The sequence below is a fragment of the Microcebus murinus genome, chromosome 1 (genome assembly GCF_040939455.1).
Source record: "Microcebus murinus isolate Inina chromosome 1, M.murinus_Inina_mat1.0, whole genome shotgun sequence".
Taxonomy (NCBI): Eukaryota; Metazoa; Chordata; class Mammalia; order Primates; family Cheirogaleidae; genus Microcebus; species Microcebus murinus.
Genome location: NC_134104.1, coordinates 143,612,867 through 143,684,955, shown reverse-complemented (window position 1 = coordinate 143,684,955; position 72,089 = coordinate 143,612,867). Strand labels below are relative to the sequence as shown.

The window sequence follows — 72,089 nt, the reverse complement described above, 5'->3', positions numbered from 1 at the left end:
GCCCTGCAGCAAACTGGGACTGAGGGGTACTCAGACTGCGAGCTCCCTACCTGCCAGCCCTCCCAGGTGCTGCTTGCCTGGTGACTCCAGCACAACAGGGCAAATCCGGAGGCAGAGAGACATTGATCCAGCTTGGGCACCCCGTGGGTGACTTAAGACCAGCACTCTTCTCCCTGGCAGGGTCAGGGATTGATCTCGGGGACCTAGGGGACGGGCCTGCAGGCCAGATCCTGCACACCCGGTCTGAGGGCACAGAAGGGATATTTGTGAACTAGTCTACTGAGGTGTGTGAGCCTTCAGGGCCAGATCAGAATGGGTCCTAGCTGCACTGTGCTCAAGGGGCAACCCTTCTCCCATGGGAGGGCCGTGCTCCCAGCTCACACTGTGATCCTGGGCAGGGAACATCCTAGCTCACAGCACAGTTAGGGGAGATCCACTGGCTTGAATTTCTGCCTGCTGGCAAAGGCCCTGGAGAAACTGTGGGATAGGGGAGGGTGGAAAGGAGCGAGGCCTGTTCCAGACTGCTGGTCTCAGACAGCCCCACCTCCATACATAGACTTTTTGGCTGAGTGGGGCCATTCTAGCCCCTCCCTGGCAGCTTTGCCCAGAAGCAGAGAACAGACCTTTGACCCCTGCAAACAGTATTTATGGAGCTTGAGGGCAGGCTGTCTCAACCCAGCCCAGCCCAGCCTCACTCCCCAAGCTCCCCCTGCAGAGCTGGAGAATAAGGACGCACCTGGAAGTCCCAGGGCCCCACCCACCACCTGAGGCACTAGAGTGCCTCTCCAGAGGAATGTGAGCTGGTTACGGGACCCAGAAACAACACTGCAGCTTGTTCCTCCCAGCAAGTGCCACCTACCCTCAGTTTGGGTTTCTCTGGTGCTTTCTTGTGGTTAAAGAGAGACCATAGGCTTTTGGAAAGAAAATCAGATGTGCTGTGCAATGTAGTTTGCACCTTCTCTCTTCAAGAGGTAAAATCTGTATCTTCCCCCTTGATTCTGAGCTGAACTTGAGATTTTCTATAGACAATAGAATGTAATGGAAAGGATGTTGTATTAATTCAGAGCCAGATCTCAAAAGGTCTTACATGCTGCCGCCTGTTCTCTTGGGACACTGACCAGCTACCATGAGTACAGGCCTGGGCTAACCTGTTAAATGATTAGAGGCTGCCTGGAGCAGAGACAAGTCACTCACCAACATCATCCTGGACCAGACAGTCCCCAGCCAACCCATCAGCTGATTGTAGGTGCATGAGTGAGCCCAGCCAAGAGAAAAGGAACTGCCCATTTAAGCCCAGTCTAAATCATTAGCTTACCAGATCATGAGCTAAATAAATGGTTGTGATTTTAAGTCACTAAGTTCTAGGGTTATTACTCAGCAAAAACTAATATGCCTGCCTCCCAGGCTGCAACAATGTGGTATAGCAAATGAACAAAGACTCGGTGTCAGATAGACCTGGGTTTAAATAGTGCCTTTGTTGCTTATTAGCTGTGTGGTCTTGAAGACTCACTTCATCTGATTCATTTTTGAAATGGACATAACAATTTCCACACATAGAGTAGGAGTAAATAAGAAAATCCAAATAAAGCTAGCAATATCACACCAAGCACATAATAGATGCTCTCTAATTGAGGTTCTAACTGAGAACCAAGGTGAATTCTTCTTGAAGTTCAAGGTGTAGGAGGTACCATCCTTCTGAGACCTGAGTTTTCTATCACTGATTGTGTGTCATTTGCTTTCATTTGTCAGGGAAAATATTCTTTAAATCATATCTTGACTGTTTTCATTATCATCAATTTCCATTTGCACTCTTCAACTTCTATTTTCCTAAAGTCCCAGGTAATAGTGTCAATCTCTGCAAGACATGTGACTGATGATAGATAACCTTGTTCTTCTACACTACAGATCACTGGAGATCGGAGGCACAAAGTTCTGTAGACATAAAGGCATAAAAGGAATCCCACCCATTCCCTTAAACAAAAGTTATTATGCGCCAAACACTATGGAATTATATAATTATCAATTTTGTTTGTTAGATAATTGTTCTTTTTAAATGCATTCCTGAAAATAGCCTTTTTTAAAAAATCTACATTTGTACCTTCTCTGACTTAGGGATAGTTTGAGGGGGTTTGTCTGATTTTCATGTTGCTAAAATGTTGCAAGAACGACATTGTTAAAAGTGAACCACAACAAAGTTAGGACTTTTCTTTCATCCTGAAACAGAAGAGGCTGTTTCATTTCCCTGGACCTCATGTTCTCCACTCACTCTCAGTGGAAGTGGGATGGTCTAGATTCATGCAACGCTTGCAAAATTCTTGAAATTTCAAACCGGGAAGCTTCTACACAAGTGTAAAAGACAAAGACAAGGACTCATACAAAAGACAATGGATATCAAGACTCAGCTATGACTGCCCTAATCTCATATTGCAAGAGAAAGCTGTGCTGCAGCTTTTTTTTTTTTTAAAAAAAACATGCTTATTAAGGAATTTATACTGTTTTTAAATTTAGACTACTCATCGGAGTTTGGACTATGCAATTTAACCAACTTTGGGTTCAAAAAATAACCACAATTTAAAAATATTACAAAGCATGACGTTAAAATCAAGACTAGTAATAAAATAGTTTCAGATAATTGGAGAGGGAGAAGAGATGTTTTTGTTATAGTTTTTGTTTGTTTGTTTGTTTTCCTAGGCTATCTATACCTGACAGCTTGGGCAGTAGGCCAGGCTCTCTCTCTAGCTGTTTTCTTCTTACTCTTCATTTCTACTAAATCACAATTTTAGGCACTCAGTATGCCAGCAGGTGTCTGAGAGTTCTGTTTGTTGGTTTGGACATTAGAATTGCACTATCACACAGAAATTATGGAGCAATTTCTTTCTGAAGACAACACTCAAAGTCTGTTAGGTTTACAGTTACGTTGCACTTAGAGCTCAGAAAGGTGACTGAGCCTGGAAGAGAATACTACATGCATTAGTACTCTGCACTTGGTGGATTCAGCCTGGGAAAGAATTTCCTCTAATGCAGCATTTGAATGTGGCTTTTAAATATGCCCTGTACTATGATATTGGCTTCTTTCTGTGATGAATGAAGAACACATAAAGTGTTAGGAAAAAATCCTACTCAGTGATAGATTCATTTGTACATAGCTCAACCTCCTGATGAAATTCTGATTTCTTATCTTTGGTAGTGTGATATTTTAGTCCTGAAGTTTAAAGGTTAGTATCTCTAAGATACTGAATATATCAATGACTCTTGCCACTTGGCATCATCAAAGCAGTCTTTTTTGACATTATCAGTGACACGAGAAAACCATTTTTACAACCTCAATCTTTTTTTTTTTAAGACAGAATCTCGCTTTGTTTCCCAGGCTAGAGTGAGTGCTGTGGCGTCAGCCTAGCTCACAGCAACCTCAAACTCCTGGGCTCAAGCGATCCTTCTGCCTCAGCCTCCCGAGTAGCTGGGACTACAGGCATGTGCCACCATGCCCGGCTAATTTTTTCTATATGTATTATTTGGCCAATTAATTTCTTTCTATTTTATAGTAGAGACGGGGTCTCGCTCTTGCTCAGGCTGGTTTCGAACTTCTGACCTCAAGCAATCCGCCCGCCTCGCCCTCCCAGGGTGTTAGGATTACAGGCGTGAGCCACCTCGCCCGGCCTACAACCTCAATCTTTATCTCCATACTTTCTGTAAACACACTTCTCACTTCTTGATTGTAATCATACTTGAGTATGGGGAAAGCGTAGCTGTTCTTGTCCATTTCTTCTTGCAGCATACTGAGAAGGCAGACACTCCAGGGCTGTGATTTGGTCATGCTCCTGATTTTCACTGGCTCCTTCGACATGATTCCATGACCAGAGGGCATGCCGTTGATCACAGACTTCTCTGTCAATAAAACTGTGTATGGGCTTAACTGTACAGGGATACTCTTTTTTGCTTCATGTGTGGCTAATGTTCCATTAGCCCTGATCTCAACAGTTGTTTTCTAATTTACAACACAGCTCCCCAAATAATCTCTTCTCCCGGAGCACAAAAGTCATTGAGTACTCCCTCATACATGTGGCATACTTGTGTCAAATGTCAGATTTTATTTTGGAGTGCCTTATTCAAAGCTAAGCTGAAGTAACTTCTGCCACTTGTAACTGGCTCTATGAACAAATTTCTATGAGCCCTATAGGTTTTATTTGATAGGCAAGTGGGGCTTGATGACCAGAACTCTGTAAAAAAAAATTTTTTTTTGAGACAGTGTCTCTCTCTGTTGCCTGGGCTAGAGTTCATTGGCATCATCATAGCTCACTGGAACCTCAGATTCCTGGGCTCCTGCCTCAGCCTCCCAAGAAGCTGGGACCAGAGGTGTAGACCTGGCTAATTAAAAAAAATTTTTTTGTAGACATGAAGTCTCACTATGCTTCCCAGGCTAGTCTTGAACTTCTGGCCTCAAGTGACCCTCCCACCCTGACCTCCCAATGTGCTGGGATTACAGGCATATGCCACTGCACCTGGCCCAGAACCCTATAACTTTTAACTAACTACTTGATCTTTTTGAGTTGTTTTCCAGAAATGGTGGAATTTCTGTATGAAAAAGGAGTTGAGATTTGAAGGCCCCTGGGCAGACTTCCTGATGTCAAGACTCACCGTCTCTCAGTAGCCTGCTCCTTGTTAATTACCCTTTGCTAATATGAAGACAACCTGCCCTAATGCATGTAGCCTCTCTTTAAAACACCCCTACTCTCCTTCAGTCATTAGTAGGGGAGATGGATTTGAGGCTGCTTCTCTTGTTCTTCCCAAGACATCTTTCGTATTAAAATTTCCTTTCTTTTTTGGCAATCCTCACTGTCTCAGCAATTGGTTATTCTGTGCCATGAGCAACCAGACCTAGGCTGAAACCCACACATACATAATACGGGTTGTTCTTTCCTATTATATCCCACTGATCTTATGTGACTTCTCATATTGTCATTTCATGTGGGACTTTTGCAAGTAGCCTTTTCTGCTTCCTTTCCAGGCATGATTTTGTTCTGACTGTTATGACTGGTTTCACAAGATATTTCTCCTGCTTTTGTGGTAAGGAGTGCAACTTGAAGTGATGTGCCCATAGCTTTTGTCTTTTTTTTCAGCCATTACTTACTACTTTTATCAGTTTCACACCAGAACACAAGATTTTTATTCTGGAGGTGGAGGAATAATTGGTTAACCTGTAACTGTGGCTGTGTCATTGTGCTTAGTTGGAAAATGATGAAAAGTTCAGATGACTTCTTGCCATTTTTAGACAGAGTTTCAGGACGGACAGACAGCTCTTGAGGACTAGGGTTAGTACACTGTTGATCCAGTGATGCTCATATTTTACATCTTAACTGTTGAATTTCCTGTTTTTTTTTTTTTTTTAACAAAACCAAAAATAAAACCTTTATGATTGTGTGAAATCACATACTAGTCCTAGCATCATTCACTTGTCCTGGCACAGACAGATTTATATTTTCTACTTTTACTAGAGTCTTCTTCACTATTTACATTTAAAACATTATTTAGAGTTGCAGTGTTTATAATACTATTTACTATTTTTATGTTTTTATAAAGGGCTTCATACAGCTATGAAAATTTAATGGAAAGAAGTGATATAATCACCCCTTAAATAAGCAGAGCTGATGTTGGAAATTTAAGATGCTCTATCAAGATTGTAGAGTGAACTTTCAGTTTTTGAAACATTAGACAGAAGATTTCCCAAGATCATATTGACAGGTAATGACACCCAAGCTACAGAAACTATGGCATAGTAACTGAGTGTGACTAATAATAGTTTGGGGAGTTCTATGCCAACATGACACCATAATTATGTCTATTGGTTAATAGAAATTGAAAGATAATCTAGAGTAAAAAAACTGAATCGGTTTGAGAAATTGCCTCAAATTTTATGAGCCAGGCAATTTCCCTGATGTCATATTAATATTCCATACATCCTGCATATATTTCAAGGTTACAGTCTAACTAAGCAACACTACATCTTTTATAAAAATAAAATCATGGAGCTATCTTCCATAAAGAAATGGTTATTTTTAATTTTTAATTAGATTGTGGACTGAGGGGTTACTGGGGTGAGAGGTCACATCAATTTTATTTGAAATGTAACCTACCATGGTGTTAGACATTCTTCATTGTTTTTGATGATCTTTGTGCCTTTGGTGCCAGGCATAGTGTCTAGAACATAGTAGATGCCTGGAGTGCTCAATAATTATTTATTTGACAAACAAATGTGTAAACTAATTAGGCAGCATGGTATGGTGGAAGGAGAAAGAACATTGGGATCAAACAGACCTGGATTCCAATTTTGCTTCTGTGACTTATTCAGCTGTTGTGTCACCTTGAGTGAGTTTCTTAAGCTCTCCAATTCTCCATTTTCACGTTAAGAATGAGAGACAGGCCGAGCATGGTGGCTCACACCTGTAATCCTAGCACTCTGGGAGGCCAAGGCGGGAGGATCATTTGAGCTCAGGAGTTCGAGACCAGCCTGAGCAAGAGCGAGACCCCCGTCTCTGCTAAAGATAGAAAGAAATGAGCTGGACAACTAAAAATATATATAGAAAAAATTACCAGGGCATGGTGGCACATGCCTGTAGTCCCAGCTACTCAGGAGGCTGAGGCAGAAGGGTTGCTTGAGCCCAGGAGTTTGAGGTTGCTGTGAGCCAGGCTGACACCACGGCACTCTAGCTGGGGCAACAAAGTGAGACTCTGTCTCAAAACAACAAGAACAACAACAACAATAACAAAACAAAGAATGAGAGACAGCCCCAGGAAAATGGCAAGAATGATTCTATCTCTTAGAGTAATGATGTTTAAAAAAAATGACCCTTTATGGAAGCTCCCGATGGATAGTTCAGAAATACTCATCTCTACTAAAGGTTGGACTTCTCTAGTTGGTAGAGATTCTGAGAACATTCAGCGGAGGATGGTAAATCTATTGAGAGGGTTGGAGACTGAAAGGGTCTGATTAAACCGGAATTTGACTATCTTGACAATGAGAACTTTTATTTTATTCTAGAGTCATTCTCGTCATTATTAAACATATAAGTGAGTGAACTTTGGTGGCTCGCTCTTCTCCATGTTATCCAAAGACAGAACACAGAAATATGTTGAGTCTATGGCAGGGGTGGGCTAACTTCTTCTGTGAAGTGCTTTGTGGGCTATGCATTCTGTGTTGCAACTGTTCAAAAGCAGCAGAGACAATATGTAAATGAATGGTCCCAGCTGTATTCCTATAAAACTTTATGTATAAAAATCGACCAGATTTGGATGTAGGTTCATATAGTTTGCAGGTCCTTGCCCTAGAACAGCTAAACGTAAGAACCAGGAAAGATCTGTCCACTTTCGCTCTGTTTGTTGTTGAGGACAGCACCCATAAATTAGATGATGTCTATCCTTTGATGCTGAGATGAACAGGAAGAATTGGTCTAAGGCTAACTGAATCACGGATAAATTTATTTTGCATTTTTATATAAGAGAATTTGAGTCCATAATTTAGGAATTTCTTTATAGCATTTTCAGTTTCAGTGTGTCCCACGCATAGGCATGAACCATACATATACATTTTGCAAATGTCCATGTGCATATGCACGACTCTAACTTTGTATGCGTAGATGCCTTATTCTGGAATTCTTGGACTGGTTGTTGTTTACTTATGATGTCTTCTTGTTTTGAGGGCAAGTTTGGTAATTCAATAGAGATTGCACATATTGTACTGTCATCTAGACTTTTTGGATTTAAGCCTAGTAGCTCAGTTTTTTTAGCTATTATTTCTAATTATAGGCAGTGCTTTGAGAAATGCTGATCAAGTCGCGAAAGTGTCATAGTATCCTATGATACTTGAAATCTTGCCCTGAATCATTACAATACTTGAGAATATTTTGGACTCTCCTTTTTTTGCCATTCCACATTTGAAAATTGAATAGTAGCTTTGCAAATGATTTTGTTTTATCATTGCTCTGTAGAAACAATGATCTGCATTTTTCTTTTACAGCATCAAGTGCCATATTTGTGGGCATCAGGAGAGTCCAGATGGCACCTTTACCAGACATTGGAAATTAACTGATTTGTTTAAAAGCAGGAGCTTCTACCCAGGAAAAGTAGCAACATTTTTATGTATGTTCCTAAAATCATATCTACACACCGCAGCTGGACATAGAGTTATCTAAAGTGAGAAGAGGGACTACATGAATCAATGACATCTGCAGGCAATCCCATATTTTATTGTGGGCAGTGGATTTGACTTCTTCCTCTGTGAAACTTTCACTAGAGTAAACTCAGGTCAAACGTGATGAGTCTGCCAAAACCAGACTGAAGCATTTTTGGCTGCCTTCGAGGTAGAGAAGAATCACTGGCTGGGTGTATACCACCAATTGGGTCAGTTATCTGTATTGAGGAAAGACTGGCCATGACGTAGGCATTCCAAACACATTGGCCTACCCTAATTTCTCATCCTTTTGCTGTTGGTGGTGGTAGGGTGGAGGGACAGAATAGCTCATGGGGAACAACATAGGCTGGAATCATGGCTTGGCCGTGTACTTACTGAGAGGAGGTGATGCTTGAGTAAGGGCTGCACAGGGGCAGGTGGAGCAGTGTATGGACAGAGGTAGTGGGCAAGACAAGGCAAGGAGTTTGCACTGGCTAGAGCCCAAAGCATCCATGGGGGAACAGCAGATGATGAAGTTTGAGTGGTAGAGCCAGAGGTTGAAGAGTCTTGCAGATTATACTAAAGGGTTTAGATTTTTAACTCTCAGGACACATAGAGCCACTAGAAGATCTTAAATGGAGAAATTATGTAATTATATAGATCAACATGGAGAAAGGTTTCCTAGACTCCAGTGAGGCTGATCATCTGGGAGTAAAGATGAACAGGGTACAGTGTAAGGGAGGAGATGGTTGGGGTGGTCTGGATGGGATGTGTGGTGAGATGTAAAGAGAACTTGAACAAGGCAATGGTGGGGCGATAGGAAGAAAGAAGAGCAGAGAGAAGAGGATTTGGTGACTGAATATGGGACTGACATTAGTTCCTGAATTTGTGGCTTTGGACATGGACAACTAAGTTAAATAAGACCAAGAACCCAGTAGGTGGGACAAATTTTGGGGGGAAAGATACTTAGTTTTATTTTGTATATGTTGTAATAGGTACTATGAGATGTCCATGAAGAATTGTTTCTAGTAGGCAACTGAATTGCATCTCGGGAGAGATGAGATGAGATTGATCTGAAATTAAAACCAGGGGGTTAGATAAGATCACCCAGGGAGAGTCTACCAAAGACAAGAATAAAATCTTGAGAAACAGCAATATTTAAGGACTGAAGAGAAGAAGAGAGACCCATAAAGCAGTAAAAATGTTTGATTTGAGATGGAGAATAAAAAGAGACTGGTGCTATAGAAGTTAGGGCAAGAGAGAGTTTCAAGGAGAGAGTTTCAAGACTGGTCACAGCTTCAGTGAGATGAAATAAAACAAGGACTGAATTGTGCTCACTGAATTTGGCAGATAAGAGGTCTCTGGCTATGTAGTTAAAGTAGCAATGCAGAAAGATAGGGAAACAAGTTAGACTGCAGCAGGTCTGAGGAGCCCAGCAGAACTGAGGGAGTGTATATGGGGAATATGATGTAATCTCTCAAGAACTCTACCTGGGGAGAGAAGGAGAGAGATGGAGACATCTGGGGGTGGGAAGGCACAGAAACAGGTTCTGTGAACATGATAAGAAGACTGAGGAAATTTACATTGAAATTTTGTTAGAATAGTGATCTTGAGTAGGTTCTGAATTTTTCTCCTTTCTTGAGATCGCAGTCTGGAGTCATCCTGGATGATGCTGTGAAGTTGGGAAATTTTCCCTAAAGGCTCCATTATCCCTTTATTTAGGTCTTTCCTCCATGCCAATCTTAAAAACACAATGGTATCCCACCCAGGCTTGACCTTGGAACTCTTTCTGGCTGTTTCCTCACCAAACCTTAGCTGGTGTCCTGGATATGTCTGCCATATGTAACTTCCCCTCCTGGCTTAAAATGTCCTATGCATAGCTTCAGAATGACTGTAATTCCACTTTTTTTTTTTTTTTTTTTTGAGACAGAGTCTTACTTTGTTGCCTGGGCTAGAGTGCCCTGGCATCAGCCTAGCTCACAACAACCTCAAACTCCTGGGCTCAAGCAATCCTCCTGCCTCCGCCTCCCAATAAGCTGGGACTACAGGCATGTGCCACCATGCCCGGCTAATTTTTTCTATGTATTTTTAGCTGGCCAATTAATTTCTTTCTATTTTTAGTAGAGATGGGGTCTCGCTCTTGCTCAGGCTGGTTTCAAACTCCTGACCTTGAGTAATCCTCCCACCTTGGCCTCCCAGAGTACTACAATTATAGGCATGAACCACGCCCAGCCTCTACCTTTCTTCCTCTGTCTTCTTTCCCACTGAACCATGGTTGTTTGGACCAGGGATGGGCACCTATTCCAAAGCAGCCAATCCAGAGGCTGGCCAGTGGCTTAAGTGGCCTGATTAGAATAAATAAGCTAGGACAAGCATATTCTTTCCCTGGGGAAACTGGATTCTGAGGCATAGCAATTGTGGGGGACATTTGAGAGTAAGGTCATGAAGTGGTCGCCAATCTGCTCTTGGATGTCTTTGAGATAGATTTCTTCAGCTATCCTTAAAATGTCCTGCATCCCGGCCACTTAAGCTGAGTTGCTTGAGTGAATTTTGCTCACTTGCAACCAAAATAGCCCTGACACCTTGGCTAGACCACCCTGACTATTTTCCATTCTCTTCAGCCAAGCCAAATGAATTCTTGGTTAAGTGGCACACTGTAAGCATGATGTTCCTTTTCTGTCTTCTGTTTTACATTTAAATGATTGCAAATGTGTGTGTTCAATGTTTCTCTTAGTATGAAAATAAACTGTTTTCTTTTTTTGGGCAAATTTATATAAATCATAACAAGAGACTCTGACTACAGTGCCTTAAACATACAGGGATTTATTCTCTCTTAAAATGGAAGTCTAATGTTGATGGCTCAGGGGTGGTGTGGTAGCTTCATGATGTCATAAGGGACTTAGGCTTCTTTTTTTTCTCTTCTCTGCAATCCTTAGGGCTTGGCTTCCACCTTCAAGATCACCACATGACCCAAGAGGGCAGCTGGGACTCCTTGAGCCATCATGTTAACAAGCTTTTGCCGCAATAATCCTGATTAATAAACCAGCCCCCCAAATCTGTAGCTTACAACACTGGGCATTTATCTGTCTTAATTCTAGGTCTACAGTTCTGTTGGGGTAGCTCTGGGGTAGGTTTGCTTCAGTCTACAGGTTGGCTGAACTTAGCTACAGGTTGAAGTTTAGTTCTGCTGCATATTTCTCCCCATTTTCCTTGGACCAGCAGCTACTTAGGCTATTGGCAGGAGTATACGAGGGCAAAAGAAACCATGGGAATACATTTCCACTCTCTCTTCACATTATGTCCAATAATATCCTATTGGCCAAAGTAAGAAATATGGCCAAGCCCAAAATCAAGATGCAGGGATGTATTGTAAATGATGTGTTTTCTAATGCTATTAAGGAATGGAGTGAAGAATTGAAATCTATAATCTGACCTACCACATCATCATGTCTGAATCTCAGGATGAAGGAAAAGGGTTGAGAGGGACCAAGGATAGATGCAGCTGATAGTGCATCTATCAGCTGCATCTTTAAGGAGCCTACTTCAAGTACTGCACGATACTTGCAATTATATTTTATTCATCAGCAACTTTTCATATGACCATTCCTGGCTGCAAGGGAGGCTAAGAAATATAGTCTTCATTACAGGTTGCAGTATACTCAGCTAAAAATTGGGGTTCTTTTACCAGGTCAGAAGGAGAAAAATAAGTATCGAGTAGGCAAGTAGCAATTTCTCTGACAGTGTTCGACAAGATGCCTTATGTTTGTCTCTCACTGTTGTGAGGTAATCTGATAACCTGAGTTAAGGTTTTCATTGGGATTGTGTAATATGAACATATACTTAATATACAACTGATAATTATCCAACCAGTAATTAAACACTGCTAGACTGCTGCTTTGGCAAGGAAGAAAATGCAAGTCATCTGAGTTCTCCTTCACAAAAGGTAAACGTTTTTCTAAAACTCATTTTATTTAACTTTTATTTTCTCCTAAAATATCGATGTTAGGGCCAGGAAGGGTGGGCAGTTAAAGGCTTCTACAAAGAAAGTATTTAAGTATCTCAGGGATACTTACCTGCAAGAGAGATTTCCAATAGGCTCTTCCTTCAGGTCTTTGCTCAAATGTCACCTTTCCTGACCAGTCTACTTAAAATGACAACACATTCCCTTTTCCTTGCTTCATTTTTCTCCATCTTTATCACTGTACTTAATTACCATATTTATCATCATGGTTGATTATTTTATTATCTGTCTTTCCCCTTTAGAAGGTGTGTGACTTGGGGAAGGCAGGGCATTTCCTGTTTTGCTCACTGCTGGTGAATTGGATGGTTGAAAATGGTTCTTGATTGGCAGGGTGCGGTGGCCCACGCCTGTAATCCTAGCACTCTGGGAGGCCAAGGAGGGAGGATTGCTCAAAGTCAGGAGTTCAAAACCAGCCTGAGCAAGAGCGAGACCCAGTCTCTACTAAAAATAGAAAGAAAGTAATTGGCCAACTAAAAATATATAGAAAAAATTAGCCAGGCATGGTGGCGCATGCCTGTAGTCCCAGCTACTCGGGAGGCTGAGGCAGAAGGATCGCTTGAGCCCAGGAGATTGAGGTTGCTGTAAGCTAGACTGATGCCATGGCAATCAGCCCAGGCAACAGAGCAAGACTCTGTCTCAACAAAAAATAAAAAGAAAAAAAGAAAATTGTCCTTTGTTGGCGCCTTTGAGTTATCTGCTCAACACACCAGCTCAGCTAGAACCAGAAGTTCTTTTCTCACAGTAGCGTCCCGTGCGTGGCTGGTGTAGCTGTTTTGTGACCCTGAGGTAACAAGTCTGAGGAGAAAAGGCAGTATGTTGAAGGTGGCCATGTGGAGGTCTGGAAAGAGACTGGATTCCTAAGATCATCCTTGAGCCGCTGAAGAAACATGGCTTCTTCCTCTAGGCTTCTTGTTATGTGTGATAAAGAGAAACACAGCCCCTCACATCTGGGAGCTGGCCTGGGACTGTCAGCTTGGCCTTGGTGTTCTGTGTGGCGTGGGCAATTCCACAGCGCACCAACATCAGACAGGACTACTCCGGGACTTGATCAGTCAAGGCAAAAATAAGGCCACTCTGTAATCATGTCAGTGGTGGAGTGGAGCGGGGATTATGGTTTTCCAGTGCCCTCATCATCTCTCCCAGGAAGGGTCTGGGAACCAGTACCTGAGGATATGGGCCTCCAGGCCCCGGTCTGCAGACCTGAGAGGAACGTGCAAATATGAAGGGTAGGTGTGCACTGCTGGGAAGCGGTGCAACAATGCAAGGGGCCATCCAGCAGCCGTCAGAAGGTCCCAGGAAGCCATGAGGCTGGAAGTATGTTTTGCAGCCTCTGTCTTTCAGGCCATGGGTGTGGACCAGAGTGTGAGCAGGTTTCCAAATCTGGGGGACAACAAGGATGTTATAGTAGGGCTGCTCTGGGAGCTAGTCTGTGCTGGGGGGTCTGGCCCCTGCACGTCCGGGAGCGGCTCGGATTGCTGAGGCTTCCCGGGTTGCCTTGGGCTGCCAATCACGCAGAACATCGGGGAAGCCCGCGTTCAAAACCCGACCCCGCCAGGTTCCACAGCGCGCGCTCGGCAGAGAACCGCGCGGGGAAGGAAGGAGGGGAGTGGAAGGGCTAGACTCCGCGGGGCGGGGAGAGGCGGGGCCGCTGAAGGGTCCCCGGGGCCGCCTTCAGCCACTCACTGGAGGAGTAGAGGGCGTGGGCGCAAGTTCAAAGCCCGGCCCCGCCCGGCCTCCAGGGCCAGGCGCGGCTGGCTGGCGCGGCTGCGGGGCGGGCGCAGAGAGGGCGGCTGCGGCTGGTGCGCTGTTGCTAAGCCCCGCGCCCCCGGAGACGTTCCCGGTGGCTGTCGCGGGCGCGGCGCGGCGCGGGGCTGGCGGGCGGGCAGCGCGAGGGAGAGAGCGGGGAGAGCCGGCGCGGGCTCCTCGCTGCTCTGCGCGCCCCGCCTTCCCGCGCCCGCTCGGCCGTCGAGCCTCGTCCTCGAGCTGCCACCTCTGCTCCAGGCTCGCCCGGAGCCCGCCGCCGCGCCATGCCCGCCGCCGCGCCCGCCCCGCGCCCGCCGCCGCCCCCGGCCCGGCCCGCCCCGGGCTGCCCAGCGCGGCCTGCCCCGGGTAAGTGCCGCGCTCCGGCGCCGACCCGTTTGGGGCGCCGCCTTGGGGGAGGGGGTGGCGGGACTTCAGCGCCCTAACTCCGGACCCTGCTCGTGCAGGATGGGGCGGCAGTGCCGGAGCCCGCGGGGGAGTCTGGAGGGCGGGGTGTGTGTGTGTGTGTGTGTGTGTGTGTGTACGCGCGCGTCTACACCACCTGCAACTCGCTTGCCACGAGGATAATGCTGTCAGGAGCTGCTTTTATTTTCCTCGCCAGCCTGAGGGCCATTTTTGGGAAATGCATTAAGGGCATCTTTCGAGGTGTCTGAGGCTGCAGAAGAGAGGAGGCACCGGGGAGGGAGCTGATCTCAACATGCTAGGCACTTTACCTAGAGTTGACCCTATTTCATCATCTCCACAGACCTGCAAAGAAGGTGGAATTATTCCCATTTCTCAGATGAGAAAACTTAACCTCACACCCCAGCTTGTGCCTTGCCCAGGGTCACGTGGCTTGATAGTGGTGGAGCTGGAGTTGGAGCCCAGGTCTCCGGAGCTCTCTGACCCAGCTACATGAAAGGCAACTCTCCTTAGAACTAGAGAAAGAAACACAGAAGAACTAAAGACGATTAAGGAAAAGGATAAAGGCAGAGCATTTGGGAATTAATTGGGAAAAACAAAAAAACAAAAAAACGGAGCTCGTGAAATATCCCATCTATTAATTTCAAATACAGGGCCACATTTACACGCCTTTCCACGTCTGGCTGTGGGGGCGAGGTGTGGTTAGGAAGGGAGAGGGCTGTATCAGTGCTGGGCAGAGGCGTCTGGGGACACCTTTGCAGAGTATCTGCCTGCTGGGGTGGGGGGGGTGAGGAGAAGTTGGGGGAACTCGGTTGTTATTCATTCCCGACAGTTAGTCATCCCTCCACCTAACGCCCTCCTAGTCGATTCCATTTCCTTTCCTTTACTTGACAGCTGTCAAATAGAAGCAGAGTCCCACCTTCATCACTGGCTGTCAGTAAACAAAGTGCCCTGCACTTTGATGATCCTGTTCTGTTAGGAGCTGTGAGGTCAGTCTGTATTACTGTTTACAGAGGCCATGTGTTGGGCTAGTGCTGAGCTAATGATAATGGATGAGGCATCTGGAGCAATGGTCTTACTTACCCTTAGGACAATGTAGCAAGAAGCAGGGGCCCTGGCAGGTAAAAAAAAAAAAAAAAAAAAGAGAGGATTGTTGGGTTTGCCTGACAACCCAACTTTAGAAAAGCATTTCAGTTGCATATTTGGATTGCTTTGGGTGCTGCTCAGAATGCTTCACTGGAGAAAGACAGAACAGAGAGGGCCAGAAAGTGACTTCTGAAAGATGCTCCCTAACTCATTTCATTTAGATTTGAAATGTTTTTGAGCCATGTTCTTTTATGGTGAGTTTTGCTATCTTTGTGCATATTGGTACCCTGGGTGCCTTCACCCCCAATGGCCCGGCCCCTCCATCTCTTCGTTGGACGATGACCCTTGGGTTGCAGGAGCTTGCTTAGTTTGTAGGAAATGAGAACAAGGAGAGCCTAGGAATTTACATCTCCCTGGAGGGGGTGGGTGTAGTGGTGGGGTGGGTAGTGGGGGAGGGGTAGCCCCAACCAGTGACTGGTGGGTGCGGGAGTATAAATAGTTCAGCTCCTTTGCTTTTGCTTGGGACACTCTGAGGCGTGACATCCTTTGTCTCTGGAGATCCACTGTGGAGTTGTGTCAGACTGACCTCTGTAGGTGTTTGTTTGGCTTGCTTCCCTTGCTTGTCTCGCTTCTCTTTTCTGTCCCACTTCTCTTTCTTGTCTCATTTCTTCACTCACCTACCAGTTTGTCCTAGGAATACCTCCTACTACTTTTTCATAGGAATTCTTATCTCAGGATCGGATTCTAAGAAACACAGACAGGAACATGGACCCTTCTCACTCTTGATGTTTTTTTTTTCTTCCTCCCCTGGTATCTGAATATGGTATCTGAGTATGTTATCAGTAATGAGTAGCCTGTGCCAGCCTGTAGGATGCCTTTGTATGAATTCACAAAAGATGCCCCTTTCTGGGCAGGTGGATTCCTGTGCACCGGATTGGCAAGCAGGGGTTCGGTGCCTATCAGCCCCTCATCAGTGCACCTTAGGCAGTGAACTCAATGCTCAACATCATAGTGGTCTGGGGCTCAGAAAAGCAAAAACAAAACAGGGAGTTGCTCGGTTGTCCCCAGATCTCATTTCTTGGCTTCTCTCATCCCTTTTTTTCTCCAGTTCAAGAGAAATTTCCTACGTATTTGGATATTTCAGGCAGATGTTTTGCTTTCCTCTGGATGAGCTGGTTAAATGTCTTAGCTTCTTTCTAAAGCCAGTGAAGGAAAAGGGCCATCTTGGCCAGTGGAACCACAGTCGCACAGACTTCAGGGAGGTTGTGATGCCAGCTCAGGGAGGGGGGGCTGCTTTTCACCAGCCAGGCCTTCTAGGAGCTCCCAGGGGACACTTGTCTCGACAGTGGGGTCACTGGGTAGGGGTGTGAATGGGCTGGTTTAGTTGGAGGCTCTTGCTTAAAAAGTTTTCCCCCCCTTTGGGTCCAGGGGACCTACTGTATCTGGCATCCTGAATTTCCTCACTGTTTCCTTTGGTGGCTTCCTGACAATGTCTAAATTTGGCCCATCTGGTGGTAGAGCAGAGCCCCCTTTGAAGATGCATGTATGTGGGGGAGTTCTTTGAAAAGGATGTTTTTGCTAACTGCCTGGTAATGTAGGTCAGAAGAGGGAAATCCAGGGAGAATCGAAGAGTGGGAAGAAATCTGTCCTGGGAGTTTGCGAGTGGGGGGAGTTGGGTTCCATTCCCAGCGGTTCTAGCACTCCTGGGGACCTGGGACAAGTCACTGAACTTTTCCAGGAACCTTAGTGTTCACCTTCTTTTTTTTTTTTTTTTTTTTTTTTTACTTAATAACAATTGTCCAGCTGATCTGGGAGTGTTCTTTGCTGATCAAAGGGAACGTATTTTCATTGACTCATCAAACAATTATTGAGCAAACCCATATAATCTTTACCCAGGGACAACTGGCAATCTCTTGGGGACAGTGGTGTATGTAGAGGTATCATGATGTGGGTATAAGTGATAGAATAGAGATGAGCTCCAGTTCAGTGACTGCACGAAGGGCCAGGGAGGTCTTGGTCCAGGTCTTGAAAGCTGAATGTTCACACAACTTTGCAAACGGCAGGATGCCATATAGTATGTGGTTATGGGGGTCAAGGGCTTTTGAGTCCTTCAGCATTGCCTCCAAATTCTGACTCTGACACTTCAAAGTGATCCTGAGGGATCCTCATGTGATCCTGAGCAAGGTACCCTACCACTCCGAGGCTCAGTTTCCTCATTGGTAAAATGGGCAGGTTCAAACTGTTCTGAGGATTTAGTGATGTAAAGCGCTTACCAGATATTATGACAAAAGGAAAGTATTGTTGTTCGAGTGACCTTTTATAGGTGGAAGAAATTCTGTTTGGCTTCGTCGGGCCAGTGCTTTTCAAATATTACTGGGCAATGAATCATTTTGGGATCTTATTAAAATACAGATTCCAGATTCCAATTCGGAGAGGTCTGGGGTGAGGTCTGAGATTCTGCTTTTCTCATTTGCTCCTAAGTTCTTGTAGGTGTTGCTAGTTTGGGGACCACATTCTGAATACAAGGCCAAGGCCCTAGGCCACTCCTTCCCTGGTAAAGTCTGAATCTTTTGTGGGGCTGAAGAACACTGTGTTTGGGGGGAGAATTGGGGGACAGTTCAGACCTCCTGGGGCAGAGACTGCTGGGAACTCCTGCTGTTAAGTTGGATGCTCCCCGTAGGGGGTAATGGTTCTCACCTGGCTTCTTTCAAATGCGGAGAACCAGCCCCCTTCAGAAAGTTCTTCCTGGCTAAATGGACCAACAGCTGCTTGCTCCTGCATGCTGGCCCTGAGAGAGAACTAATGTAGAGAAGCCATGTGCTGGTCACTGCCCCGCCACAGTGTGATGGGGCAGAGTGGGGGTGTGCTGGGGTGAGACATATACACGTGTGATTATGATGTTACAGCAAGTGTTACAGCGGGTGGTCCCAAGGACACAGTAAGTGGCACACGGAGAGTTGGAGAATTAAAATTTATTCTGCCAGTGGGTTCAGAGGGGCCTCACCACCTTTCCCACCAAATTGGCCTTTCCCACCAAATTCTGAGCACCATCTACCTGATTTTTCCCACTTGTAATAAGTTGAGGTGGTCCTAGGGGTGGCGTACCAGGTGTAGGTTAGTTGATGTGTCACACAATAGGTTAATATTATGTTGATGGGCCAGGCGATAGATGTAGTGTTATGCTGATGCCAGGCAATAGACTAGTTGGAGGGACCGAGGGATGAGGAAGTTAGGAAAGGGAGGAAGACTTCCTGGTGGCAATTAGATCTGAACCAAACGATGAATCACAGTGGCTGGGGTGGGAGGAGGGCAGAAAAGTGTGGAGAATGGCATTCTAGGACTAAGGAACAGCAAGTGCACTGGTAGGGTGCCATGAAACAGCTGAGTGTATTCGGGTCATTGAACTAAGAGCTGTTTGGAGCATGGAGTGTGATGGGAAGGGCTTGGTCAGGGGGCAGGTTTAGTTCATGAAACTGTATTGGGCAGGGTGGTGTACTAAACTGTGTCACATCGTCTTAGTAGCTTAACCCAGCAAAGGTTACTTGTCACACACACTGTGTGTCCCTCAGTTGAGGGCCAAGTTTGACAAAGCTTTGCCCAGCTTGCAGCCTCAGCATTGGAAAATGTGGCCTATGTAGGCATCAGCACAGGAAGAGATCGTGGGAGTTATTCTCTGTCTCCTCTGGAATGAATGCATTGTCACTTATGCCCACAGCTCATTGGCCAGAACTAATTGTGAGGGGGCTGGGCAATGGGGGGGATGGATGAAAAGTTCAGAGAACATCATTCTCTCTCCCACATAGGCCTTGTTGTGGAGCTTAACCCTCATTTGGTGCCCAGAGTTTCTCAAATAGGAGTGATATGTGAATTCCTTTAAAGGAAAAAAAAATCTTATAGATTCCTACTGTTAAATTATTTTTATTATAATGCAACTCAAATGTGTATTAGTATTAAATAGGTCTAAACCAGGGATCCTCAAACTTTTTAAACAGGGGGCCAGTTCACTGTCCCTCAGACCGTTGGAGAGTGCGCACTGTGGGCCCGGGACGAGTCGGCTGCTAAGCAGGACACCTGTTTCCAATTGATCCTCACATGTATTATAGGGTGTCCATGAGTTCTCCAAAATCGTTTTACAACTTTCTGCTTTCATGATAATCTTTTTATAAAATATCAATAGAAGCATATTCTGGATCATCTGAATGACCACGTTATAACCAAGCACTGCCACATAATTTCACCAGATAGATTCTCCCATTTATAATGTGGTTGGTGCTATGGTCTGAAAATTCATGACCCCTAATGGGCAGCGGCAGCAAAAACACCCGGTGGGCCCGATAAATGTCCTAGGCAGGTGGGCGGCATGTGGCCCACAGGCCATAGTTTGAGGACGCCTTGTCTAAACACTATATTTAGAGCCCTCCCATGACCACAAAACCAAAACACATACATAAATTAAGTATCAACACAGCTACAAATCAAACACATTTGGATTAACTTCATGAATTAAATGTGATGGCTGAAGTTATTTTTGCTAAAACTAAATCACTGCTGCTGGTTATAAAAACTGTTGGTAAGGTTCTTACGAGTTTGATGTGCTATGTGCCATGCTCTATGGGTTGCATGATGGCTCCATTCTCTCATCAGTGTCCTTTGTATACATTAAGTCTGTATTTTTCTCATTAGTCTGTGATAATTAAAATAATATTTCTTGGTGCCAACTGTCTCAGTCTGTTTGTGCTGCGGTAACAAAATACTTGAGACTGGGTAATGTGTAAAGAGCAGAAATTTGTTTTCCACAGTTCTGGTGGCTCTAAGGCCAAGATTAAGGCACCAGCAGGTTTGGTGTTTGTTGAGGGCCCAGTCTCTGCTTCCAAGGTGGTGCCTTGTTGCTGTGTCCTCCAGAGGGGACAAACCTTGTGTCCTTACATAGCGGAAGGGACACAAGCCCCAAAAGGGCCTAAGCTGGTCCCCTCCGGCTCTTTATAAGGCACTAATTTATTCATGAGGGATCTGCCCTTCATGACTTAATCACCTCCCTAAAGCCCCCCCCCCCCCCGGTTAATACATACCACAATGAGGATTAAATTTCAACACATGAATATTGGGCGTCACGAATTTTCGGACCATAGCACCAACTACATTATAAATGGGAGAATCTATCTGGTGAAATTATGTGGCAGTGCTTGGTTATAACGTGGTCATTCAGGTGATCCAGAATAGGCTTCTATTGATTTTTTTTTTAAAAAAAGATTATCATGAAAGCAGAAAGCTGAAAAACGATTTTGCAGAACTCATGGACACCCTGTAATACATGTGAGGATCAATTGGAAACAGGTGGAAAACTCCTGGAGTGCTTAATGCGGGGGAGAGAGATGAGCTTCACAGCCTGAGACACCACTGTGTCCAGGGAGTGTGGGGGAGGCGGAGGTGGCGGGTCCTGGGGCGTTTGCAGGGAGTGGACAGGAGGAAGCAGAGATTTGAGAAATCCGAGGGAGCTGGAATCCATGGAGCCTGAGTGGGTGTGGAGGGTCACGGGAGGGAAGAGGGTTGGGGTGGGTGGTGGCGCCCCTGACCAGGACCAGGACCGCTGGTGTCCACGGCAAGCACACGACAGCCCAAGACCAGAGCTGTCTGTGTTCAGCCACGTTCATCGTCCCGTCTTTTCTAACTGACTCTCGAACTCTCCGGGACCAGTTTCTGAGAAACTGCTGCATCTTGCAGTGTCTGTTTTTTCTTCTGTGGGACATTTAATTAGTGCTCATTAGGATGATCTGAGTGGCTTTATCAGCCTTTCCATTGTGCTAGCTGCTTCTGTCCTGTCGGAGCAGGTTCTGGCAAATTTTGCCTGATTAAGCACACACTTTTTTGCTTTCTACATGTTCAAAGAAAGTGAAGAGCCCTGAGAAAATCGTGGATGGTTCTGAGATAGAAGCTGTCGTACCATATAAGGGAGATTAGTTACCTGCCTTCGTATTTAAAGAGCACAAGTGATCAACTTTCCACTCTCTGTTGTTTTTCTGGACAGAGACGCTCCAGATTCTTGGAGGAGCCAGCAGACATGGTGCAGGTTAAATGATCTCTGGGTAATTATGTAACGAGGAATATGGAAACTCTGCACTTTGGGGAAGTGGAGAGCAGGGAACATGAAGCCACACAAATAGAAAAACAAATAAAAATTTCACACACTGAAAATGAATCCCTGTGGCTTCTAGAGAGTGAAATTTTGTGTTAATCAAATTTTCAGCATTCAGTATTTTGAAATGTAACTTTTAAATGTGTTTGCTCTTTGTATGAATAATTAACCTATTTTTTTTTTTTTTTTGAGACAGAGTCTCGCTTTGTTGCCCAGGCTAGAGTGAGTGCCGTGGCTTCAGCCTAGCTCACAGCAACCTCAAACTCCTGGGCTCAAGCAATCCTTCTGCCTCAGCCTTCCGAGTAGCTGGGACTACAGGCATGCGCCACCATGCCCGGCTGATTTTTTCTCTATATATTAGTTAGTCAATTAATTCTCTCTATTTATAGTAGAGACAGGGTCTCACTGTTGCTCAGGCTAGTTTTGAACTCCTGACCTCGAGCAATCCTCCCTCCTCGGCCTCCCAGAGTGCTAGGATTTCAGGCGTGAGCCACCGAGCCCGGCCTAATTAACCTAATTATGATAGAACCTAACTGATGGAAGCAACAGGAACAAGCTGCTGGAAGTGGCTTTTACTCTCCTGTCCCCACTCATGACAAACTCCTCCTCTCTCTTGGTCTCAGGTGTCATTTATATAGCAGAGCCCCCGAGGCCCTCCAGGGCGACCTGTAGCCTCCCCTCCTCTGCGTCTCTTTGGAATTTGTGATATTCTGTGAGCCAATGTGTACTTGTCACCCCCAAACACCACATGCTACTTGAGGATGTCTTTTTGTCTTGGAATCCCCCAAATTAGTGGGGCATTTCCCCTAATGGCAGTCTCCTCACCCACCAGCTAGTCCAGGGCACCCTAGAGGCAGCATCTGTGGGCCTCAGGGTTCGTTGGAGGAGAGGATCTAGCAGTAACAGCTGCGATTTTAGGAGTATTGCTTGCAGGAATGGGCTAGACAAGGCTGGTTATTTTGGTTCAGATGTTGTTTTGGTTTCAGCTGGCTGCAACCGAACTCCCTTGGAGCTTGGGTCTCTACGTGCGGGGCAGAGACAGTTGGTCTCCCCAGATATCCATGTGCTCCCTTCTTTAGCACTTGCTACCAGTCTCTGCCCATGGTGCGAGAGCACCTTTCCTGTTCAGATGGTTCCCACTGCAACCCTGTCGGAGGGTTTTCTCTGGTTGTAGGGACACGGTTGGCCTATGTTCCGTGCAGGCCAGAAGGGCTGGGCAGTTAATGCCCCTGGAAGCAGCCCTTACCACTAATGGAGGGGAAGGGGTGGGTGACCATTACAGTTTCCTTGCCCCTCTGGTGGGACAGCTCAGGGCATGTTCTACCCACCCTCCCCAGAGCTTCCCAGCAGAACTGAGCCCCAACTGTCTGTAGCAGTAACCTGCTCATCTTGCTTCAGCCCTGCCTCATTTCTTCCCTCTCCTCCAGTGCTTCCTGGGATCACCTCCCAAATCATCTCAAATCCTTGCCCCAGGCTCTGCTTTTGGGAGAGTCCAACCCAAGACCCTTTGAGGTTGGTTGGGGTCATATGACCAGCTCTGTCCATGGGACTGTGGGTGGAAGTGCTGCGTGTCACTTCTTGTACAAGGCAGTTAAGAGCCAGGGTACCACTGTTGCCTTTCTCTTCTGCTGCTGTGGCAATCTTGGAGGCTACAGATGGAGAATCAGAGATGGAGGAAGGCTGCTCAGTCCACACTGGAATTCATATGGGCAAGACATGTTTATCGTGGTAGCCCTTGAGCTTTGTGGCATTTATCAGTTGAGGCACCGACCTACTCGTCACACACTGTCCTTTTGGGGTGCTACCAGGTAAGCCAGCCCCTCCCCCATTTCTCCATCCTGTGCTCATCTGTAATAACTCTTGGGATCTTTTACCCATGATCTCTTCTAACACTTCTCATTTCCAAACTCCTCCTCTCTTCAGTGGTTTGATTAATAATAAAGTAAAATTTATGTTTTTCTATGGTTCTTAATTTATCTCAAAGTTGATTTCAGTATTACTTATGAAATAACCTAAATTCTCATTATTTCTAAATTATTAACCAATTATTCCAATATTGAATAAAAATTATTCTTACTTTTTTTTATTCTTCCTGATTGGTTTGTAGTCATCTTTCAGTATACATTAAGTTCTCATATAAAGTAGTATCTATTTTGGGGCATAGTTCTTTTTTTCCTTAAATTCTTGTGGAAGTATCAAGACATTGTAATTGTAGCTCTGTAACGTATTTTACTGTCTTCATTACTCATCTCTTTCCTGTCCTCCCTCAAAAATTGCTTCAGTGCTTAAGTTGCATCAAACCTACAAATTACAATTGGGAAGAACTGATGTTTAACTTTTTAGTACTTCACATTCTGGAATGGACAATTAAAGGGCTCTTCCAATTTCTCTCACAGTTTTGTAGTTTTCCTTATGTTGCTCATACACACTTTTTGTTGAAATTATTCCTAATAGTTTTCTATATGTTGACATTATAAATGTTACTACTTCTTTCATGGTATTTTCCAATATACAGAAAGCTTGCATGTGTGTATATAAGCTTCCCTATACATGTAGAAAATTCACATATAATTAATAAAATTATACATTATTAAAATTTTTTTTTGCCTTATGGCTGACCACTCTCTAATTACATTTTGAAGTAAAAACATATTAAACTATTTCAGTAGCATTCCTGTGCTCTAACCACCTTTCCAGGTGGCTCAGAATAAACAAAATCAAATAGACATGTCCTAGAATTGAAATAAGTTCATGGAAGGAGGGAAGGACAGAGAGAAAGGTACACAAAGGAGTTGGGCATGTGGTAGGAATCACAGGATCTCACCTCCCAGAGCAAGTGCAGAGTTACAGGTGCCATGAAAGCAAACAGGTTGGGTTCACTGTGTGTTTTCTCTTTGAGACATAATCTCTCACGCATCTAAAACTTGCCTGGACTGTGGGTGGAAGTGCCTTGTGTCACTTCTCATGCAAGGCAGTTCAGAGCCAGGATACCTGTAAGTATCCTTAACTGGTGTTAGATATCATTGGCCCCAAATCAAAGTCATTTGAATGATCGGCACTTGTCCGTAATAACGTGTTTATATTTAGAGTCTGGATAATAAAAGATGATAACAGAGGGCACCACTGTCAGGCGTGGATCAAATCTGTGGGTGGCAGATACAGGCCAAGAGGGGGATTCCTAGGGGTGGGAGAACCCGCGGACCAATCAAGGGAAGGGACTGCAGGAAAACAAAGAGCACCTGACAATCCTATGTATCAGTCATCTGGTAACATCCCACACCTCCCATAAACCCTCCCCCCAGACCAGGCCAATAAAAGGAAACCACCTGGGAGTCCTCCTCAATGTCTTTCTCCACTAGTGGGGACTGACCCGTTCCTCTCTCTGGAATGTATTTTCACTTTGTGTAGCTTCTTTCTTTTCTACAATTGTGCAGCTTTCTTTTTCCTTCCTTCTTTTCTACAATGAAAGCTATTTGTGTGGAATTGCTCCCTGACTGTGTTTACTGGGTCTCACTGCCCTGCTTGTGATTCTTCCAACCAAGGAGCCAAAGAACCAGGACGACGTTTCTCTTTAAAAACCCCAACCCTGATACCACCTCTTCAGTGATGTTAAGGACAGGCTAGACTGGTTAACATAAAATAAAAGGACACCACATCCCTAATCAGGGGCTCACCTTGTCTTCCAGTTAAGAAAACCCAAATCAGTGGACTTATTAATTTAAAAAGAAAAAAGAAACAGAAAGAAACCAAGTCCAGTAGGTTGAAGCTCTTTTTTCTTTTTGGAACTTGGGGTCAACTGATGGCCAAGGGTTGCACACCTCCCCGGTAATCTGATTTATGAGGAAGCTCCTGGGTACATGGGTGTAAGGGGTGTAAGTAGGCTACGCATTGGCTTTTGGAACCTCTTAGTGCTTTTTCTTTAATGCCATTAATATTAATTTAAAATTCAAAGGAATAGACCATTTTCTATGAGGACTGCATAACTGAGGATGTTTTACTGGCTTTGAAGATGATATCTTTCCAGATGTTCTGTAGCATGAAACGAAAACAGGAGTTTGTACTCACATTATGGAGAATTGGGGCACAAAAACATCTGAGAACCAGCTGACGACCCCCGGAGTTCCCATGTTCTCAGGAACATTTGTTATATTTGCTTTTTTCTAGTTGCTTTGTCTACGTGACAAAGCAAAGACAGCAGTGGCTGCCTGGTTCTCTTTATTTTCCCTTACTTGAGCTTTCTTCATCACTGAGTGCAAAGTGGATGTCTTTGTTCAGCTGTTTCCTTAGAAAGGAAAGTGGAGTGCTAGTATTGAGGTGCAGAGGGGTGGGTAAGGAGACAGACTGTTATCTCTTTATCTAGCCCCCAGCATGTTCTCATGGCCACAAACACGCGTGAGGGCTTTTAAATAGTCTTAAGTGGGCATGTTAACAATCAAAGAAAATACATACATGTTAGATTTTTATTCTGTTGGAAGGAGGGAGTGGGGCTTTAAATATCTGCCCATCTCAGGGGAAAAAAAGGAAAGTTTTATATTTTCTATGCTGCCTTGAATAACTGTCAGAAACTCTCAGCAGTTTCTGGTTAGCTGGCTGTCTCCATCTGGAGGTTGGCATTGTGTTTTTTTAACCTACAGTTAACTACCATCCCATAAAAATTCAGCCAGTAATAGTCATATCCTTTCATAGCTTTTTAAGAATATTTTTTCTTAACTGTTCTTACAGTTCTTTTCCTACCCTTGACAGTAATCAGTTTTCAGTATAAAAGCTATAAAATTAGATACCAGAGAAATCACTGATGATTATCATGAACTATTTGTTTCTTTAGGATCTCTTGCAATGTTGTCTCTTGGCATTTGTTAAATATATATATAATTCGCTGGGATGAAGTTTGCTAAATAAATGGACTTTGTTTGACAAGATTCCAAACACAGAGACCTAGAGCCAGGCATATGGTAGGTTGGCAATGAACATGTATTGCATGAAAGAACCCAATAAATCCATGGTGGTGTTAATGAAAACAGACTATCAGTTGAGCCATATTTACTTATTATCTACTATGTGCCACTGTGGTAGGCCCAGTAACTTTGATTAAATTTAAATTGACAATAACCACATGTATCTAGTGGCTAAGGTATTAGACAGTGCAGTATTCCAGAGGGCTGGGGAAACAGAGGTTAAAGCATCATGTGAATATTGTAGCATCAGCAGTGATAAGTGCTATGAAGAAAGAAGCCAGACTGGTGAGGGAGTGGGCTGGAGCAATTTGAGAGTCCTCGGGGAAGGCTTCCCGGAGAAATGATATTCAATCTTTTGCAGACCTGAACAAAGTCAGGAAGGATGTGTGTCAAAGAAATAGTCTGAAGACACTCCAGGCACTTCTGGGTAATTTTTTGCCTTTTGTTTTTAATGAAACAGGAGGGAAGGAATGCCTTCTACTTATGAATTCTAAAAGAGTGCCACAATAGTCATTGCTTATTCTTATTGCAAAATTTAAAGGCCTTTCATCATTTTGGGCAGCAGTGTGGGTCTAGGTTCTCTAGAAGCAGAACCTGAGATGTGGATTCTTAGGCGTGTGATTACTGGGGGAAGGCTCTCAGGAGAAGGGGATCCTGGGGAGACAGGGGTGGAGCCATGCAAGGATGTGGTCCCAGCTGGAGTTGCATCTCAGCCTGAGCTCATGGGAAGCACTGGGGTGTGCAGAGGACCATGGAAATGTCCCACCATGGAGCAAGGGGTTGGTCTTTTTTACCCCTCCCCATACCCCTCTCAGTCAGTCATTGACTGCGGGCTGCCCTTGTGAAGGCAGAATTGGTGTGTAACCTCCTGGGTGAAGTGAGTGGCTCCAGTCAGCAGAAGCAACTCTTTGGAGAACTCGTAGTGATGGGCCTTTGCCAGCACCCACAAGAGCTGGTGGATGGGGGCAGCTGCCCTGTAAAGGGATCTGGGTGGGTACGAACAGCTTCCACAACAGCGTCCTGGCTCCATAGAATGTTGGTGATCATGCAGCTTTAGATATATTTTGGGGAAAGAAACAGATGAAAAATCCTGAGTACATGGTTGATTTGATCACCCAGCACATTCTAGTGACTCATCTGATAATCTGTTTTCGTTAACACTACTATGGATTTGTTGGGCTCTTTTATGCAATACCTGTTCATTGCCAGCCTACCACATGCCTGGCTCTAGGTCTCTGTGTTTAGAATCTTGCCAGACAAGGTCCATGTATTTATTTAATCGACTCCATCCCAACAAATTATATGTATTTGGCAAATGCCAAGAGATAGTGCTTCAAGAGATCCCGAAGAAGCTTAGCCACAACTCCTGGAGAAGCCAGAAGCTGCCAAGATTTATCCATATGCAGGCTCCGAAGGCACCAATCTTTGTTAAAATATTTGTGTCTGACACTCTCAAAAAGCTTAGGTGTGGCAGTTGGGCTATTTGAAGGAGCCGTGTCAGCTTCTGCCCACTGAGGTTGACTTCAGGAGCAGCCCTGCCTTGGTGGCAGTGTTGTCAGTCAGATGCAACCACCACACACTGAGTGCTTACCATATGCAGGTGTCATTATACCTGTCATCTCATCACAGTCTTTACAGCCATCCTGGGAGGATGGGCTGGTGGTGGCCACGCAGACTCCCATCCATGGCAGTGAGGACCGCCGGGTGCTCTGCCAGCAGAGATGTGTTGTTCATTCCTCTTGGCTGGTCCTCAGGGTAGGTAGTGGGGCCCATGCTGGAGCTCTGTGGTGCTGGTTGGATGGCTGTCTCCGTCAGGGTATTGGCACTGTGCCTTCCTTATTTTTAAATGAGAGGAAAACCAAACCCACTCTGAATTCCCAAAAGGAAGAAAACTTGGCACCTTAATCTGCTCTGCCCCAACATCACTCTTCTTTGTTTGGAATCTTAAACACTAAGGGGAGTTGTTTTCTTAGATCTTCCTGTCTACAGGGATATCAGGGAAAAGCTCACCTGTGTATTGCCAGCTGCAGGAGCACTGTGTGACGTTATTTTGCACAGTTGGGTTGTTAGCTGGCTTAACAACTAGGGCAGAGCCAAACTGAGGCTGCCTGGCTTAGGTGTGGATGCTTAGTGATGCATCTGAGTCCTGCTCCATTTCCTCTGGGTGACCCCATGAGCTTTACTTTATTCCATGGTTACAAATGACACCCCCGAACCTGTCCACGCTATTGTTAAAAAAAAAAAAAAAATTAGGATCTGTGGAAGGACTGTTTCAGTTCTTACTAACTAGCTGTGTGGCTTTGGGATAATGGCTTACCTTCTTTGGTCTGCAGTTGTATCTGACAGTTGGGCATACTGAGCTACTGTCCTTTCAGTTCTAAAATGCAAAGATTTGCACCCACACAGCTTTTGCATCCAACATGCATGTCTTCCTTAGGTTGGATCCATGGTAATGCTTTTGTTTACAAAGAATGAGTATTTCAACATAAGCAATTTATGAAAATTTTTACCAGCAAATCCAGTGGGTCATATAAATGACCATTCCTTGAATATTTATAGAAAGTTCTCCCACAGTCTAGTGGACCTGACCCTCAAGTAAACAGCACAGGGGAGCTATTTAGGTTATTTATTTCTTCTTGAGCGAACTTTGGTATTATATGTCTTTCATGGAATCCATCCATTTCATTAAAGTTGTTTTATTTATTGGCATTAGATTATTCATGATATTTGCTTACTATTATTTCACATAAAAAACCCCAGTGTTTCCCAAATGTATCATCTCTCCTGAATATGAATGTAAGCTATATATTTTTTGGAACATTTCTCCAAATTACTTTACTTGCTTGCTCTTTAATCATACGTTGGACATGGAGGTTGCCTTATCAAAAAGTCAAAATCATTTAAATACCACTTTAAAGAATCTTCAGGCTTTTGGCCTCCTCTGTTATATACAAGAACAGATAGTGGAAGTTTCTGCCTCAGATACATATCTGATAAGTGAAGGGTGAGAGTCCTCAGGTCCAGGCACTGACAGATGGTCGAGATATCCAAGTGTCTCCACATCTATCTAAGATCCACCCCAAAGTATGAGGATGTGAAAATGAGATACGTAGATGTGCCTAGCCTCCAGAAAAAATATGGAAGAGTTTGTTTTTAGAATGATTTCTGCAGTCTCATCAATAGGAATGGAATGTGGTGACACGCTGTCTAGCCCCATGTGTTTTAAAGTGTGCTCCACAGACCAGTGGAGACACCTGGGCCGGTGAAGGCCCTTGGGTGCGATAATTGGACAGGAAAAGGAAACTATGAGTCTTGCAAGCATCAGTCAGCTGGAGGGAGAGTTGTCCCGTGGAACTTTCAAATGAGCACATCCAAAGAGCCTCCCGAGAAAAGCAAAACTCAGCCCAAATCAAGGTTACTGTGAATCTCCTTGCTGCGACAAACACCTGGGATTAAAAATCCAGGTCATAGGAAACAACCGCCCAGCCTGGGAGCCATGCCCTCTTGGAATTTTACTGAGTGAGTGGCGAAGCCCCAGGGATGAAATCACAGGTGAGTTGGGAGAGCTGGGAGGAAACATTAAACCCAGGGGTGAGAATGAAAGATAAGCTGTCCCCGGGGAGAGCTCGGGTCAAAGCAAACCATTTGGCAAACCAGCGTGGGATGTCGTAGAGCAGGACCGTGCAGGGGGTGGGGCAGGGGACGGGGAGGGCAGCATCTGGAGAGGCTCCCCATACGTTGGCACAGAAGGAGACAGGGCCAAGGCGCTTTAGAATTTATGGAAGAAAAGAGGACCCAAAGGCTGCATGTGACGAAATGACTGGAGGAAGAGCAGTTGGAGAGAAAGGTTGTTGTTACGGTGACTGGGAGGTCCGAGGCGTCACCAGCCCTGGGAGCGAATGAGGCCACGTTGATATCAATGCCCAACTGGCTGGGTCCCACTGGCCCCACCTGCTCATGCAGGCTCTCTGCCAGCGTCCTCAGAGTCCCCAGGACAGGATGTCACCTGTGCTCAGGTACACCATGGCTCTTGTTCTTCTATCAGTCGTTAAGTCCCTCCAGTCCCCTCCCCTTCTCTGCTGAGGCTGCTCGGGGCCCTGGGGCCTGAGCTGGGGAAGGTGGGTGGCTGGTCCTCCTCTCATTCTTTTGTGCCTCATCACGTAGGGCCCGGAGCCACGCACAACCTTATGAAACAGCTGCTTCAGCAGCTCCTTAACCCTGTGCTCCAAGGGCACTTATCCCAGCTGTTCTGGGATTGGGAACTCAGGGGCAGAGGCCATGCTGTGCCCTCTTCCTCATCGCCTCCTAGGCCTGTTATGTCCTCCCTGGAGTCTACAGATGCCTGTGCACAAAACACCACCTTCTTCCCCTTTCACCCCTCCCCTTGCCTGACCATTTGGCAACTGTTATAAATAGATCCTGGAGAAACAAACCCACCACTGGGCCAGAGCTGACGCTGGATCCCAGTTTGGACCTAGTTGGGTCATGCTACCATACTTTAAGGGCTAGTCAAATCAATGCATACTAGTCTAAGGGCTTTATGATCTCCGGCATTGAGGTCTGCATGCATATTTTGGTTCCACAAACCACTTTGGCAAAGCAAGAGATATTTTGTTGCAATGCATGTCAAACTAATGTGCACCACACTACCTGGGAGTCTTGTTAAAATGCATGATCTGATTCTGTAGGTCTGGGGTAAGGTCTGAAATTCTGCATTTCTAAGAAGCTCCGAGGTGATACTGATGTTGCTGATCCACTTTGGGTAGCGAGTAGTGAAGGGGATCAAAATATGCCACCCCCAACTATGCCTCTTTGCTACAAGGATTACTTTAAGCTGAAGGCAATGGAGAAACAGCAGATGCAGAAAAAGTTCTCTGCCTTTCCCATTTGCTCTAAAGCAGGGCATAAGTTTCCCTTTTTGAAGTTGTCCCTCTCACTTCTCTTGTACCAGAAAGAACAGAACAACTCTTAATCACCGGAGAGGACTCCAGACTTTTATTAGCCCAGGGATGGCACTAAGAGAAATCTGCATAACGAACCTTACCAAAATAACCCTCATATTCCATTAGTTTCCACTATATCTTTACCCCCAGGAGTTTTTTCCTTTGTCTTGTCACTTTTCTGCAAATTTATCATCCTTTGTTAAAATGGTATATAAGCCTCTGGGTCTGACCACCGTTTTTGGATTTTCACTTCATATCTGTGAGGCCCCCATATGCATATGGAATAAACATTTTTCTCCTGTTAATCTTTTGTCAGTTTATTTTGAAGGGCTGGGATCATTGAACCTAAGAGGGTAGGGGAAAAAGTTTTTTCCTCCCCAACAGTAGGCAAATTCTAGACCATTTTCTCTGCCATTTCTGTTTGCTGTACTTAAAAGAAACTCCTTTGGCAAGGGAAGCATGGCTGGACTTTTTGTTTCACTGCACTGATGATACCATGTTTCGATAACATGTCACAAATTAATTATTCAATTTATGAAAATAACCACTTATAGATGATATGCACTCTCAGAAGGATACTCTGCAGTTTCTCTCCATATTCTTGCTACTCAAAGTGTGGTCCAGGGACCAGCAGCATCACCTGGGACCTTGTTAGAAATGTAGACTCTGAAGCCCCAACCCAGACGAACTGAATCAGGACCTGCACTTTAATGAAATTCCTAGGTGATTTGTGTGCACATTAACATTTGAGAACCCCTGCTTTGAAGAACACAGTAAATTGGGAAAAGGGAGCCACTGTATTAACCACTTCAGCAGGATGCTCAAAGGCAACAGTTCGTCAGTGACAGCAGGGAGAAGTTCATACCTTGGTGTTTGGTCCTCCTCGTCGTGGATGTCTTTAGGGTATAACATGATGTCCTAGAATCTCTGAGAAGAGAGGAAAACACTTTCTGGTTTTCATGGAGCATAAGGGTTTTCCAGACATAATACAGCCAGCAGAGAAGGAAGTGAGAATGATGATGAGATGGGTGGGCTGTGCAGGACTAGTCTAGGGTGAGTGGGAAAACCTAAGGCGAGGGGATGAGGATTACTGAGGGGGTCAGAGATGAGCTTTAAAGCAAGGAAAGGAATGTCCACTTAAAAATACTGTTACATCATGCTTGTAATCCTAGAACTCTGGGAGGCTAAGGTGGGAGGATCATTTGAGCTCAGGAGTTTGAGACCAACCTCAGCAAGAATGAGAGCCCATCTCTACTAAAAATAGAAAGAAATTAGCAGGACAATTAAAAAAATATATAGAAAAAATTAGCCGGGCATGGTGGTACATGCCTATAGTCCCAGCTACTTGGGAGGTTGAGGCAGGAGGATTGCTTGAGTCTGAAGTTGCTGTGAGCTAGGCTGACACCACGGCACTCTAGCTAGGGCAACAGAGTGAGACTGTGTCTCAAAAAAAAAAAAAAAATACTCTTGTAAACAAGGCAGTACATAAAACCCATGCTAACTCCAAAATCACCGGGATAGTCAATCCTGTCTTTAAATCAGTGAGTAGCTTAGAAAAAAAATATCAGGCATCTTTAGGCAGGATAAGCCAAGGACTGGCAAATATCCCCCAAAGACCACACAGGGTTCTGTGCCCGTATGTTGGGAGGTGCTTACAGAGGCTGTCATGAGTAAGTCAGCAGATAAAAGCCAACCCAGAACAGGGGCACTTTTGAGATAAGAGCAGGAAAACGTCTCTTTAATTACTCTGCTTCTGATGCCTCAGTTAATGTCATGTTGGTAATAAAGAAGACAGGAAATGATGACGTTAATTAGAGACTGGAGTGTCATCAGAGATGACGGCCAATAAATAGCATGGCAGTTTCCATTTTATTACCTTACCCTTATTAATTTTTCCAGCTTTGATCAACACAGATATGTCATGCTTCTGAGTTACAAAACAGTAGCATTTTTGAGGCTTAGCGAGACCCGGCTTTCCAATTTTTTATTTGTTTACAAAACCCTCCTTGGGATGTTTGCATAAACAAACATAAGTTCACAAATGTTTCTCCTATCTCCTATCTGCATATGAGCAAAATGAGACTGTTCCCAAACAGGCCCTGGAAAATGCCCAGGACAAATGATTACTCAGTGAAAAGTAAAACGGTTTCAGTCATTCTCCCTCCTCCACAGGAGAATAGTGAAGTCCTCCACCGACTATTCACTTTATAGTGTGAATAGTCTGAATACGGTAGGCCACAAGTGATTAATCTGGTGAAACTAAGAAGAAATAAAAAGTTGATAAGAGGGAAAGTATATTAAGGGGAGTTTCCCTTCTAAGAAGAGGGGTTTAAAATTCATTGACTTTTCTTTTCCAGTCAATTTTTTTTTGTTGTATTGGCTTTTTTTTTTTTTTTTTTTTTTTTTTGAGACAAAGAATCGCTCTGTTGACCTGGCTAGACTGCCCTGGCATCACTGCAACCTCAAACTCCTGGGCTCAAGCGATCCTCCTGCCACAGCCTCCTGAGTAGCTGGGACTACAGGCATGCACCGCCATGCCCGGCTATTAATAATTTTTCTATTTTTTGCAGAAATGGGGTCTCGCTCTTGCTCAGGTACCAGATGTTTTAAAACACCAATTTCCATTTCTTTTATTACATGCAATTTGTAGATGCAAAGGTTACAAGACTTATTTTCCAAGTTACAATACTTACTTTCTTTTGGAGTGGGAAGAAAATAAGCACAGGTTGGGTGCCCATGCAGTGCACTGGGCACCGGGCACCCTCAGCATGAGTGAGATATTAATGCCACTTGGCAGGTGGGGAAACTGAGGTTCAGAGTGATTATGTAACATTCCCAAGGTCACACAGCTAATGAGAGCTGGGCAGAGCCAGGATTTAAATGATGTCTTCTGACCCCACATTCAGTTTTCTTTTCACAACTCTAAAACGAAGCTTTCTCAACTCTGAAGCAATGTACAGCTCTCTCCTACCTGTATTAGTCATTCTTTATAAATGATACTTTGGCAAATTTCCTGTGGTAAATGGATGTCTATGATCTTGTTTTCTTTTCACCTCACTTATTTATTTACAAGGTCTGTTGTGTGATGTCTACTGGTGCTGAAAGTAGTAACTAAATTATTTATGGTGAGAGCTGGAAGACTGAGACTAGGTATTTGTGTTTGATGTTAGAGTCTGGAACTTGTTCCCCAAATCTTGAGCGCTTACTCTCTGTATTAGGGCAGAACAGGGGGGTTTGCATAATCCGTGGTCTCTGCCTTTGGAGAGCTTACAGTTTAATTGAGACGGAGAATGTTACACCTACTAAGATGAAGCAACAATGAGCTGAGATGTGCAGCAGGCAAGACCAGGTGTTTTGCACCCCTGTGCTAGCTTGAGTCTCAAGCATTTGTGCTAAAATTCTTGATTTAATGAATAAACAGGGCTTCGGAGGAGGGAGCTATCATTGTGAACTTGTGAGGACAGGGAAGGCTTGGGGATAGATGTGGGTCTTAGGACTTACTCTATGGTGAGGCTTGGGTGGGTGGGGGAGTGAGTGTGTAGGAAATAACAAACTAGTATTACTGCTGTAGATCTCTTTCTCTTATCATCAACTATCTCAGACAAAACTGGAGTCAGAGAGATTAGACTGTGAGAAGAAAAGGGATAACAGATGTCCATAAACAAATAGTTTAACCGTAAATGTGATTGCTGAGCTCATAAATTTGTGGCATGTGGGAAGATCAGTACCAGCCACTACCTTGTCATCTCATCTGACACCTGCGTCTCGATGGAAATCATCTCAGAACAGATTGTATGTTGTAATTAAAAAACAAAAAATGTTCTGTGTAGACATGCTGGGCCAAAATGGCCATCCTGGAACAACTGGAGTTTTTGCTACAGTTGATTCAAATACACTTATAAATAGTTATTTTAAAATTCTGTTTAAAGGAAGCATAAACAGCAGATTCTTACATGCAGGATATGAGATATGGATCCTGTTGGGTAACTTTAATAATTCTCAGCCCACCCTCATGGTTTAACTGGGTTACCCATTCTGTTTTCCAGTTTCCTTTCCTGACCTGGATAGGAATTGGGGAAATTAAACCACTTTTGTCTCTACTACTTTGTCTCTCTACTTCTGGCTGGGTATAGTCAATCAGGAAATATAAAGTTTGTTTTATTCATGTATATTCTCATTTAAGCTCAGAACATGACCTTGGTTTCTTTCCTTTTTTCAACAAGGAGAGAAAAACACCATCTGGAGAAGGAAATTTCTATACCTAGATTGAAACCTTCTTCAACACCTTTGTTAACCTCTAGAGCAAGAGAATCTCAGTCAGATCTTTGAGAAATATCTCCTATATTATTTTGGCCTATCAGTTCTTGTGATGTCAGGTGAAGCTGTGCACAGTAGACTTCTACTTTAGCAATAGATTATGCTACTGATAAAATGAAATTATAATTCAAAATAGATATTAAGATCATAGGACAGTATTAATAACTGGCAATTACTGTACCTTTACTGTGTGTCAAGCACTCTGTTAAGTGAATTATAATCATTTTCTCATTTATTCTTCACCAAAACCCTGGGAGGAAGATGTATTGTTCCTACTTTATAGATGAAAAAACTAAAATTCAAATAATTTTCCCAAGTTCACGTAAACAGTCAGTGGCCATGCCAGGATTAAAATCTGTCTCACACCCTGTGATCATAACCTCTTCACATACTGCCTCACCTTGGGTGAGTTGAAAGTCAAGCAGAAGAAACTGTTTTTGGTAAAGAGATGGGTAAGATTTGGGTTTTATAAAGTTCCAGAATGTTCCTGTCTCTTGTTGGTGTTTCCTGGGGAGCAAACCTTGCACCTTCTATCACTGCTGTAGATCCTTGAAGGTCATTTCACTTTGGGGTGACTGGAATTGTGTTCACAGAGTCTGGTCTCACCTTGAGGAGGCTTCCAAGGTGTGGCCCATCCTGGCCTAGAGGAGTCACTGTAGGCCCAATGCTGACTGTTCTGCACTCCTGCTGTCTCATAGAGGAGACTGGGGATTAGACCTAAAATGTTAACATAAAGGTTCCATCATTTCAGACAGACCCTCAGAGACCACACTTATAAACTATAATGGTAGAATCAGTCATCTTTAGTAAAGTTTTGGTGAAGGCCAAGGGCTCTCTGAATCTATCTCGACTAATATACTCTGTTGTCCTTTTCCTGTTGCAGGACATCGAGGCCTATGCGACCATTCTCTAAAGTATTTAAGCTCCAGAATCACAGAGAGGAAGCTGCAAGGCTCCTGGATGCCTGCTGGCGGAGGGAATCTAGAGAAACCATTCCTGGGGCTGCGCAGCCCCGTCGTGCCCTTGTTTAGCCCTCAGAATGACCATCACTCAGCCCATGCCGAGAACAGCCCGCTGAAGCCCAGGGTCGTGACTGTGGTGAAGCTAGGGGGGCAGCCCCTCCGTAAGATCACCCTGCTTCTCAACAGGCGGTCCGTGCAGACGTTCGAGCAGCTCTTAGCGGACATCTCAGAAGCCTTGGGCTTTCCGAGATGGAAGAATGATCGTGTCAGGAAACTGTTTAACCTCAAGGGCAAGGAAATCAGGAGTGTCTCTGATTTCTTCCGGGAAGGGGATGCTTTCATAGCCATGGGCAAAGAGCCGTTGACCCTGAAGAGCATTCAGGTGGCTATAGAAGAACTATACCCCAACAAAACCTGTGCGCTGACATTGAGCCAGCACAGCCGCGTCCCTTCTCCACGGCAGAGGAGCAGGCTTTATAGCAAGGCTCCAAAAGGGGACCACCACTGTGGGGACCCCGAGACTGCCAAGAGCTGCAGTGAGGCTGCAGGCTGCAAGATGGTCATCAGGCACCAGGGGAAGACGCCCGTGGAGCTGGCGCTGGAGGACAGGGCAAGGGCCCAGAAGAAGTGGGCGAGGGGGAAACAGGAGCCTGAACCCGGTAGCAAGCTGCCCGAGGAAGCCACTCTGGAGGACAGGCATGCAAAGGGAGAGACGCACCTGGGGGTGGAGATTGAAAAGACATCGGGTGAAATTATCAGATGTGAGAAGTGCAAGAGAGAGAGGGAGCTCCAGCAGAGCCTGCAGAGGGAGAGGCTTTCCCTGGGGACCAGTGAGCTGGACATGGGGAAGTGCCCCAGGTATGACGTGGAGAAGCTGGTGAGGACGAGAAGCTGCAGGAGGTCTCCCGAGGCAAACCCGGTGGGAGAGGAGGAAGGGTGGAAGGGTGACAGCCACAGGAGCAGCCCCAGGAACCCCACTCAGGAACTGAGGAGATCCAGCAAGAGCACGGACAAGAAAGAGGACAGAGACCCGCAGGGTCAGGAAAGCCATCCTCAGGGGGCAGCCAAGGCCAAGAAGGACCTAGCAGAAGTTCTACCCGTCACCGAGGAGGGGCCGTGGGACGTGAAGAGAGACACCAGGCACGTTTGCAGGAGCAAGCATGGCGGCTGGCTCCTGAGAGAGCGCCAGGCTGACGCCGAGCGGCTCCCCAGACCCCGCGGGGAGGAGAAGGAGGCAGAGAAGGAGAAAAAGCCGGCGGCGTCTGTGGGGAGAAAGACGGCTCTCAGAGACGACCAGCCTGTGAGGGGAGAGAAGGAGCCCAAGACGAGACCGGAAGAGAGCCGGCCGGAGCGGCCGGGCTGCCGGAAGTCGCGGCCCGCGGGCGTCCTGGCGGCTGACGTGGAGAAGCACTACGAGACCGGCCGGGTGCTCGGCGACGGCAACTTCGCGGTGGTGAAGGAGTGCAGGCACCGCGCCACCAGGCAGGCCTACGCCATGAAGATCATTGACAAGGCCCGGCTCAAGGGCAAGGAGGACATGGTCGACAGTGAGATCCTGATTATCCAGAGCCTCTCTCACCCGAACATCGTGAAGCTGCATGAAGTGTACGAAACGGAGACGGAGACCTACCTGATCCTCGAGTACGTGTCGGGCGGGGACCTTTTTGACGCCATCATAGAAAGTGTGAAGTTCCCCGAGCCCGACGCTGCGCTCATGATCATGGACTTATGTAAGGCCCTTGTCCACATGCACGACAAGAGCATCGTCCACCGGGACCTCAAGCCGGAAAACCTTTTGGTAAGCCATGATTTTTGATGCTATATGGAAGAGGGTGTTTTAACAATATTGGATAAAATAAATATTAATTGCTTCGTACTGTTGCCTTTACATACTAGGAACATTACCTGTATATTAACATACTTATTCTGGTATTTAAAACTTTTATTATAGTTCATAAAGGGTTTTTGTAAATTTCAGATTATTACAGGGGTGTAAGTGTTTTTGGTTATGTGGATTGCTTTTTTAAAATTTTTTATTTTATTTTTCAGCATATTATGGGGGTACAAATGTTAAGGTTATGTATATTGCCATTGCCTCCCTCCACCCTCGAGTCAGAGCTTCAAGTGTGTCCATCCCCCAGATGGTGCACATCACACTCATTATGTATTGGATTGCTTTTATAATGCTTGGGTCAGGGTTATGAGTGTGCCGGTCACCCAGATAGTGCTCATTGTAACTCATTAGGTAGGTTTTCACCTGTCCCCCACCACCCGGTTTCTTGCCATTGAGTTTTACTGCCCGCTATGTACATGTGTGCTCATCAGCTGGTTACAATTTAATAGTGAGTACATATGGTGTTTGCTTTTCCATTCTTCAGATACTTCACTTAGGATAATTGGTCTGTAGTTTTCTTTTTTGTTGTGTCCTTTTCTGGCTTTGGTATCAAGGTGATACTGGCTTCATAACATGAGTTGGGAAGGATTCCCTTCTTCTTGATGCTATGGAATAATGTAGATCTGGTAAAATTTGGCTCTGAATCCACCTAGTCTGTTTTTTTTTTTTGTTGTTGTTGGAAGATTTTTTTTTTATTACTGCTTCAATGTCATTGCTCATTATTGATTTGTTCAGGAGTGCTATTTCTTCCTGATTGAGTCTTGAGAGGTTGTGTGTTTCTAGAATTTGTCCATTTCTTTTACATGTTTGAGTTTGTGTGCATAGAGATTTTCATAGTAATCACAGATGATATTTTGTATTTCTGTGGTATCAATTGTGGTATCTCCTTTTTCATTTCTAATTGAACTTATTTGAGTTCTTTCTCTTTTATTCCTGGTTAATCTAGCAAGAGTTCTGTCAATTTTGTTTATCTTTTCAAAGAACCAATTCTTTGTTTTCTTGATCTTCTGTTTAATTTTCTTGTTTTCAATTTTGTTTAGTTCTGCTCTGATCTTAGTTATTTCTTTTCTTCTGCTGGCTTTTCCTTTCCTAAGAAACCAAGTTTCTTAGGGTGTGTCATTAGATTGTTAATTTGTCTGATCTTTCTGTCTTTTCATTGTAGGCATTTAAGGCTATGAATTTTCCCCTTAGAACTGCTTTTGTTGTATCCCATAGATTTTGATAGCTTGTGTACACTTTGTCATTTAGTTCAATGAATCTTTTAATTTCCATCTTAATTTCATCATTGATCCAATAATCATGCAACAGCAGGTTGTTCAATTTCCATGACTTTGTGTAGAATTAGGTATTTCTCTTGGAGTTGATTTCTAGTTTTATTTCACCATGGTCTGAGAAGATACATGGAATGATTTCAATTTTGTGGCCTAAAATATGGCCAATCTTGGAGAATGTTCCATGTGCTGATGAGTAGAATGTATATTCAGTGGTTTTTGGATAAAATGTTGTGTAGATATCTGTTAGGACCAATTGTTTTATAGTCCCACTTAGGTCCAGTGTTTCTTTTTTTATTTTCTGCTTGGATGGTCTGTCCAGTTCTATCAGTGGGGTGTTGAAGTCCCTGGCAATTAGAATACAATGTTGCTGTTTATCCCTCTATTTAGATCTAGTAGGGGTTGCCTTATGAATCTGGGTGCTCCTGTGTTAGGTACATAAATATTTAGGATTGTTATGCCTTCTTGTTGAATTTCTCTCTTCACCATTATATAATGACCATCTTTATCTTTCTTTACTATTGTTGATTTAAAGTCAATCTTATCTGATACAAGAATGGCTGCACCTGCTTTCTTTTGGTTTTCATTTGCATGGAATATATTTTCCATCCCTTGACCTTGAGTCAGTAAGTGTCCTTGTGGGTTAGATGTATTTCTCAAAGACAGCAGATAATTGGCTTGTATTTTTTTATCCATTCAGCCAGCCTATGTGTCTTGCGTGGGGAATTCAAACAATTTACATTTAAAGATAGCATTGATATGTGGGATGCTGCTCTGTTCATCCTGTTGGTTAGTACCTTATTATTTTGTTTTACCTCTTACACTGTTTATTTGAGCTCTGAGCTTTAGCTTTTGGGTAGTTTCACACTGGAGGATGACCATTGTGTTGATTCATGTAAAATGCAGTACTGAGTATTTCCTGCAGGGCAGGTTTGATCTTGACAAATTCTCTAAGTGTTTGCTTGTCTGGAAATGTCTTTATAAAACTTGGTTTTGCAGGATACAAAATTATAGGCTGACAGTTGTTCTGTTTAAGAAGACTAAAGATGGGACCCCAGTCCCTTCTGGCTTGTAAGGTCCCAGTTGAAAAGTCTGCAGTTAGCCTGATTGGTTTTCCTTTGTAAATTACTTGATCTTTTTGCCTTGCAGTTCACAGGAGTTCCTTCTTAATATTGACTTTAGCCAGTCTGATGACTATATAACTTGGTGATTGACTCTTTGCAATGAATCTCTCAGGTGTTCGTTGAGCTTCTTATACTTGGGTGTCTAACTCTCTAGCAAACCAGGAAGTTTTCATCAATTATACCCTCAAATAGGTTTTCCAGCCCTTGTGCATTGTCTTTTTTTTTTTTTAACCTTCTCCACCCCCCACCCTTGTGCATTTTCTTCTTCTCCCTATGGGATGCCTATGATTCTTATATTTGGGCACTTTACATAATCCCAAATTTCTCATAGGCTTTGTTTTTTCCTCTTAACTCTTTGTTCATTATTTTTAACTGACTGATTTAATACAAAAGAGTTGTCTTCAAGCTCTGAGATTCTTTCTTCTGCCTGGTCTAGCCTATTCTTAAAACTTTCCACTGTGTTTTGTATTTCCTTAAATGAATTTTTCATTTCCAGAAGTTCCCTTTGATTTTTCTTTAATAAGTCAGTCTGTTTGGTGAATTTTTCATTAATATCCTGAATTGTTTGTCCTGTTTCTTTGAGTTAATTTTCCATTATCACTTGGATTTTATTGAGCTTCCTTACAATCTATGTTTGGAATTCTTTATCTGTCATTTTAATATTTTCATTTTGGTTTATATCCATTGCTAGTGAGTGGGTGTTCCCTTTGGGGTGTCCTTTCACTGATTTTTCATACTTTTGGAGTTCTTTTGATTCCTTCTCATCTGGCAACATGATTGAGTTCTGGGGGTACTGAGTCTTACCTGTGTGTCTGTCCCCAGGTCCTGAAAGATCAACTCCTGACCATGTGAGGGAGAGGTTGGTCCTGAGTTGCTTATGGGGTGTTCAGGCAGGTTTAGTGACCCTCTCAGGTTGCCTTTATCCCGTTGTCTTCACCTGTTCTCAGCAGTGTGAATTATATGGGTCCTCTAGCTTATCTTTGAGATGGCAGATGGTGCCTGTGAGTACAAATCAGCCATGCCCTGTTTGGTTGAGTTGATAGATGCCGTGATGGGCTGTAGAGTTGTTCTCCCTGTTAATGGTTGGTGTGTGCATGAAAGAGCCAACTGTCAAGATGTTCTTTTGTGTCCATGGTAGGCTCTGGTCTACCAGGTGGGGCACTTAAGTGTGCCAAACTTTACAAGGGACCCTGTAGGTCCCAGGGTGTTGCTTGATTTCCACCACAGCAAAGGTGGGTGGAGGAGCAAAGCAGATTGTGATTAGAGTGCACGAACCTGTAAGGCTTCGCAAACCCTTGGCTGAGCCCAGAGGTTGCTTTTCTGGCCACAAGGGGGAACCACTGGGAGGAATGTCAGGATAGGCTCTCAAGACAGGGTGGGCTATCTGCAGAGGAGGGGCCTAAACTTTTGGTTGTTATGACATTGGGCTGGCATCTTCCCACCCTAATTCAGCTGGGCAGTTTGCTGTAGGGAGTGGTGGGTGCTTTCCCAGATGAACATGTCTCTGACCTTCACAGCGCTCCCCTATCAGTTCTGTCCACATGGGCTCCGTTGCCACTGAGTCCAGCTCTCAAACCTACTCCTGGGCTGTGTGTTTAACCAGTAGTGTGTGTCTTTGTGCAATGTCGGTAGATAGGGTGCTTCTAGTTTGGGCACCCCTTGTCCACTACCAGTCCTCAACGGAAGAGGTGTGAGTCCCACCTCAGCCTGGAGTACATACCTGTTGAAGAGAAGTGGCTGCTCACTAAATTCTGATTCAAACCGCTCACCCAGTTGTAATAGGTCGGGGGAGGAGCCACAACTCCCAGTCAGCCCACATGCCTGGGTGTAGAGCATTTGGTTGCTATAGATATCAAGGCTGAGTTCTTCCTCTCCAGATGACACACTGAAATTCAATATGGAGGTTCTCCTCTGTGGGTACGGGGTACTCTCCCAGAATGCTGCTTCTGGGAACTCCATAGAACTCTCCTTTCCGTTCTGTCCACATGGGCTTCCTCGCCTCTTGAGTCCAGCTCCTAGACCTCACCTCTCTGTACCCCAGCAACCTGCTTGGGTCTGGGGGCACTAAGTCTGGCCTGCTTGTCTGACCTGCTGGTGTACAACCATATGAAATGTGAATAGGCAGGGAGCTTCCAAATTGGGGGCCCTGTGACCACTTCAGGACCCCAAGGGAAAAGGCGTGGGTCTTACACTTCATGGGAACCTCAGTCTGTAGCATGCACCTGCTGGGCAGGCAGTTGATAGCCCAAATCTTGGTTGAAACTGCTTTGTCCATTGAGTGGATAGGGGAGGGACAGGGAAGGAAGCATCTGAATGGGAGAAACTGGTTCTCTCATCTCTTGCATCACTCTCCTAGGAGGGGAACCCCCACAGACTGTCCAAGCTCCTGGACATGCAAGTTCTTCCCACTATTCCATGTTTGCCAGCATGCTTGGGTTCGTGGGGTTGGAAAAGGGAAACTTAATGGACTACTAGCCACCAAAGGTGTGTAGGGGGGAGAGGGGAACCCCCAGCATATCCTTTCCCACATCTCTAAGCCTCTCTGTGTTTGATTCTTGCTGATATCTTCTCTTTATCTTCTCTGCTTTGTGACTTTCCTCCATGAGGTCCCCGGCAGCCTCTGTCACTTCTCACTGTGATCCACACCTGAGTTGTATCTCTCCTCCCCTCTCCTTTATCTGATATTCTACTTTCATGCTGGGGCAGTCCTGCAAGTGATGTCACTAGTCGGCTATTTTTTCCTCTAGCCATAAATTGGTTTTTATTAAATTACTAGAAAATAAACCTTCCTATTTAAATAAAATGAAAAATGTTTCCTCATCCCTGGGAGAAAAATACTTCTGCCTTGATAATGACCATGTGGACTTAATTTCTTGGGTATTTGCACATCCTTTGGCCTAGGTACTGGGGTGACTACTGGTTCAGCTTCTCCTCTAGGCTTTGCTCCCACCATCCACACCCTCCCACTGAGAGACCCTTGTGGTCCTTTGAAGATAACACTTTGCCCAGGAATTCAAAAGGCACAGCACTGCAGGAGAAGCTGGCTCCTGAGTCAGATAATCTGGGTTTGAATCCTGGCTTTCTTAGTTGCTTGCTCTAGTCTTTCACTTCTCTGTGCCTTAGTTTACTCATTTATAAAAGAGAAATGGTAATAGCACCTATCTTTGAAGGTCGAGGACAGATTGAGCATAGGAAAGAGAAGAGCAGCCTCTGACAGCTGGGAGCCGGCCTGGCATTCATACCTCAGCTATGGCATTCTCCTATTGAGCATAAACAATGCCACAGATCACCAACATCACATAAGGCCACTCTGTGACCATGATAGATCACGGCAAAAGTAAAACTCCTTTATAATAATGTCCAGATGTCCAGATGCATATATAAGAATATTGTTCAAACCACAAATATGGCCACATATCCACCATTTGGCCACTATGATGACTGCCTTGCTCCATTCTTCCCACCTTCACATAAGAATTGTTAAGATACCAATCTTAGAATTATTCCCCATGTACTGACACTGTCTAATCCAGAGCAAAACCTTGTTTTCTTAAACCCTTCCCCAAATCACCTAACACATCCCCAATCTTATAATAAGTCCTTTAAACACCCTCTTACTTAGCTGTCCAGATACCAAAGCTATGTGCTCTTCCTTGTTGCAGTGAGTCAGTAAGCCCGATTTGTTTGACTATAAATATGTTCTCCATCTCATGGTTTTGTCAGGACAATATACCTTACACTATGACCCTTTGGCGTCTTCACCCCACCTTCTTTGTAGCCCCAATCACTAGGTGATACATTCTATTAATATATTTACTTTTCTATCTTCCTTTTCCTCTTACTGAAAGTTTCATGATAGCAGGGACTTTGTTTTATTCAGACTGTGCCTTGAAACCTAGAATAGTTCTATCACATGGTAGACATGTAATAAATATTAATTGGATGAGTGCATAAAGACTGTTGCTTGCTGCTAGGGAAATAGCAAACATTCCATCAGTGGCAGCTACCATTCACTATTATGGCATTAAAAATACCCCAAAATATCAAGGTGGATATCATAAGTAAGCATTCAAAGCCAGAATGCTTTCGATATAGCAATAGTGAATGGAGACAATGATCTCAATGAACCATATTTTTGGGGGTGTGAAAGGCAGAGATTTAGCTTGTTTCCTTTAATTTCCATGGCTGTAGACCCTGCCTGGAAACATAATACCAGTGCATTCACCTGTCTGTAAACTGCTCCCACAAACAGGGTGAGACGTTGAGTGAGTAAAGCTAACTATCTGAGGAAATGAGGTCTATGTTGACCACTAATTACCTGCATCCTTGTTTTTGCCAAAATTCATAAAATTGCAGAAACAATTCGACTGGTTGCCTGAGTGATCTGTATTATCATCACATAATTCTCTCTTTGGAAATTTCATTTTTGCATTAGTTGGGTGTCCTTATCCTTTCTTTGCTCACTTTTTGAGTCTGAGCCCAAGTATTTTCCATGTGTGATGTGCTGCACACTCTTTTTTATGGACACTTTGGAATTGCAACAGAGCAGTGTTCTTTAACAGCTCTGCTGTTTTCATCGAGTTGTCTGAGCAGGAGAGATTCTGATTAGAGGCCTGGGTAGGTCCCATGAGCTGAACATTACAGGCATGTGACTACTAAAACATTATAATAGTTATACAAGTTCTCAAATATGTGGAATGAGATCATTTACCCTATAGGATTGTTTCCTTTTGGAGACAGTTAGATTAGCTTGCATTTTCTAGCAAGGTCCTGGAACCAGTCTGTTGAGGCTCTCACTTGTTTGAAGGGACTTCTCAGCAGTTTTTGAAATGAAGAGAGTTAGCACCATTTTAGATTGCATAGAGAAATTTGTTTGAGGAAGTAGAAAAACTGCAAGGAATATGTTTATATTCAGAGCTAATTGCCTCTGAAAAATCATTTGGTAATTCTTCATGGATTTAAATGTCAGTACATATGTACTTTTAGTTCTTTGGGGCAATGAAGAGAGAGAGAGAGAGAGAGAGAGAGAGAGAGAGAGAGAAAGTGTATGTGAGAGGTGGGCAGAGAGAAACTACAGTCAGAATAGCTATAATATTTTAGTCTAAATATATGAGTTGTTCACATGGAGATGTTGAGGCAAAAAATAAATACATAAATACATGAGTTGTTGTTTGTTGATGTTTTTCCTAATTGATTTGTAGATCTTTTTCTCTTTTCCGATTTTGAAGAAAGCCCATTTTTTTTTCAAATAAAAACTTTCATTGTGGTGGTATGGTTTCTTTAGAAACTGCAGAAAGCTACATATTTGAGCCATCTTATGAGAAATAATTAATATATTTGCCCTCCTATGATATTTTGTCAGCTTGAATTTATCAAAATATTAATAAGTTTGTCACATTTATAAAACATGTTTGTCCATTTTCTAGGTGAATAAAATTCAACATATTGTTATGTCAGAAGTCTAAATACTATCTAATGTCAGTGCTTTTTGGGTTTTCAGACAGAGATAGAGATAATGTTGGATTTGACAATTAACTCATTGTCTGGATTTAGAAAGATATCATCTCTAAACTTGCTGATATATTGCAAATTTGTTTCATCTTTTAAGATTTAATATTAATAAATATGACTACTGTCCATCAATTACTGTTATTCAGTTGCCTTTAATTTAGTGTTTTGTACTTGTTTTGAGTTTTGTATTGCCAAACTAATTGTTTCTTCCTTGAATGGATGACTACTGTCTCTATTAAGACCTGTCTTTGCTAAGCTTAGGAAAGTGATTTTGTTAGAACTAACTTGATTACTCGGCTGATTGTAACTGTTACTACTTTCAGAGACTTTCTGAAAGTGCTAAAAGCCCCTTAATGAATATGGCAAGCTTATCGTGTTGTTTTAATCAACAGAAATATTTATATCTGATAATTGGGCCCTAGAGTAAAATTTTAGGTCTGTATTACTGAGTTCATCTATGTCTACTGATCACATTTCCTGATAAGATGTTAGTGCTTTTCTTCCCTTAGGATTATTTAGACTCCTGAGGTCTTGCAAAAGAAGTTTTAATTACACGAGTTTCCAGCTTGCAGAAATATCAGCGTTAATTGCTTTTTCTGCCAGTGAGTGCTCCCTTGGAGGGGTTGGAATATGCTGGGTGTTATTGGCTGGGCACTGGAAAAGGAGGGGAGGAAGCACCCAGGAGCTGGAGAAGTGATGATCAGACCAGCTCACACAGAGAGGGAAGGGCAAGGCCAGGTTATTTATAGCCAATGGCCAAGCTGTCACATCCAGCAAAGAAAGCTGGTTGAGCAGGGTGGGGGAAGAGACTGAGAAGATGTCAGATATGAGCAGGGTCATTTGAGAAAATCTCTCCCACAATAAGGGGAAGAGAAGGATAGGTTCCTGCTCTAGAAACAGGGTTGAGAAGAATGAGATGGGTGGGCAGGCTGCTGCACGTCAGCTGACATAGAGGGAACTCATTTCCCTAGTTCCCTGACTGCCCCAGCCCAGGTACTGTAGCTCTGGAGTGCATGGAGAAGGGACCCTTGGAATCCAGGAGAGATGGTGGTGGGGGTTATGGGGACTAGTAATAGCTTGGTCAAGGACAGGGGTTGTACCCTCTTTCTGGCCTTGTGTTGGTTCTAGGAAGAGACAGACTTGTTTAGATATTTGATTATTGAATATGACTAGGGCAGGGCAGTGACTGGTGTCCCCAAGTGTGGCAAGGAAAATCTAGAAGGATAAAAAGTGTCCAGACACACTCCCTACCCATTCCCCCTCTACAATAAACCTGTTCAATCATTTTGTTGATGTGAATTCCCTAAGTTCTTTTTCCACTTCTACTTTGATAAACAAGGACTCGTTGATTGTAGTGTGTAAATCAGTGGTTCTGTAATGCATTATTCTTCCTGATCAGCAAGACTTATCTTATACCAGCTCTAATTTCAACCTCTTTACTCTTTAGCTTCTAAGACAAGAGGTGTCCATGACTTCTCATTAATGGTCCAGGTATTCATGAATGCATTTATACATCAGTCACATTAATTTTAAAAAATTGATAACTATGAAGCACATCTTAAATTATACTTAATAAAATGAAGAAATGTAGATTTTAGCAATAACATGAAATTGCTAAATAAAAAGTGCAGTGATACAAGCCTTCAGATCATTGGCCAGTTTCGATCAAGTCAGTGAGAATACTGTTATATAAGAGATAGAACTTCTCTTGAAAACCACAGGGTGTATTCTTGTCAAGACATTGCAGTTTTGACTTTAGGTTTATATCAGTGAGAGTGGCTCCCAGTATCCATTTCAGCAATTTCCAGGACAATAATAATATCTGTACACTCAGTGAACCTACATATTGTCCAGCATTTGCTTACATAGCCAGAGAGGTTTCAGGAATTTCTTAGTCTTCAGAATTCTACATATTGGGTCATCTTGATGATTGAACATTTTTTCCTGTTAATTTCTTTTAGAATGTGAACAAAAGTTCTCCAAAAAGGAATTTGGAGGAAAGAGACTTTATTCTAGTGAACAGTTTGCAAAGCAGGGGTAGAGGCAGCCTTTGGTGTAAAATGAAAATTACATTCCAGAGAACAAAGAGACAGTTCAAGTTTTATATCAGAGTCTTGCCCAGGTTCCCAATCAGGTCTGTTTATGCAAATAAAGGATTGAAACTCAGTTGTGATTGGTCAGTGCAGCTGAGTTCCGATTGGTTGATACAGCTGAGCCCTGATTGGCCTGGGCAGGTGAGTTCTGATTGATTGGTTTTGAAATCCCAAATCAGAAGTCTTTATCAGATGTTTCTTTGAAATAGCTGGTGGCCTAGGATGAAGAGGATTTCTGGGCTTAGTTTATCCTGGCACTGACAATAGAGACTGGTTTGGCTTGATTATAGAAAGGAGGTCCTGTGATACTTATGCAAAATCTTTTTGAGAACACAGAGTATATGACCACTCCCTCACCCAACCTTGGCATCCTGGCTCTGTTTTAACTTGGAATATCTCAGCCACAGGGAGTCCATTTTGTCTTGATGGCCTGGGCATACCTTAACTGAAATAGCCACCTAAAAGGATAGATGTCTGATAAATTACTGTCTGCAGTAAATTATCAACAACAAAGGCAACTGTCAAGCATGATTCGTATTTATCAAATTTGGTGAATATCTTCTAAAACTGTGACTTCGGCCAGGCGCCGTGGCTCAAGCCTATAATCCTAGCACTCTGGGAGGCCAAGGTGGGCGGATCGTTTGAGCCCAGGAGTTTGAGAACAGCCTGAACAAGAGCGAGACCCAGTTTCTACCAAAAATAGATAAAATTAGTGGGGCATGGTGGTACATGCCTGTAGTCCCAGCTACTGGGCAGGCTGAGGATTGCTTGAGCCCAGGAGTTTGAGGTTGCTGTGAGCTAGGCTGACGCCATGGCACTCTAGCTGGGGCAACAGAGTGAGACTCTGTTTCAAATAAATAAATAAGTAAAGCTGTGACTTCATTTCCCCAAGGAGTCAGAAGTTCAGGCCATTTAGTAAAGGAAAATAACAGCCATCTCCTACAGTCCTCTCGATGCCTGTGTTCATGTGTGTTATCGCCTCTCTAAGAGGTGAGTCATTTGTGGATCCAGGATTCTTGTGAGCCATTTGATGATCCAGGATTAAGTTTTTAAAAACTCTTTAAGGGCATTTTAAAAATGCCCTTAAACTGAGGAAGCAGCTCAGTACGTCTCCCGAACAAGTTTTCAAGGTCTAAGGTCTAGTTGTCTAATTTGTAGTAACATGAAACCCATGGGTTCCATTTCATCTTCTTCCAGAAGTCCTATATTTTAGGCTTTATGTGAGGGGAGGGAGAGAGTAAGGAATGAGGAGCCTGCTGCCATGGGCCCAGCAGGAGATGACGGTGACTTGGTCTTGGGGATTACAGTAGAGATGGGGAGAAGTGGTCATTATAATGGTAAAAACAAGATTTGCAAATAGATTAAATGTGGTGGATGATGAAAGAGAGGACTGGGAGGTTGGCGGGGAATGAACTGCAGCTACATCAGTCAGTTGTGGCCCCATTTTTCTGATGGAGGGGGGCAGTTTCAGTGTCGTTACAGGGATGAGAGTCTGACTGAGTTCAGGAGAGAATGGAAGGTGGAACACTGTGGATGGCATGTGTACACACCTCTTTCAAGGGTGTGTATGTCTGTGTTTGTGAGGGAGATCATAGAAATGGAGCATTACCTGAAGGGAGATGTAGAGAAAATGAGGATTGTGTTTTTCAATTTGGGAGATACGGCAGTATCTTTATGTGATGATGGAGCCATTCTCTGGATTGGGGAACTCTGGGAGAGGGCAGGGTCAGGGTGAAACCAGTTTTCAGCATCTTGAGTTTGAGATGCTCATCTGGTCAGGGAACTAATGGGTGATGTAAAGTGTACTGCTAAATATGAGGGTATCACATTTGACCTAGGAAACATCTACAGTCCAATGCCCATTCCTTTGTCAGCTGGGGTGGCCACCTGTGCACCAGACACTAGGTTAAAAAGACAGCGCATCATAGTGACTTTTCTGCTTGGAGCTATTGGCTTCCTGCCACAGTCAGAATCCAAGAAAAGCCAAGTCCATTTCCATGGCCTAGAAGGTCCGCCTGCCTTAGCCTCCCAGAGTGCTCTGAGGAACTAAACTTTAAATTTCATTTAAAAATAAATAGCCACGTGTGGTTTGTGGATACTGTACTAGACAACATAGCGTTTATCCCACTTTTACTTTTTTATAACATTTTTCACTATGTGACATTATATATTTATTTGAATATTGTTTATTATTAAAAAGGAGGCCTCATAAGAGAAAAAACTTTATCTGTTTCATTTACTACTCTATTCCTAATATCTAGGACAGTGCCTGGCACATAGTAGGCATCTAATTAATATGTGTTGAATGAATATGGGATGTTAATTAAGCAGAAAAAAGCTTGTGTGATATATAGACACCAAAGACATACCATAGACAGGTCATGTGACAGTCTTCCCAGGGAAGACTTTGTCCCTACTGATTTTTTCAGTCATCCTTTTGTATTATGGTATCTTTTGCTGTTGAAATAGAAACTGATTTTAGATATTGGCATTTTAATGTGAATTGGTTTCTAAGATTACTTCAATCCTGCTAGCCAGTTGAAAGTGGATCTTGGAGGGGAAAAGCATGAAGAACCATGAAGGATCAAGTAAGAAGTTGGTGGTTGGGCATGATGGCTCATGCCTGTAATCCTAACACTTTGGGAGGCTGAGATGGAAGGATCACTTGAGGACAGGAGTTTGAGACCAGCCTGAGCAGCATAGTGAGAACCTATCATTACAAAAAATAAGAAAAAAAAAAAATATCGAGGTATAGTAGTGTATGCCCATAGTCCCAGCTACTTGGGAGGCTGAGAAAGGAGGATTGCTTGAGTCCAGTAGTTTGAGGTTGTAGTGAGCTGTGATCTTGCCACTGCACTCCAGTCTGGGCAATAGCGCAAGACACTGTCAAAAAAGAAGTTGGCAAAGATAAATAAGATTTATCTGTGTCTTAATTTTTCTTAGCGGAGCCACTCATTGTTTGGGCTGTATTCTGCTGCCATCTTCTGTTTAGACGTGAAAATTGCAAGATCACGTTTAAATTGAGGCACCATTCAAGGAGAGAATAGAGGCTAATTGTTCAGAAAAATAAAGAAAAATTCCTCTTTAAAGCTTTGAGATTATCCAGCTGTTATCTGATTGCTGACGTAAATAATATAGACCACCTGGATTCAAAGCAGGACACTTTGGCGTGGCTGGAGAAGGGGGTGATGGATGTAGACGGATAAGTCATGACGGTGCTGTGTAAAGGAATCTGTTTACACCTTTTCAGTTAAGAGAACAGAGGAAAACAGAGCCCCAGCAGGAACATGACCCAGAACAGCAAGTTTAGATAGACTGGAAGATAGAGACAGGGAGATGTGGGGTGAGGGCAGGTGAGATGTTGTGCAAGGGGGCTACAGGTAGACCTCCCAGTGCAACCTGGGCAAGCCTGGGAAGGTTTTCTGAGTTTGAGACATTGAAGTGGACCATTTCGTAAGTTCTTTGGCTACCTTGATGGCTACTCAGTTCCTGGGCAGCTGACAGTCCTTAGGTCCACTGCCCTCATCAAATCACACCTGGTATGTGGTGTTTAGTTCTGGGCATTCTTTGTCAAAAGAGGCATTGATGACATGGAGACCATCCAGAACTTTACTGTGCACACATATCACTCTGGGATTTTGTAGAAATGCAGATTCTGGTTCTATGGATCTGGGGCAGCTGAGATGTCTAACAAGCTCCCACATGATGCTGATGGTGCTGGTCCCAGGGCTGCACTTAGAGTAGAGAGGACAGAGAGAGAGAGAGAGGGTGATGGGTCAGAAGTCCAGGTCAGGATTAGTTGGAGGATCCTCAGATGCTATATCAGTCAGGATTTTCCAGAAAGACATAACCAATAGGAGATATATTTATAGAGATGTTAATATATGTGAGGGGATTTATAAGGGGAAATGGCTGACATGATTATGGAGGCTGAGAAGTCCCACAACTGTCTGCAAGCTGGAGACCCTTGGATACCAGCAGCATGGCTTAGCCCAAGTCTGAAGGCCTGAGAACCTGAGAGGCCACTAGTATGATGTCTAGAGTTCAAAGGCCAGAGAACCTGGAGTTATGATGGCCAAGCTAGGGAGGTGGGGGGAGGGGAGAGAGTAGTTTGCTTGTTCTTTGTTTTGTTCTGTTTGGGCCCCCAGCCATTTGGATGCTGCCTGCTCACATTGAGGGCAGATCTTCCCTGCTTGGTCCACTCAGACTTACATGCCAGTCTCTCCTCTGGAAACACCCTTACCTCCCATCCCCCCAGTGATGCTTTGCCAGCTCTAGGTATTCCTTAATCCACTCAAGCTACTTACAGTTAACCATCCCAGATGCTAATTTGTAGAAACCAGAAAGCAATCTGGGGATTTTGCTGCTTGTTTCCTATCTCGTGGGGATTAGGGGGGTATATGTCCTCATTCAGGGACATTCCAGAGGGTAGATTTAGAAAACAGGTGGGAGTGGAATTCCAAGTCAACATAAGGGTGGATCTCCTCACAAGTTAAGCTGGCCATAAATGGGATGGAATACATGGACTGCATGAAGTTGTGGAGTCTTTCATTTTGCGATTTCATTCAGGCATGAATGACAGTCTGGTAGGAAGATGTTTTAGATAAGTTTTCTGTTTGGGTGGAAGTTTGAATTTGATGGTCTCAGAAGTCCCATAGATTCTAGGAGGAGGAATCATTCCAAGAGAACATCAATCACTTAATTTCAAGGATTAAGATAGGAACTATTCTGAAGCCAAGAATGTGAGGTACCTGTTGAAAAAAATAAACCAAAAAACTTGTGCAGTGTATGCCCTTAAATGTAATTAAGCTGCTTATGTAGGTGAAATAAATGATAACACTGAAGAATATTAAATAACTCCTGACAACAGAAGCTGGAGACAGAAGAATTAAAAACACTGAGCAGTTTGGAGCCACTTCCTGGAAGGGGCAAATGACACCACTGATCTCAACCACCCCTGGGTTCCGCTCATGTGATTGTTGATAACTCAACAAGAGACTCAAAGAGAAAAGCTGAACTATGAAGAGACAACAGGAGGCATGATATATTTTTAGACAGCCCTAAAATAATTTAAAAACAGATTTGACATTTTGAAAATATATCCATCCGTATCTGGATATTTAGCATAATACATTTTCAAAGTAAAAGCCCAAGTTTGCAAAACATTTAATTTGCTACTGCCTCAGTGGAACCAAGTTTTGGAGTTGGGGGTCTCCATGAGGAAGGGAATGTTTCAGATGTTTTGTGATAGAAATACACATCTTACTTTGGTATGTTACTTTTAATGCTGATCATTTGGTTGGGAATGTTTACACATATTTGTGAGGGACATATTTTTTTCAGAAATTACCCAGCAAATGTGATTAATGAAGATAATCCGTCTGGTAATTCTAGGCACCACACTATTTTGTTTTCCTTCCCTTCCAAACTAGATTTTCTAGCCTAAATTATTCTCATAATTACCCTGTGGTCCCTTTTTGGGCTATGTCTGTCTCTGTACCCATATCAAACTAAATTTCATTTTAGTTCTAAATTTATGGCCTTCCATTTGGTTAGGTTAATTATGGAGACATTGATTAGATTGTCTGGTGGTGACTCAGGCTCAGTAATTAAGATACATGCTGCTTATAGAGATGTAAGCTCACTGGCAGGAACCATAGCAGGTGTGGAGAACTTATTCTGACCTGGAAAGACTGGGAGATGGGTGCTCCCCCTGCCATTCTGGACTTTGATGGGGCACAAGCCCCCCATTGCTACCTGTCCCCGCAAGCTGCTAGCAGCATTGGGAACCTTTGTCCAGTTCCAGTAGAGGTGTGATGGTGTGTACCTGCAGTCAAGTTGATAAATTCTCCTCTAGCTGTGGTGGCAGTGAGTCTCTTACTTGGAAAAGATTGTCCAGGTTTGTCCAAGTAACTTTTCGAGTAATAGTCTGATTAACTGCTTAGTTCACCTTTAGTCTGAGCAATCAGCTTCTGTGATGAGGTGCTGAACAGTTGTTCTTAGATATTACTTGTATGGGTGCTAGCTAATATTGAAGGAGGCCAGAGTTTGATTTGTGCCTGATTATTTAACCTCTCCCCAAAGTGGAAAACTGATTCCATGGCATGGAGTACCAATGCATCTTTTACTTGCCTCAAGATATGGCGGGTTTGCCCCTTCATTGTTTGCTTGTTTAATTCTTTTTTCATGTGAAATATAACATACCTTTAGTTTTATTATTTCTTGCATAGTGACCTAAGTGCTTGCTGGGCTTGCCTACCTTTTGAGATTCATTTCTTTTAGGTTAAGACCCAACTTTTCCTAATGACCATCATCTTATGTGCAAATACTTTGGGGGTGCCAGAGGACAGGATATACTAACTTGACAGTGGGAACTGGTTTACCAGACATTGGAGAGCCAGTCACCTGGACTTGTTTGAAGGAGTAAGACTCAGGTGGGATAAGTTTTGATGGGGACAAGGAGGGAAGAGTTGAGTCTCTGTATTCATTCAGAGTGAGGGTAGCTGCATCTTTTCTCTCTTTTAAAAAAATGACTAATTCTAGCCTTCTCTAAAACCTGGTGGAAGTCTGAGGCAAACTGGGACTATTGGTCCCCTTAGGGCTAACACTTTGCTAGGTACATTACAAACATTGACTAGAACTCTTGACATAAGCCTATTTGCTGGAAATTATCACTGCCTCACCTACTCCTGTTGTTTAATAAATGAACAAGGAGACACTCAGATGAGTAAACAAATTTGTCCAAGCCTGTTCAGCTGCAGTATTGGAGTTAAGATAATTCAAAGACTCTTCGCCTGTTTAATTCTTAATCCCCCATCCCTCTGAATTAGGGCCTGTATTTAATACCCCTCTCCTGCTTGTTAGTCTACATCTTCATTTTAATTTCCAGTTTTTTTCCTTTCTTTTTTTTACTCTGCCCAGCTTTTGCACTACTTATAGGCATTTTCTAGTTCTCATTAAAGCAAGTCTATGCTCAAAGTATCATTTATCCCTTTTCTAACTCAGTGTTGTCCAATTGAACATTCTGGAGTGATAGAATGTTCTCTCTCTGTGTTGTCTAATATGGTATCCATAAGCCACAGGTGGCCATTGAGTACTTGAAATGTGCCTGGTGCAGACAAGAAGCTGAATTTTTAGTTTAATTTTAATTAATACATTTAAATAGCCACTTGTGACAATATGGTGCTACCATATTGGACACGGTAAATCTAACTCATTGATTTGTTAGTTGCAAATGTGAGCACTTGTCACTGAAGTGAAGTTGGATTTGTTGGCATTGTGCTTACACTATAAGCTCATTTAGGTTTATTGTTTGCTTATCTTGACTTTGCATGCTTGTTGTCTCATTAATATTCCTTCTTTGTTCTCATCACAGTTTTGGTGGTTTGGGGGATTTTGGTCTCTTGCAGGTTCAGCGAAATGAGGACAAATCTACCACCTTGAAATTGGCTGATTTTGGACTTGCAAAGCATGTGGTGAGACCTATATTTACTGTATGTGGTACTCCGACTTACGTAGCTCCCGAGATTCTTTCTGAGAAAGGTAAGTGTTACACATTGCTCTGTGGGATTCTAGCTCACTTACTATCAAATGTTTTATTTTTAATATTTAATAATTTGCAATATGGAACAGTGAGAAATTTCCGAGAGTTGGCACTAAGGCTTGGGCTTGGACTTTAATGAAAATATTTGAAGCAAGCTTCCTCCACCAAAGCATGAGAGCTGTTTCCTCAACAGGGCTGCCCTTGTTACAGAAGACAGTTTGGCACATGTGTGTGTATGTGCGTGTATGTCTTTGTGCGTGTGTGTGTGTGTGGGCAGGATAGTGAGATGAAAGATGTTAGAGAATTGGACGAGGAACTCAAGCAAGCAAGGCTCTTTGTGTCACTGACCCAAGGCAACCTCAGATGGGAGAAGATTGAAGCAGTCCTTATGGTACTTGGTTTAAAAATTCGTTCACCAACCTTGCATTTAAAAGGGATCCCATTTCAAAATTCATGAATATTTATTACCTATTTGTATATTGTGTGAGGATACAATGAGCTGTTTTAGTGACATATTCTGTAAAATATATAGAAAGGAAATATTAATTATTTTATGGCTCAATATATAGGAATATTTGACTGCTGTGACACTCCAGGAGAAATCAGTTTACCTGCCCTAGATAAGATAGGAAAGCTTTGGGTTGTAGGGTTGGTGGTTAGGAGGAAGGGAGGGACAGTTTCCTGGCAGCAGAAGAATCAAGAAAACTAAGATGAGGAGATGAGAACATATGAGATCATGCATGAGGTCAGGTGGTAGAAACATTGAGAAGACTAGTCTCAGTGAACCAGAGAGAAACGCAAGTTGGTTGGTTAGATTGAGCCTAGCTAGATTCCCCACAAATGGGAAGGCTGGGCAGAGGAGTTCAGACTTGGTGTGGCCAGCATAATTCAGAGGGACTGTGCACATTTAAATGGAAGCATTGAGGAGCTGGATAAGAGAAGAAGGAAAGCAAGTAGGCAACATGAACTCTTGGGGAAAGCACACATTGGTGATAGCACCAGCTAAAATAGGGTGTTGGAAAGGAAAGCTCTTTTGGGAGGTGGAGGATGGGGTGAGTTAACTTTTGAAATTCATAGAGATATCAGGATAGATACACGCAGTTGTCCATTTGGCAAGGAGGTGAAGCCCTGGGCTGAGCATGTAATTTTGAGACTGCACAACAGAGCTGGTGGCTGACCTGGCGAGGTAATAAGCTCCTTCGTGGTGCCAGCAAAGGCAGCTGAGGACAGATTCTTGAAGGAGCCCAAGAGTTTGGGGATGAAAGAGGAAGGGGCAGGATCAGAAGAGGACAGGGCAGCCCAGAGGGAGGATTTGGAAAATGCAGTGTCCAAGAGGCCAAGGGGACAATTTCAAGAGGATGGGGAAGGCCCAGCAAAAATCAGTCCTTCCCAAGAGTGAAAGAGGGTTGAAAACTAAGAATAGGCCATTAACATTGGCCAAAAGGGGTCATTACTGATTTATTCTTTTAATATTGTCCTACTGATTTATGTTTTGACAAACTTACTTGGGAGCTTAATAATGAATATCCAACTTCCAAATTAAAGCTGCCAAATGTTTTCCTTTTCTAAAGATCAAATGTTAGAAAGTATTTAAAAATGTATATATTGCTATTAGAACTTTTGAGAGGATGATTGGGTAATATGTATCAAAAACTTTTCCCATATATTACTTTGTGCATTTCATTTCTAGAAAGTTATTTTAAGAATATAATCAGTGGTGTGCACAAATATTTAATATATCGGGATGTTCATCAGAAAATTCCTCACAGTTGTTAAAAAATTAGAAACATAAATTACAACACAAGATTCAATATATAAAGAGAATATTAACAGCTATTAGAAATCTTGTCTGTGAGGAATTTCTTTTACATTAAATAGGCTATAAAATATATACAATGTGATCTTAACTTTGTTTAAAAAAGTATACTTATTTCTGTGTGTGTATGTGTGCATGCACTCACATGTGTGCATACAGAGGGGATACAGCAAGTAAACATCAGTCTTTTAATGATCATTTAATAATCAATTAAAATTAATAATTAATAATCAATTAAAAAGCTAGTAATTGATATTTTTTAAATAAGAGAGAAGGCAATGAATAGATAGGAAACAGAAACTGCTGCTGTAGACCAGAGCTTCTCAAACTATCTCTGGTGAAGGGCCAGGTTTTAAAATTTCTAGTTCAGTGTGGACCTATACATGGTCCTGCTGCATGTGACTAGAATGTACCTTGTCACACATGTGACTCACTGCAGATGTTTGACAATGCCTGAACTGATCTGTGCCCTCTTCAACGAGATGTGTCCACTGATCATGGTTTGAGTGTCATAGTCATGACAAATTGCTACAAGAGTTTCCAAACACTTGCTTTCAATATCTGTGCTTATTTTTATCACAGACCAGTAATGAAAGATCACAAAGTGGCAAACTTTGAGTGACATCGGTGTAGACCCCTTGTTTTTAGGAGTTGGCTGCAAGGCAAGCTGTGCTTTGCCAGTGAAGGCTGCTCACATGTTTGGAAGCAGCTCTTTGTTTCTAAGAGCTGAGGTTGTCTGTGACTTAGATCTATTTAAAACCACAGTGCTCCATCATTTATTTCATCACATTTGACCCTGCTTGGTTGCAGGCTCACTTGTATCTCTGCCTCTGTTTGTGCAGGTTACGGACTGGAGGTGGACATGTGGGCTGCGGGCGTCATCCTCTACATCCTACTGTGCGGCTTCCCCCCCTTCCGCAGCCCAGAGAGGGACCAGGATGAGCTCTTTAACATCATCCAGCTGGGCCACTTCGAGTTCCTCGCCCCGTACTGGGACAATATCTCTGATGGTGAGATTTGGGGTTCCCCATGCAGGAGAGGAGGGGGCAGGTTTTTTAGGTTGGCTGTGTAATGGGGTTTGCAGGGGACACCCCCCCACAGTGCCTGGCATGGAATTAGGCTGTCAACGTGTCATCCCTTATCCTTTACTTCCTCAGTAGCTTCACGTGGGTTTGTGCAGCCTCCAAAAACATGACTTGCTTTGAGATTTAGTAAAAAAAAAAGTCTAACCACCAGTTTGTAGTCACCAAGTGCTTTTCCTTAAGGCAATTAAGGAACCCAAGAACTGAAAAATATCAGAAACATTATAACTCTTATTTGGAAAGAGAAAGGCTTCTTATATACAGAAGTAATCTGAATGGAACAGACTGAAAACGGTTATTTTTCATACATATAATCAGAGGTCCCGTAGGGGCATACTTGGAGCACAGGGGCTCTGCAGGGTTGAGGTGAAGGTCTCAGTTACTTTTTAGTGACCTAGAAGCATGCATGATTCTCTTCCCTTTTGGTTCTCAATTCCATTTGATTCCAAATGAAATCTCTCCCTTTGTCTCTACTGATTTGTTTGTACTACTCAGTGCCCTTGGACAATTGAGAACTAGATAATTGGGGATTTTGGAGTCTTTGAGTCCTTAGCTTAAAAAAGTAGAATAGGAGTGATAACTTTTTTTTTTAACTTCCCTTAAACATGCCATTTAAGAGTAGCTATTGAACTGCCTCCATCCCCAGCTTCTATCTCCTCCCTGGGATTGGGGGATGTGGGAAGGAAAAAATTTTTCCCTCTCTTAAATAAGGTAGTAAGTGGGTGACTTGTCACACGTAGAGTCAGGGTCTTGAGCTGATCAAGGCAGCGGCAACTGAGGAACTGAAGGACTAAAAGTCATTTTAGAAAATTCTAAGCTGGGTGTGGTGGCTCATGACTGTAATCCCAACACTTTTGGAGGCCACAGTGGGAGAATCACTTGAGGCCAGGAGTTCGAGACCATCCTGGGCAACGTAGTGAGACCCTGTCTCTACAAAAAAATAAATTAGCCAGGCATGGTAGCACATGGCCAAAGCCTCAGCTACTCTGGAGGCTGAGGCAGGAGGCTCTCTTCAGCCCAGGAGTTTGAGATTGCAGTGAGCTATGATGGTGGCACTGTACTCCAGCCTGGGTGACAGAGAGAGACCTTAGCAGAAAGAAAAAAAAGGAAGGAAGTTTTATGTGGCACTGTCTTTAGATTTGGGCATAGGTGGCCTTTCCTTGGCCCCAGGCCTTAGAGGGTTCTGCTTTGGTCATACTTCTCCCCACAGAGTATGGAGACTATGGGACCAAAGTGATGTGTACCTTAGAGTCCAGGTCCCCTCTTCTAGGTCACCTTATTGGGACCCCTGAATTCCCTGTCCAAATGGCCCAAGCCCATTTCCAAGCTTTGTGAGACCTCTTCCCAGCCTCTTCCCACTGTGCCAAAGGGAAGCCAAGGAGTAGCTGTTTGGAGGGTGGAGAGAGAGAGCTTGGACATGTTGGCTAGGGTATGCAGTTGTCTATATTCATACATGAGAATCTGAGAATTCTTAAATTAGCCTTCTAGCCTCTGGGTCATTTGAAACCCTGAAGGAGTGATGTTGGTCAGGGTGGGGCTGGGGCACTTTTTGGGCAGAATTTTCCCAGCTTTAATTAGATGGTGTAGGTGAACTCTGTGGCTTCCATACTTAAGAAGTGGATGGACATGGGAGTAGGGGAGGAGGTGATTGGTGGGTAAGCAGTTAATTTTGAGCAAGAGGCATCCCTTAATAAGACTAGAAAAAAAAGTGGATGTTTTCTTCTTTTACAGTTCTTGAGTGATTAAAGAACAGGCTGAATGAGCCAGGCTGGGAGAGCCAGCAAGCTAGGGAGAAACCAGTGGTCACCACAGCTCTCTAGAATCAGTCATGGTTTTGGGCAATGTAATTAATTTTGAATTTGCACTATTTACTCCTTAGATTTCTTTACACATGTTTTTCAATATTGTCAATGTGAAGTCATATTTATTAACTTAGGAAGATTAAACATATTTTATTTAACATGTTAGTTTCCATTTAAAACCTTGAAGTGTACAGACATGTGATATGTGGCCTCCATCTGTTCTCTTGCCCTGGGTGCCATGGATGTTAGGGGTGGGCCTGGCTTCATGATTCTAGAGAAATGAAAAGACATCCTCTAGAGCAGGCGTCCTCAAACTACGGCTCGCGGGCCACATGTGGGTGATTTTGCCCATTTGTTTTTTTACGTCAAAATAAGATATGTGCAGTGTGCATAGGAATTTGTTCATAGTTTTTTTAAAACTATAGTCCGGCCCTCCAACGGTCTGAGGGACAGTGAACTGGCCCCCTGTTTAAAAAGTTTGAGGACCCCTGCTCTAGAGCTGTGCTATTCCACATGGTAGCTCCTGGCCACGCATACCTATTTAAATTTAAATGTAAATTAATTCACAGTAAATAAAAGTTTGGTCCCTCAGTCTTACCGGCCAGTTTTCAAATGCTCAGTAGTCACAAGAGGGTAGTGCAGATACAGAATGCTCCCATGTTCTATTGGACTGTGCTCCTCTAAAATGTAAAAGAGCCTTGTAGCTAACCCATAGCACTAACATGGGTGTTTGTGTTCTGTTTCATGTATGGGGAAGAAAAATTCAGAGCCACCTGCATTCATCACATTTCCCCCTTCTTCTTTCACTTCAATAGCTGCCAAAGATCTGGTGAGCCATTTGCTGGTGGTGGACCCCAAAAAGCGCTACACAGCCCAACAGGTTCTTCAGCATCCCTGGATTGAAACAGGTGGCAAGGCCGGCACGGTGAACCTACAGAAGGAAGTGTCCCCCAGCAGCGAGGGCCACTTCCGGAGCCAGCACAAGAGGATTGCAGAGGAGACATTGTAGTCACCACCTCAGGTGTCTGTTCAGCCCCCAGTTCTGCTCAAGGACAGAGAAAAGTTTGACAGAAAAACAATAAAAGGAGTTTCTTCACACAATTGGAGAATCAGAGACACTCAGTATCTTTTAAAGCATATTATAAAAGTAAACTGAATTTTAATGTTAAATGTTGTAACATATTTTTAGATTTGTATATTTGAAGCCTTTAATGCATTTTTTTGGGGGGGTAAGAATTATCATCAGTGAGGAATTTTGGTAATAATGATGTGTTTTGCTTTCTCTTTGTAATCATGTTCATGTTGTACTACAGGAGTGGTGCTTACCAGGGTCTAAACACCCCCTGTGAGATTAATAAGGTGCATTGTGGTCTTTCTGTGTTAATAAAACCTGCTCTGAATAACAGAAGTGGGTCTGTAGTCTGATTACTTCTTAATGCTGGTGATGAGAGCTCAGACATGTCTCCTGAAGCCAATTTGACTAAATGGAGTTGTGATGAACACTTGATTAGTTGACAAGATCTGTTTATTTAGGATGTGCTGACCTTGGTCTTTAGCATTTCAGTTTTACTAGAAATTAGATTTGGTGCAATCTGAAAAATGGAAAGAAGAAATCATTGAATCATTCTTGCACGTGCAATACCCAGTTATAGCACTTTTCAACCCAATTATCTCTGAACCCGAGTCACTTCTAGGTGAAGTCAGGCACTGAGGCTATGACTGTGTTAATGTTTTCAGATCACAACGGAGCCATTTAGTGCATTAATATGACAGAAATGCAGTAAACGGATTATACTGGAACTTGAAGGAGCTCAGAGTTCAGGCACATTCCTACCTGCAAGGCATACATACAGAGGGCACAGAACACATGTTCCAGATTTCTGTACCAAAATGTTGGTCTTTTCAGATGATTTGGGGAGTATGTGTGAGCCGAAAGCTAAACATATCTTGATATTTTCCAAATTGACCTTTCTAGATTATGTGTGGACTGGTTAGTAGGCCACAGAATCAGTCAAAAGTGTGGGTTTCTCACTTCTATTTTATGTTCCTTAACAGTTTTGGAATCATCCGGGTAGAGGACTGTATTAGTCAGGAGAACAGGAATAGCACGAGAGAATTTAGTATAAGGAATTGCTTAAATAGGTGTTTGAAAATAGAAAAAGCACAGAAGAGACTCTGGAATAACTTGGAGATAGTAACTTCTGGAAGTGGCTTTCATTCCTAGGAACAAAACCAAGGGAAGAGGCTATTAGAACCCAAGAGCTTGGAGAGAAACCTCATATAGTGGAGACTGTAGTGTGCCACCCAGAACCTATGTTAAGACCAAAGGGAATAAACTACTTGGGGTGGTGCTGGCTGTCAACCCTCAGCTATCAGCCCTCTGCAGGGAATACCTTAGGTGGGAAGAGTCACCTTGCAGCCCCTTCTAGGGCAGGTCCCATGTAATGATGGGTCCATGTAGGATATGAAGGCCTGACCCCTTGGCCCCAACTGGGGGAAATGCTGAAGGGCCATCCAGCTTCAGAGCTCCTTGTGGGGGTTGGCTGAACCTTGTTGAGACTGCGCCACAGCCCAGCTTCTCCCAAGACCAATCTTGCTGCTTTCCCTTCCCTTCCAGAGGTAATGGTCCTGAGACCACTCCCTAATAAACCTTTGCATGCTAATCTAGACCTCAGAGTTGGCTTCCTAGGGAATCAAACCCCTGGCCCCTAGAAACTGGAAACCACTGCAAAGAGGTACCAGCTGGTGCTTTAACCTCAGGAGCTCAGAGAAGGGGCCCTGCAGTGCTGGGACAAAGACTCCTGAGGGGAGGGTGCTGCCCAGGAGGCAATGCAATGTTACGCATTCTGAAAATGTGGAAAGAGGCTGGAAGCTGGATCCAATTGCTACCAGAGCATCTTTTGATAAAGGCACCAGTAATTCTCATGTCACTAAATCCAAAACAGAATTTTCCATCCTCAAATTAGCATCATTTGACCCTACTGACCACTGTCATTTCTCCTGTTGACTTCTGTGATGCCACATTTTTCTGGTTTTCCTCCTGCATTCTCATCTACTCCTTTGGATCTCCTGTATAGCTTCAGCCTTCTTCCAGCCGTAAAAGTTGTAGATTCATCCTTGGTCACTAGGAAAGTGCAAATTAAAATCACAACAAAATATTACTATACACTCATTAGAACAGCTAGAATTAAATGGCTAAAATGAAAAGGCTGACTATACCAACTATTAGTGAGGATGTGGAGCAACTGGGACTCTTGTACATTGCTGAAAGGAATGTCAGATGGTTCTCACCCTATGGAGAACAGTCTGGTAGTTCCTTTAAAAGTTAAACATATACCTACCATATGATCTAGACATCCACTTATAGGTATTTATCCAGGAGAAATTAAAGCATATGTCCTACAAAGATTTCACAATATCCATAGGTGTTTTTGTAACAAATTGTGGTATATCCATATAATGTATAATATTCAGCCACAAAAAAGGAATGAACTATTGATACACGAACAGCATGGCTCCAACTAGGCTGAATGAAACTGTCAGACAAAGAAAAGGCTACATGTGATTATTCCATTTATGCATTATTCTAGAAAATACAAACTAATCTATGGGGACAGAACACAGATCAGGAGTTGCCTGGGGACAGAGAAGGGGAGCAGAGGGAGGGAGGGAGGGACTGCAAAGGAACAGAGGGTAACTCTGGGGACGATGCATATGTTCATTATCTGGAATGTAACGATGGATTCATGGGTGTATAAATGTCAAAACTTATCAAATTGTACACTTTTGATAAGTGCAATTTATTGTGTGTCAATTATACCTCAATAAATCTGTCAAATATATAGTTGCAGTTCCTCAAAGACCAGTCCTCAACTTTCTTCCTTTACACTCTCCCTTGGCGGCAGCTTCATTTACACTCACTGTTTGAAGATGATCCTCTTCTTCCCCATCTCCATTTGCGCCTCCATCCAAGGCTTCTCCTCTAGGTTCTAGACGCATCTGTCAGCTGCCTACCTGACAGGTATAAGGCACTGGAAGTTCTTGAAGGCAGAATGTACAATCAACACCTGGAGGCCTGGTCTTCCTCCTTTGCTTCCTATCTCATGGAATGGGATTGTTGAGCAAATTCAAAACACAGGCATCCACCCTGTCTCTGATTCTTGAATCCAGTCCATCCCCATGGATTTTACCTCCCCAACATTGTTTGGCTCTATCCACTTAACTTCCTTAGCTTCTTTCCTGATGTATATTTAGGCTGTTTCTCACCAAATTCTTTATTATTACAAATATTATTACAAACACGCTTGTATGTATGATCTTATATGTATTCCTTGTGCATGTTTGGGAGACTTTCTTTTTTTAGAGAGAGAAATCTTCAACTGGACCAGATATTGGCAAATTGATTTTGAATTATTTAATCCTCCCATATTGAGTGATGAAAGTTTCTTCTTTTCTCATGATTTTGCACATGGTTTTGTTTTTTAATTATTCAAATGTTACTATCTGAGAAGTAACAACATAGAAGTTGTATTCTAAGCTTTGAAAGTTGTGTAGCTCTTGGAGTGAATTTCTACGTGTATCTCATGTCCACCTCACAGCAATGGCACTAAGAGGTGTGATTCTCAGCTTCACTTTACAGAGGGGTAGAATGAGTCTCAGAGAAGTCACCTGACTTGCTCATCATTGCTTGGTTTACCAAGAATGTCAGCTGCTAGTTATGGAGCCTGGTACAGAGTGGCACCATCACTTCATTTCCCAGCCTCTGCTCTGTGTCTGATTCTGTAATGCCAGATCCCAAATGCCTGTGGATGAGTGATACCAAAAAGACTCCTTTCTGCAACAGAGGTATTTATCCAGAGGCCCCTTTAACTTGGAGCCTAGTCCTTCCATTTCATGAGAGCCGAAAGACTATGTTAGAGTCCAGTGGCCAGTACTATGAGGCCTGGGACATCTCATGCAGCCCGTGTGCCTGTAGATTGGTTGGGAATTGATGGTGGGTGTAGAGGTGGCATAAAAACCATGGTTGGTCTTTCCAGGGGAGATACTTCCAAGGAAGCAGCCCCAGGGGTGACTATCAAGGGACTTGTGTTCTTTCTCTAGGGCTTGGCTCTAGCTTCTCCTGAGTTGGGCAATCATGAGGCAATTGCTTGTATTCCTTACCTGTTGCAGGTAGTAGGGGAGTTTATGATCCTTTCTCCCCCTGAAAACTTGTAACCCTGATGTGGGAGATACTGTGGTTGCCCTATAGATCCCTAAAGTACCTGCTCTTCTGGTCTTGTCTTTGGCCAAATTGAGTCTCCTCACTCAAAGTCATGACCTTCTCTGGGGCAGCTCACATCCAATGAATGGCCAATGTGAGTTACAAAGGCCATTCTCCTTGTTCAATTCAAGAAAGCTCTGCAGAGCCACCCCTATCTCCCTGTGGGACCAGATGAGGCCTCTGCTTCAACCACATCACATTTAGTTCCTTCTGCTCAGTCTTACATCATTACACCCCCTTCTCCAACAGGTGTTGATACGAAGAATACTCTCCAGTAGACTTCCTGCATGCAGATCTCTCTTTCAGTATCTGCCTCCCAGGAAACCAGCTGGTGCATTTCTCACATCCAGTTAGTATGAGCAGGAGGCAACTGTGCCCGGGAACCTTCTCTAGCCCTTTTTGACTGGGCCCCTCCATGTCTAGAGTGGACCTGCCTGATGCTTTGCTTCCCAGACTGAGGCTAATCCCAGAGGACCAGAGCACAGAAGTCTCTGGTTCCAGGGCTCTCTAAATGCATGAACCCTGGTGGCTTCGAGGAAGCCTATGGTCATATAATACAAGTTATCAGCAAACTCAAAGAGGGGTTGCACAATTAATTCTGGTTTCCTTTATTCAAAGGGGGAGATTAGTGTGTCAGTAAGAAGGCCTGGGTCTGTGTGAGTAACTTGGATCCATTCCTGTAGCTGTGGCTAGCAGTGAAGGGAAGCTCACACAGGCAGTGCTGGATGCTTCTGGCCAGAGTGGGAGGCAGCTAAGCCTGCCTGGGACAATTGTGGGGACATGATGTTCCCCTAAGCAGATCTTCAGATAAGGACTTAGGTGGATGGTTTATTCAGAAGGCAAGCCCGGGAAGTGTGGTGAGGGAGTGGGAAGTAAGTTCAAGAAGGGAGGAAAGTCAAGAAAGGGTGCATTCATGCATGAGGACTGCTGGGTGATGAGCTCACATCCACTAGGAGCCCTCTGAGAAACTGTAGAATGTACCTCACAATTGTCCCACTATTGGGCAAGAGGGTCAGGGTTTTATCCACCAACTTCTATTCTTAGTAGTTTGAGAGATTCTCCTGGTGTGTTAAAACCCTGCCACTTCTGACCTGTTTTGAGCTAAGCAGGCTTGAATACCTGGGGTATGCTTTCAGGGAGAGTCACTGGAAGCTGTGGGAACCTGAAGCAGATATCTACAGGTAACCTCAGGGGTAGCTGATGGGATATTATGGGGTGCTGCTGCACATGGGTAACCTAGGATTCAGGAAGTCCACTTAGGATTCAGGTCCACTCTAGATATGGAGTGGCCCAGTCAAAAAGGGCTGGAGAAGGTCCCAGGGCACAGTTGCCTCCTGCTCGTACTAACTGGATGTGAGAAATGCACCGGCTGGTTTCCTGGGAAGCAGATACTGAAAGAGAGATCTGCATGCAGGAAGTCCACTGGAGAGTATTGTCCATATCAACACCTGTTGGAGAAGGGGGTGTAATGATGTAAGACTGAGCAGAAGGAGCTAAATGTGATATAGTTGAAGCAGAGGCCTCATCTGGACTTCCTGAATCCTAGGTTACCCCTGTGCAGCAGGGAGTAAATGGCAAAGCCAAGATCTGAACCCATAATGATCGAAGACCATGGGTCTTCCTTCCATGCCACCCTGCCTAGGAAACCTGGAAAAGCTTAACTCTCCCCTTTTTTGTATCTTGATCCTAAATTTTATGATGCTACTTTTGGTTGTAGTGTAGGAACCCCTGGCCTTTCTTCTAATGGCAAATACTAATGGCTGAGTTTCTATGAGATAGAATCTCCACTGATGGTTTTCCTTCATGGGATGGAAACTTTTTCACATTTTAGCATTTCTTCAATTGGAATGCATTTTTACAAATAATGAATACTTAATATCCTTTCCTTTTCCCCTTGAAAACTCTTACTAAACCTAGGGTATATCTTACAGTGATGGTATCTTAGAATTTGGAAATAAATTGCAGTGAAAACCTTGTAATTGTTTTCCAGAAACCATTGGTACTTGAGATAAATAGTGTAAATTTCTCTTTCCCTTGGGTTGTATTCTTTGTTTTACACAGATCCTGTAAAATACATCAGGTATTTATTTTGTTGTTAATAGTATATTGTTATTCTCCCTATCTTCCTGGTAGAATCTTGGAATCGAATAATATAAGAACATAAAGATATATCTAGATTTGTTCTGACAAGTTTCATATCACTGAATATACTTGAAGAAGAAAATTTGACCTTAAGAAAAATTACATTGGGAAATCCAGCTACTGTCATAAAAACCATTCAACATAGAGAAAATGATGCATCTTTTATCGTGGTATCTGTGTAATTTATGTCAACAGAAAGCCAATAACTTCATCATGATCTGAAAGTAAATTTCACTTGAGAGATCTTGGGCTCGCTCTTAATCTGATAGAAGGAAGCATGTTGTATACATTCTCAGTTTCAACTTCCCAAAAGAACTCTGGTGGGAGGTGAGGGTAGAGGAAGACAGATGGCTCTCAGATTGCTCTCATTTCCTGTCAGTCATCCCTAGAGGCTCCCAGGCAACTGACAGTGAGAGATTTATGCAGGAACATCACGGAGGTAACTCTAGAAACAGAAAGTATGATTTTAATACGAATTATTCCTAAAACTAGGATGTCATTTTAAATTGACATGTTTAAATTGACATTTTTTCCCAGCAAATATAGATTCATCCAGTCTTAAGGCAAATTGCTTCATTAACCATTTGACCTTGGTTTCCCCCTAGATATAGCAGGTATTAATGTTAGTCTGAAACCACAGGTGTGCAAGAATTACTGCCTACTTTACTTTCTGTAAATCAAATTACGTTTTGACTGTGTGCCTCCATCCTGCTGGCTGGTGGGTGGCGAGCTCAGCTGTCACTCCACATTGGACTACAGTTCTGGTATCTTGTGAAGTGTTAAGTCATGGGGCTCATCCTTTAGTCATTAGTGCCCATGGCGCTACTGCTGACTCATCCACTGGCCTTGCCCAGTGGCTCCTTGTCTCTCTAGGGCCTGAGGATCCTTTGCACAACTGCCCATGGTCCTATCTCCATGGTCACACTGATTATGCCTCTGCGTAGTTCTGACCCTTTGCTGGGTCTCCACTTGGATCCCTGGGTCTCCAGAGTCTAGAATTCTCTCATTCTCTCTCTCTCTCTCAATTTCCTTGAGCCAGGAAGACACTGTTTGTATGGTTTGGGGAGAACCTCCCCTTTTTCTCTCCCTACATCTACCACGGATCTCCAAATTCTACCCCAGGCAGGGCTGGGGTCAGGGTGAGGGGAATAATTTATCCTCCTCAGCCACTAAATTTAAGGGTGAACCTTAAAAATTATGGATTTTGGGGTACTTATCTTGATTTTTTTTTTGGTAACTCCTTAAATTTTCATCTGAGGATAGTGCCTCACTTACCTCACCATAATTCCTGCTATGGATTTTGGAAACAAACACCGTAGATCCTGTGGCTTACTTCTCTTTTTTGTCTTGCTGTGTACCCTGAGAGGCAGCTTGAACTGAGGGAAAAAGGGAAGGGAAATCTAGGGAGGACAAACCATAAATTCCTACCTCCAGACATTATCTAGCCACATATATAATTAGAGGGTTGGGCTTTATCTTAAAAGCTCATTTCAGCTCTCACATCTATGCTTCTAATACCAGGTAGAGGATGAGGCTGTGGATGATGTCTTGAATAGTCATATAAAAAGGAAACACTTGCTCACTCATCCACCTGAATCACCATCAGCAATTAAAATCGCTGTTCAACTCAGATTCGTGGCTATGGAGACGTGATCAGTCGACAACGTCTCACTACTAGAAAAATCACAGCAGAAATGCTAGTGGCCCATGACTCACTGGAAGTCTCTTATTTTTCCTCATTTTCTTTGAGGCTTCACTCTTTACTGTCTATGGCCCTAGGCTGCTGTGCACTTATGCATGCATTAAGAAACAAAACCAAAAATACTTTTTCCAGAAGAGCCTCCATTCCCCAAAATGAGATCAGAGAAGTTTGACTCTATTTTTATAAAAGGCCCAACTTCTGCCCTGTGGCTCCAGCCCAGCACTATTATTAACAAGGGGAAGCAGAGTCCTCAAACCTGAGGGTGATTCCTTTTATTGTGTTTCCATCTTCAAATTTCCCCTCAGGGGGTAAGAACACCGCTGCAGGAAAACAATATGAAGCTGTGAAAAGTGGGCCAGCTGTTCCCCTGTGGCGAATCAGAGAGGCCTGGGTCTCCACCCGTCCAGGCTCTTTCAGCCCTTATAAAAATCGTTCCAGGGCTGAACATCACTGTTTTCTCCGCTTTGTCTACTCCCTTGAAAATAGGCAGAAGCACGGTGGGACAGTTTGTCCCACATTTGCTGTTTGTGAGGGTTTTCTTTCCCCAAGCTTCCGAACACAGAATTCTTCCCTTTCCATGCGCCCCCTTGTTGTTTTGTTTTGCCAGGTTGTGCTTTCCTTGCTAGCTAGTTCACATTGCTCCAGACAGAACTGAGGCCTGGCCCTCTTTTTCTTCCCCTGACACACTCCCCTCCCTCTGTTTTGTGCCTTCTTTCTGAAGGTGCTTTTCCCAACACACGGATCCGTGTAAGCTGCGTCTTCATCGGGAATCAGGACGTTACCAGGAAGATGATTAAGCCCAAACCACTCAGGGAGAAAGGGGCTTATTGAAAGGTCGTGGTGGTGGTGGTGGGGGGATCTCCGGGAAAACATCTTCATGAGAACCGGAAGGTCACCTGCGCGGGTCCTCCAGCCTCGCGTCCCTCGGAGGCCCTGTGGACTCTCGGTGAGGCCTTGCACCGGGTGTTCTCTCTCTTCTCCTCTGCACACCAGGGCCCTTCACACCAGCTTCCCGAGTCCCGCTCCCTCACACTGATGGGTGTCGTGGACGCCCCTCTGGCTCCCCAGTCTCCATTACTGTACAGCTTGTCTCCTCAGAGCTAATTGACTCAGTCTGGGTTCATCTCCAGATTCCTGGTGTGTGTGTGGGGAACTCTGATTGGCTCAGCCTGGGTCAGGTGTCCACCTCTAGTCCAATCAGCTGTGTCGGACAGTGGTCACATGGTACATGGGCAGACATTTTCAGGGCAGAGCGAGTTGGGGTAGATTTCTAAGACCGGAGAGTGTGGGGCGGGCGGGAAATGGTTGGCATTTCTAGTGCCATCCCCGAGTGCCACTTTCTACTTTCTGTCCATCACTCTGGGGCACACCCCTGGTAAGCTTCCCTTTTAAGGAAACATGGACTTCTTGTAATACTCTGACTCTCAGCCTTCTGTTTTGGGTTCTGATATTGACATGTTGCTTAGACAGGCCTTCCCCGCACCAAGATTAAATATTAAAAAAAAACTCTCCTAGGTATACATTCATTAAACATTTAAATAGTAAATATTTCATCTATCCAGATGTATTGATATGTTTTGGTGCAAGGAATTAAGTAGAGAATCCAGTTTTTTTGTATTTTGCATAATAATAGACACAGGGGCAATTCCTGTGAAAGTCAGTGGAAGTTTTCCTATCCACAGAAGGAAGCACCTTACCATGGGAGTGCCAACCTTGAGCATTTCCCCCTTTATGTCCATTTCAGCAGCCCCAAACTGCCAAAATCAAGGTCTCCTCATCACCTCTCCCAGCCACCATGGCAGGAACCATTGTTGCCAGGGCCCACATACCCTGTTGCTGGCTGTCCCCATGCATAGTACCGGGAGAGGTCTGATAAGAGCTGAGGTCACCCTGGGGAGAGTCCTATTCCATCGGACGTTGGCAGCAGGCCACAGGACCACTGCTGCAGGACTTTGCTCTCCACTAACTACAACATTGTCTACCCCCATCTCTAACCACTTTGGCCCAGAGCTGAGGTGAAATCCAGGTTCCTGGGATCCCATCACTTAATTTCCAGTTGGGTCCTTCTTAGAACTCCATGTGGCAGGTGGTGAAAAGGCAGGCAC

General features: G+C 43.7%; 1 protein-coding gene across 1 annotated transcript; it reads left to right on the top strand.

The window, feature by feature from the left end:
• Nucleotides 1-36,610: 36,610 nt before the first annotated feature.
• DCLK3 (doublecortin like kinase 3) lies at nucleotides 36,611-64,516 on the top strand. Its single transcript, XM_012745421.3, has 4 exons — nucleotides 36,611-38,542; nucleotides 56,047-56,179; nucleotides 58,839-59,006; nucleotides 61,696-64,516. Exons 1-4 carry the CDS (start codon nucleotides 36,743-36,745, stop codon nucleotides 61,887-61,889), a joined length of 2,295 nt encoding a protein of 764 aa, XP_012600875.2. The 5' UTR covers nucleotides 36,611-36,742; the 3' UTR covers nucleotides 61,890-64,516.
• Nucleotides 64,517-72,089: the final 7,573 nt, after the last annotated feature.

Excerpts from the sequence above, each read along its gene's own strand:
- DCLK3 (XM_012745421.3), top strand. The coding sequence starts at position 36,743 with ATGCCTGCTGGCGGAGGGAATCTAGAGAAACCATTCCTGGGGCTGCGC. Across the intron at positions 38,543-56,046 it reads TCAAGCCGGAAAACCTTTTG|GTTCAGCGAAATGAGGACAA; the intron begins GTAAGCCATGAT and ends GGTCTCTTGCAG. Across the intron at positions 59,007-61,695 it reads CTGGGACAATATCTCTGATG|CTGCCAAAGATCTGGTGAGC; the intron begins GTGAGATTTGGG and ends TCACTTCAATAG.